Raw genomic sequence first — 72,089 nt, 5'->3', positions numbered from 1 at the left:
CCTGCTCAGAGGGATTCATTCTCTCTCAAACACAATGATATTTTATTAATAAAATTAATACTCTATATATATATATATATTGAGCTCACTGTTACATATATAGTATACTTCATATTCATCATACATATTAACGTTATATACATATATATAGTATACTTTACATAATTAATTAATTATTATAATTATTAATAAATTAAATATGATTTAATTATTTAATATAATTATAATTATATTAAATAATTAAATCATATTTAATTTATTAATAATTATAATAATTAATTAATTAAATGATTAAATTTTTATTTAATTAATAATTTATATTATTATATTAAATTAGCTGTTGTAAAACTAGTCGTTACTATGTTACTGTTATTATAATAAATTAATATTTTGTTACTCTATATATACCACTTAGATACACTTCTATTCTCACACTCTCTACTACTCTTCCTCATCTTCTTCCAAGTTTACAAAATCAAAGTTCTAATACTATTATTTTTTGTTCGAAAAAATGGATCCAAACCAACTCAACTCTTTCTTCAATTACTTACAAAACTTTTCTCAAATTCCAAATACCCAACAATCTCAAACCTCAAACACTCAAGTTCCAAACCAAAACTTCACACTACCAAATACATTTCAAAATCCAAATCCACAAAATCTTTCTAATTTCAATTTTCAAACTCCTTATAACAATCAGTTTCCTATATTCCAACCGCAAAATCAAAATTCACAAACACCCCATTTTCCATTTTCATCCATATTTAACCCCTCTATCGGAAATGTTACTCCAACTTTCTTGCCGTTTCCAACTCAATTCAGTGCATCAAGACGTAACTCATCTGGTGTTGGTGGCTCTTCTAACCCATCATCTCAAACTCCTATACAATCTAGTCCAAATTCGCAATATTCTGATTTTGCCAACCCTCGTGGATTAGATGCTATCGACCTCAATGATGATGATATTGAAGATCGGAGGCAAAATAGTATTCAACACTGGCATTGGAAAGAGGATGAGATGTTGATCAGTGCGTGGTTAAATGTTTCAACTGACCCTGTAGTTGGTACCGATCAAAAGGGAGAAACATTTTGGAGTCGAATTCATAGCTACTGTGTAGAATTTTGTTCTGACATGACAAGGGGGTAGTTGCATGTAAGAAACGGTGGTATAAAATCAACAAGGCTGTTGCACAATTTGCTGGTTGCTACGATCAAGCTAGTCGAAACATAAGGAGTGGTTCAAATGCTGATGACATAAAGGAGTTGGCTTATAAACTTTATTCCACAAATTATGGTAAAAAATTTACTTTTGAGAGGCATTGGAACATGCTTCGGTTGAAGCAAAAATGGAGAAGCCAACTACCTACACAGAGTGGCGGGTCAAAGAGAACCAAGGTTAGTGCAACTGGAGCATACTCATCCTCATCAAACCCAGAAACACCGTTGGCTGACGAACCCGTTGTGGACTCTCCCGTTCGCCCATAAGGATCGAAGAAGAGAAAGCGAAAAGGTAAGGAAAAAGCACAGATGTCTGAAGATTTTAGCGAAAGAAAATCATCGGTTGTCAAAAAATTATCTCTCATGGAAGATATTAAGAATGTTAGAGAAAAGGAACTAATGGATAGGAAAAAAGAAAGAGAAGAGGAGAAGGAACATAGAGCAAAGATTATGGCAATCAAAGAGAATGAGTTACAAATTCAAGCGGCAATGAAAGAACAAGAATTACAAGCTCAAGCAGCAATGAAAGAAAAAGAATTACAAACTCAGAGGTATATTAAAGAAATGGAGATAAAAGCAAAAGAAAGGGAAATGGAAAGGATGGCCAAGGAAAGGGAAAGGGAGATGGATATGCAAATACTTAATGTTGACAGGTCTACAATGAGTGAAAAATGACGAGTTCTTCATGAGATTGCATGTGAGAAAATAATCGCCAAGTGGTTTACTTAATGATTTCTTGTATTTGTAGAGTTATGTAGTATGTTCTTATTTTTATTGCGTATTACTGGTTTATGATGTAGTTTGTTTTATTTACTTCTGATGTAAGTTTTTAAATTAGTCAATATTATTGTGCCCTTATTGTTCATGAAAGTGACCGTTGCAAAACTAGCCGTTGCAAAACTAGCCGTTGCAAAACTAGCCGTTAACTAGCCGTTAAGGTACTTATTGCAGACACACTTATAAATATCAACTATCAATGACTCTGCAACTCCACTTCAACTCTTGTTTCTCACCTCGAAAGAGAACTAAAAATTACATTTCTAAATATGGCTAGAAATTTTGATGATATGTTTAATAAGGCTTTGTATGGCAAAAGAAGACAGCAAGATAACACAGTCATAGATAATTGGATCGATGAGTGTTTACTCCAAGATTCAGAAGAAGAAGACATCGATAGAAGCTCTATCCCAATTACTCGTAGATGGATCAATAGAGATCGAGAAGCAGGACATGATCGCCTTTTTCAAGATTACTTTGCAGATGAACCGGTGTATAATGCTGACATTTTTTGACGGAGATTTCGAATGAGAAGACATGTGTTCATTCGGATAGTAGACGCTCTCTCAAACGTTTATCCATATTTCCAACAGAGGGTTGATGCAACTGGAAGAAGAGGCTTGTCGCCACTCCAGAAATGTACCGCTGCGATACGGATGTTAGCATATGGCGTAGGAGCCGATGCTGTTGATGATTATGTGCGCATAGGCGAGAGCACTACAATTGAATGCTTGGAAAAATTTGTTGAAGGTGTCATTTCAATGTTCGAGGATGAATACTTGCGAAAACCCAAACCAAATGACATACAACACCTGCTACAAATGGCGGAGGGTCGTGGCTTCCCTGGCATGTTGGGTAGCATTGACTACATGCATTGGCAATGAAAAAATTGTCCAAAAGCGTGGAAAGGTATGTACATGAGTGGTTATCGTGGGGTTGCAACCATAGTACTTGAGGTTGTAGCATCTTCAGACCTTTGGATATGGCATGCATTCTTTGGAGTTTCTGGTTCAAATAACGATATCAACGTATTAGATCGTTCTCCAGTGTTCGATGATATTCTAAACGATCGTGTTCCGAAGGTAAATTATACTATTAATGGTAATAATTATACTATGGGATACTATTTAGCAGATGGTATTTATCCTGAATGGGTCACATTTGTCAAATCAATCTCAAAACCACAAGGGAAAAAACGCAAGTTATTTGCACAATACCAAGAAGGGCAAAGAAAAGATGTGGAGCGAGCATTCGGAGTGTTGCAAGCACGCTTTGCAATTATACGTGGTCTAGCTCGTTTTTGGGAAAAGAAGAAGCTTGCCAACATAATGAGAGCTTGTATTATATTGCATAATATGATTGTTGAGGATGAAAGAGACACTTATGCAGGAAATTTTGCTCAAGACTTAGAATATGATGATGTCGAAAATGGTTTATCACAACCTCAGCTGGGAGAAGAAGATTTCGCACCATATCATCAATTTCTCCAAAAAAATGCCCATCTTCGAAATAAGCAACAGCATAAACAATTGAAAGAGGACTTGATTGAACACATATGACAATTTCACAATAATAGTGAATTATTTTTAAATTTAATAAATTTAAATTATATTATTGAAAAAAATTAATTACATTAATTTCAAATATTTTAATTAATTAATTAATTAAGTGAAACCATAACAAGGACTAAAGTTAGTTCTTCCTAATGGAGAAAAGAGAGATGTTTTGAGTTCCTATTTACTGTTTATGACGCAAAAACTGATGTGGAGTTACTTTTTATGATAGGTGGGCCATAAACAGGAATTGAGATGAATTCCTACTGAAGATGGTCTTAATGTCATTTCAGCATTCACGTTAATTTTAGAATAAATCTAAAAGAGAAAGAAAAAAGACATTACTTTGTGCACTAAAATTTAGTAAGAATATCCAAATTTAATAAGTCACTTAACCAAGTGATGGAGATTCGAAATCTATCCGCATCTCATAACCAACACTTACCCGCAAAGAGAGCTCCATTAATGGAAAGAGGATTAGTCACTGCTCCCACAACGGATACATTGGTTTCACTCCGGAAAATAGAAAGTAAATAATAATAATATATATCATCCTAGTATTACCTTCCCCGGAAGATAATCACTTGCAACTAGTTTCAAATACTTAAAGAGTAGATAAATCCAAAGCATGAGTCCTTTCATGATGCATGAATGCTAAACTTGACAAATGATCTATGAGAAACAATTGAAGACAACAACTAACACTGAAAATAAACCTTCACAAATGTATCATCTATCAACGTGCAGAACAATCCTACGAGAAATATCAACAACCCATAAAACATAAGTTAAAGGCCCTTGTTAGTTGTTTACCTACTTTGGACCTTCTGAGTGCATTCTTTGATTATATTTACAAAGTAGAAACTGAAACTTAAAACACTAAACCTGTGCATGGTTACCATAAATTAGAGAATGGCATGATTCAAAAGAATTTGAAAGCTAGTGGTGCAGGCACAAACAATTTAACCAAGATCGATGTCGACCCTTTCTGGATTTCCCCTTTCGGTTTGGTTTGCAACAAGCTCAATTCCTAGCTGTCCTTTGTCTCCGGCCCCAAATGCGTACAGCTTTCCAGATTCGGTTAGGGCAAAGGTGTGAGCATTCCAATATATGGAATTCGTCAAGCTAATTTGTACCACCCTTTCATTGATCTGTTTCAGCGATGTTACGAGCTCCGGACTCAACACATTTGCATGTCTGTTGCCCTGCACACAAACAAACATCAATCAATTTTGTTTTTCTTTTTGAGAGAAATGTCTAGTCATTGTTCGACAGATAAAGATTATCCTAAAATTGAATGTTACCAATTGCTATTACTCGCGGCTTTATTTTAAGGCATCAGAGAGGCACATGTGTAACTAAGAGTGAGGTCCATGGCTTACATTGGAAAAACTATGCAACTATTGGGGAAGGAAGAAATGTGAAACACATTTGAAAGCAACTTTCTTTCAATTTTCAAATAAGAAAACATAGCAGACCGACCTGTTCGTCGATTCCAGCATTGTGTCCAAGACTAGCAGATTCCCCACAGCCAAATGAATACACATCACCATCATCAGACACTACAAAGGTTGTGTAATCTCCCGTTGCAACATGAACAGCTTTGACATTACTCAATGCTTCCACAACCTTAGGTGCTGATTCACATTCTTCATTCCCATGCCCCAAGCAACCATAACGGCCCCATCCCCATGTGCACACTCGGCCATCCCGTCCTACAACAGCAGCATGCCATGCACCAGCAGCAACCACCATTGGTTGAAGGTTTAACAACTGGAACTGTTCGATCAAACGAGGGTACTTCTCATCAGTTCTTGAACCGTGTCCAAGCTTGCCTCCCAGGCCACAACCAACTGAGTATACAGACCTGTAAATTCCCGAAAAAGTGCTTTAAAATTTGAGCATGAAACAAAGCCCGAATTGGATCACATAACTACCAAAACTATTTTTCTTCTTGTCAAACAAAATATGCAACATGTTAAGAAAAGAAATGTAGTTGGAGCTCACATTCCACTAGGTTGACAAGCCAGACAAAGAAGGTAGCAATATCCAGCAGCAATTTGCACCACTGGAATATCTTCCAGAGCTCCTAATAAAGGATGGGGTTCCACATCACTTTGATCGGTGTGGTGTCCAAGTTTTCCATCACTACCCCAAGAAAATGTATAAACCCTTCCTTCTCTTGATAACACAGCTGTGAAAAAATTCCCAATTGCAGCCTGTACAACAAATATGTTTCTTAAAGACTCTACTAATTGTGGAGCTGTAACCATTTTAGACCCTTGACCTCCATACTCGGCTTCCCCAAAAGAATCTTTGCCACATGCATAAACTTGCCCCAAATCGCTTATCAACATGGTCCTCCCAGCACCAGCAGCAGCTTGTATAATTCGAATGCCTTGCAAGGTTCTGAAACACAATGGGAGTTCTGTTAACTTTAAATCAACTAGTTCACTTTCCGGTTATCCTTACAGGATATACTGTAAGGATAAAGGAATGTCCAAATGTTTTCCAACCTTATCGGCCGAGGCCGCCATTCCTCCTCAGTGGTGCCATGCCCTAGTTGTCCTGAACTGTTGGAACCGAATGAATAAACAACTCCATTTGACGTCACAGCAATGCTATGACCAGGACCTGCTATTGCCTGTGACTTCTCCCTCCGGCAACATGCTTCTCCGGCTTGCAAATACCTCAGCACCAACTTCCATGAGCCTCCACATCTTCGCTTCAAATCTTCCCTTTGTTCTGTGGACATTGGCTTAAATATGGCCCTCTTTTGACACATGTCCAGCGCAGCAATCTCCGACAAGGACAAATCGAAATCAGGGGCAAAGTTTGCTGGCTGCCTGAAGAAAGAGCATGTTGCCTATAGCAGCAAAATCAGAACCAAAGGCAGAATTATTGGCATTTGGTCTATAATTCAATAACAGCTTCATAATGGCGGATAATTCTCCTCTACAATGAGACTAATATCTCTAAAGTGTGAAAGTGAGAGAGTATCCACCCTCAGACCAATAAAACAATTCATAATCATTAAATGATCAAAGGCCCTATACAACCTCATTTCGTCACTTTAGAAAGAAGTTCACTCCAGAGAAGCAATTTCCAAGCTTCTGTTAGTATTAGAAGGGTTTTGCTAAATAGTAGGGCACTTTTCAAATAGTTAAAAGTGGAAAATTTTTTGAAACTTTTAATGAATTCAGTGCAATGGAAAGTTAAAAGCTTTAGTTTTCTATCAAACACATTCCATTTTTGGCTACTTAATAATAATAATAATAATAAGCATAGGACTTGCCTCTAGTTTGGCAAGGTCTTGAGGGTCCAAATTACATGCTGTGAGGACATGAAGGACAATGGAGGGGTTAGCAGACAAGGGAAACTCCCCCGGGGACGCGTCCCCGAAGCAATGGCGTTGCTGCCTTTGAAATGTTGGAATTGGTGTGGCAACAACAATGGCAGTTGTGATTGGCTGGTCAGGGATGTTATGATGGTATTGTATAGTTGGGGTTCCGCTTGTTGTGGCATCCATTGGGCACTGCCAAGAAACCTTTTGCAGTGCCCAAACTTTTTGCAGTGGAAATGATCTAAACTTCTGATAATTATGGAACAAAAAAACACAAACACAAGAAAGAATATGTGCAAATTTATTATTAATGCTACTACATTAGTTAACTTCAATTTAATTTCTCTGTTTCTCTAACTAAAGTGTGTACCTCAAAAATATAATTGACTAGCAAATCTCAGGTCTCAAACCTACAAAGAAAAAACATACTTGCATAAACTCATTATGTGACACAGTTTAAGAAACAAAAAAAAAAAACAAAAAAAGAAAAATTCTGAATCATAGGACCAACTACTTCCATTTGGTAAAAACACTATCAATTACAAGCACCAGAGGCCATGCAATTGGTTTAGACACTTAGAATCATGAAACTGGTTTTTTTATCTCCTATGATCAGAAACACAGAAAATCACTTCAAAAAAATTAATTGAAAAAATAAAAAAGGTAATAAAATCATCACCGATCATTTCATGAAACAGATGATTCGGATTTTAGATGACTCAGGTGAAGAGAAAAAGCATTAAATAAGGGGATGTATATGTGAAGCTGAATTGAAAGACGAAAACTTTGAGGAGAAGTAACAGTAATCATTCCCCTTAATGAAAGGTATATTCCAAAACAAAAAGTAAAAGGAAAATTTACAAATTTGCAACCAAATTTGTGAAACCCCTCCTTCACGTGAACTCATCATGATTCATCAAAGTGAGATCATAGCAATCAAAACGAAGGAACATATCATAATCTCCCTCCATAGCTAGCAAAAACCCAGAAACAGGGGACTTGCAAATTAGAACCAATTTGTTTCAATCAATTATTCATCGGTAAGCGTAAAAATCTTTTCTTTTTATAACTATTCTTCTTTTTTAGGTGTGTTGTTCAAAGATCAGAGTAACCAAATTTGACAAGTGCAGTTGCCCTGAATACGCAACCAAAAATTGGGGGAAAAACGGAATAAAGAGGAAAAAAAAACAGAGAATCCAGAACAAAATTCACATGCTCAATAAGTTTGCGATTAGTGGCATTACGATCGCCACCGATCGATTAAGAGAGAAAGGGAAGAGATGGTGATTACGTATCAGAGACACCAACGATTCCTGAGACTCAATCAGCACCATCGGTGGAAAGAGAAATGCAGAGGGAGAAAGGGGGAGAGAGAGAGAGAAAGAGAGAGTTTCAACGCTTCTGGATGAAAGGAAAAGTTAAGAGCTTTGGGATGAAACAAAAGTGAACAGAGATTGGTTTTTTTTTTCTTTTGTTGATGAATTAACGAAGGAGTGTGTGGTGGGGTGCTTGCAATGTGATGAGGAGAGAATTGAGAGAGGAGAGAGATTTTTGAGAGTGAGAATGAATGAAACGGAATGAACTATTTTAGCCTTTTATCTTTCTCTTTCTGTTTCTCTTTCTCTTTCTCTTCTTATATAGTGGGATTTTTTTAAAAGAATATATATCCAAACAATAAAACTTTATATTCAAGTCATTTAATCAACTAAAGTGCGCATGGCCCGATCTAACCCGAAAATCCGACCCGATTTCAAGCATTTAAAAGGTTATTTTGGTGTAATTTTACTGGACTTAGGGCCGGATAAGGGTCTCAAAAATAGACCCGGTCATTATTTTGGGTCGGATCCGGGTCATGGCTTGGGTCACCCAAAGTCGGCCTAGTCATCATACACAATTAATATTTTGTGTTATTAGTGATGGATGATGACTATTCTTATGTGGAATTTAAGTATTGTAAACCTTAATATTTTGTGTTATTAGTTATTATAAGACTGTAAGTTAATGTTTTATGTTTAAAATGCATAAGATTTTAGACTAATGTATAATATTGTGTTATTTGTATTGATTTAAATATTTGGTGTTATTAGACAATATTAGTATTGATTATGGCTATGCTTTAATTTTAGAGAATAGTTGGTTCTTGTTATATTTTTCCAAGTAAATTTTACCATGTCAAATAATGGTTAGAGTCTTGGAAATTTGGATATTTTCACATGCTAGTTTATAAGAAGGTATCAAGGTAATGTAATGTTAACGGCCCGATTTTCACCTGGTTTTTACCCGGTATAATCGTGGCCCGAAAGTGTATAGATTTCATTGGGTTTAGGGTCGGGTTCGGGTCGAATAAATATGCCCGGTATATATTTCGGGTCGGATCTGGGTCACATCAAACCCGGTTTCACCCGACCCATGCACACCCCTATAATCAACCAAGTTGCTATAACCTAATTCAGCTTCACGCGTCACTATTTCTAACAACATTTTGACTTAACGCCCGACTATATATAAATGCATTTTTTATGCGGATTTCTTTTTTTTTTTTCAAATTCTTTTAACATTTTCTGAGTTCTCTTTCTTCTCTACATTCTCTATGTTCTCTTCCTTCACTGTATTTTCTTTGTTCTATGTGTTTTCTTCGTTCATGATCAATGCTCTTTAATCTGATTTGAATACGAGGATCAATTTTTTTTAAATCAAGTTGTGAAATCAGATTTAAGCAGGTATTTCATTTTCAAAGACAATGAATTATGCAAGTTCACACTGTCAGTTGAATTAGAGCGAATTGAATTATTGTTTTGAAACAAATCAAGTGGATGAAGTTTGGTTCGAATCTCGTTAATATAGTTGGTTAGTAGTTCATGTTGATATAGTTGTTTTGTCTACGAATTGAATAATTTTGTTTTTCTTTGTAAAAATCAGTGTTCATGGTTTGAATTTGAATGGAATGTTGGAGTTTTGAATTTTTGTTACGATGAATCTATTTATGTTACATTTGATGGTAGTTTCGGTACATTTTTTAAAACTTATAAAATTATTTTTGGTGTCGTGCTTATAAGTTTTCTGTTTTTTTTGTGTCCGTTTGTTTCAAAGGTTGGAATGACTTTTAGCACACTTAAAGAAGAAGCCACTGCTGTTGCTTTTTTTTTTCTCCTTCTCCTTTTTTCTTATTTTTCTCTTTCATTATCGTTGTCTTCTTTTTATAAGTATAACAGTTCAAATTCAAAATGCACCGAAATTTCTTAATAATGACGACACACAAATAAACTCAGTTTAAAACAAGTTCAGATTACAAGTATACCTTATTTAAATCCAGAATGCACCACAACTACTTAATGATGACGACACACAAATAAACTCAGTTCAAAACAAATTCAGACCACAAGTGCACCTTATTTAAATCCAGAATGCACCAAATTCAAATCCAAATGCACTGAAATTACTTAATGACGACGACACACAAACAAACTCAATTCAAAATAAATACAAACCAAAATTTTATCTTATTCCAGAATGCACCAAAATTACTTAATAATAACTCAAAACTCCTCCTCTTCCTTCTTCTTTTCTTGTTCATTTTTTTCTTCTTGTTTTACCTTCTCATTTACTCTCTTAACAAGAATAAAAACAAAAAAAATCAAATAAAAAAATGCATAATGATGCAAAATCACTAGAAAGAGGAGGAGAAAAAGAAAAAAAATACAGCACCAACAATAAAAGAACAACGATGAGAAGGAAACGCGCGAAGAAGAAGAACAAACCCAAAGAAGAAGGAGGAAGAACGCGAAGAAGAAAGAGAAAAGAAGAAGAAGGAGGAGAAACGCGAAGAAGAAGGAGAGGAATGTGGGAACCGTTTCACGTAGTTGGAGCATGTATTCATGCTCCACTAATGAAACTGATTTTTGTTGAGTTTAGCCCAACTTGGTTAGATTTGGTTACCAAAAAGACTTGTATGTGTAGTAACTCTAAATAGAAAAATAAATAGCAAAATATATTATTTATGAATATATAAATAAGTAAAAAAAAACTCTCTACTTTACATACTTCGTTTGCAAAGAAACTGGGATACTTATGAATGCATCACATCTTCAATAAAATCTAATAATGTATCATACTTGCATACGAGATAAATTCATAGATGCCAACCTTGTATATCTCGTTACGCTTCAGTACTATTTGTGCTTATTGAGGCTGAGATATGTTTATAAATACTCTGTAATCTGTGCACACGTGATAGGAACATGACATAAAAATTTTGAATATATAAAGAGCTCATTCATGCCAACTGCAATGTAGATCTTGAGTCATTTCAATTCTTTTCTGATATTCTTTCAATATATCTAGTAGTGAGTATATTATTGTGAGTGTTTATCTATATGGTTGTATTAAAAATACTGACGAAGGGATTGTGCTCAAATTTCTTGACCTTGTGTTGTTTCGAACTCTTTGTATTGATATCCTTGAGGTTGGGTTTTTGGGGTCAAAAGAAGGTTAGGAATACATGGTATAAATCCCATGCAGTCTTGGCAAACGGAAACTTCATATTCATGCTTTTTTAAGATTATAGGCAATGACCATGCGTGTGTGATGTTCGAGGTTCGTGGGAGAATCTTAGCACATCAAGTCATGGAGTTGTATGTCGAGGTCGATGAGACTAGTAGCGATGTTTCCAGTCCGTTTACCTCCACAGTATTAGATCCACCGATAACAGCATTTCCATTCCATTACGTTACACCAAGCGAACACATGGAGGATGACTCTAAGCTGGATGATGAATACATTGCTGAGACCGAAAAGTCCTAAAAAAATCTTTCAAAATAAAAAATTGCTAAAAAAGTGTACTAAAAGACAAAATAGAGGCTTCTAACTCGTCCCACATGAGACACTTATATAGGTACTACACTATACTTATCTCATTTGTAGTGAGGACATCATAGTTATGAACGTATGTCGTCTTCAATGCAAATGAGATACATATAATGTAATGTTCGTGTCTTATCTCGTTTGCAGACATGATATGCTTTTAGCGTGTATGTAACACCTTAATACTTTTAAACTGAGTTAAGTTTTATTTGAATTATATTTAGTAGCTGATATTCAAAACCTTGCAAAATTTTGTTTTTAAAACACATATGAAATATTTATATAAAATAATTTATATATAAAAACATCGAATAATTAGTTTTTATTAGAATAGTTACTAGTTGAAAAATATAAGTGATCTAAAAATACTAACATGAAAAACGGGTGTGCTAAACTATGAAGGTACAACAATCACAAGCTTTACTCATATCAAATAATCATAACAAGAAACATCATAGTTATAATTGCAATCAGTCAATAAAAATAAAACAAGACACAGAGAAAATCCTAATTCTCTTAATTTGTATAACTATGGCTAAAACAATCGCATATTCTTCCTTCTTAAGGTAAATGCTTAATGTTTTGTATCTACGTCCTCGATAGCTTGCTCCTAATAGTGCACTTGTCTTTTCACCTCAACTCAACTGAGCAGTGTATTGCTTTGTACTGCATCGTTCCTGAAGATGGTACGGAGAGAGGGGTGAGAAACAAAAGTTTCTCAATAGTTTATCTATATGGTGTCATCGTATCTATCTCCAACCACTCCGAATTTTAAAATAAAAATAGTGATAATGCAATGTTGTTCAATTATTATTTTCAAAAGTCCTTGTTAGTCGGAGTGGTGTGACTTTTATTTGCTTCTCATTTTACTTATGTTATGACATGTGTGATGCATACAAAATGTCTATAGCATTAAAACATATAAAGGTAAACTTATAAACCTTGGTATGATGTTCTCATAGGCCATAAAGCAAGGCAAAATAAATAATAAATAAGAGAAAAATAGTAACATTGGCATAGATAAGTCAAACAGAATATATCTGAATAAAATAAAAATCTTAAACAATATCATACATCATACAAAAAGGAACTTTGGATAAAGAAGGATCTTTGAAAGCAATAATAAACATAATTAAAAAAAGATAAAAGAAGAATAATCATGATCACACTTTTCACTGTACTTTTCATTACTTTTTCTCGTAACTTTTATGGAAGGTATTGAGCTCAAACCGATATAAAGGGTGGGAGTCCCCTTCCCTTACCGAAGGTTCTTATCCCAAACGTTTTGGCGATCACCTTCCCTTATCAAAGGATCATCTCAATCGATCATCTTTCCTTACCGAAGGATCATATCAATATCTTGTCTTTGGGGGTCACCTTCCCTTACCGAAGGATCATTCCCTCAGTTCAATTTACAATCAATGTTATTTAGACATACACAAGAAGGGAGTCATATCAACAAATATATATTATTATATAAAATTGATGGGATAGTCCCCTTCCCTTACCGAAGGTTCTTATCCCAAAGGCTTGCCGATCACCTTCCCTTACCGAATGATCATCTCGATTATCTTGTCTTTGGGGGTCACCTTCCCTTATCGAAGGATCATTCCCTCAGTTCTTTAATGCACATAAGATTGTTATTATAATACATAATGCTTATGAAAAAAAGAGACATTATATCATGATATGTAATGCTAACATCTATATCCAAAAATATTTAACATATGACATATAAAAATTAGCATAAAATTTCCTACCTCGAGTAAAGTTCTGATAGGTATTACGATGCAAATAGATGCAGTTTGTTAGTAAAGAAAGACTTGTTCTATAGCTAGAAATTGTGTATACTATAATATTTTGTATAAAAAGGGGAATAGAATGAGAAAGAAATGATCAAATAGCTCTCAGGTATGTTCAGATTTTGTTAGGAGGCATTTAGGTGAAATCTTCAATCTGAATTGTCACTTTGTGAGCCCTATAACGTTTTATACATTTGGAATTTGAAAATATATATTAGAGATAAATTTATAGAGAAATTAATTAGCTTTAAAATGAATCTTAAAGAAAGTCAATCGGATAACCACAGCTTGAGATATTCTCAAAATACTGTTAGTATATCAGGCTGGCTGATAAGAGCGCGATTTTCTATTTTAAACTTGTAACCGATTTATCTACCTAATTTAATTTGAATTTAATTTTATACTGAACTTAAGAAATAGAGCTAGTATTCTTATCTTTTCATATAACTAAATATCATTTAAATCTAATAAATGTAGAATTAATTAGGACTATATTTTAAAAGGTTGTTTATTGTCGGTTAGAGATTTACTACCGTTAGTGTTTTCATATGTTTAAATTTTAAATTCAAATCTTAAATCGTTACCATTTTAATTAATTAATTAGTTATAAAAAATAACTTGATTCAAAAAGTTTGGATGTTACAATGTACTTAGTTATCTTGTCCTTAATACCGATGAGATACGTTTAGAATTTTTCTCGTTTTATATGCAGACCATATATGTAACGCAGCAAAAAAAATCCCTACCCATATCTATATCCGTAAATATTATATTTAATTTATTTTTTAAAAAATCTATATATGTGCCTTTCATTTTCAATATTTTTTAAGAAAAAAATTTTAATAAGATTAGCATCGATTTATTTTCATGCTTGATGACCAAGTCGTTTTGCTAATCAATTCAAAGTAAATTATCTACCTGAGCGAAAGTTATTTATACAACTTGCGGGTGAATTACACGCTTCTCATTCTTTTGCTGCTATGTGTTTCTTCATCTTCTTCCTCTAAATGTTGCTGATTTTTTTTATTGTTTCTTCTTTTTGTTTGCATTTTCTCTCCTTTTTTTGTTTCACAATTTTTTGAGAGGGTGAACTAATTTAGATCTAATTTGCAATATCTATGGTATTTATTTATATCCGATCCGAATTTTATGGATATGCTTCGACCCAATCCATAGATAAGTAGGATCAGGCATCAGAGTTTAGAATTATATACACGTCTCTAATTCGCATATCTGATTAAATAATAAAAATATTATATCATGTGAAATTTTATTACATTACAATGTTTAAGTGTTCCTTTTTATTTGGTTTAGTTTCCAACTTATATTCATTCTTGAAATATTGGTATATTAAAATTTGCATTGTTACTTGTTATTATTGTTGGAAGGTTGATAATTAAATCTCATTGTTTTATTTCTATTATCATTCATATAAGTTTGGTTGTTTTCTTTTTATTATTTAGGAAAATATTTTTTGATAATATTTTGAAAGTAAACACATTTACACGAGTGAACATAATTTTTCTTTTCACTTTTTTATAAAGAAAGGTTAAATTTTATTTTTTTGGTCTTTTACCACTAACATCTAATATCCAATATCCGATATGATCTGTAAATTTGTAAATTAGATTAGATCTGAGTCTAACAAATACAAATATCCAATCCGATACTTTGACTGTGAATCTAATCAAGATTTTGGCAATAATATCTAATATCTGATCCAATTTATATACATTCCTAGTTTTCTTCCTTTGTTTCTCTTCAAAAATTTATGTTTTACACTAAAAAAATTATGTGTTTATTGTCATAGAATTTTTGTGTTTTTCTTATGTGTTTTCTTCTTATGTTACTATTCAAAAAAGTGTATTTACCTTCAATGAATTTCTAATTTTTCTTTTTCTTCAAAAGATTGTATGTTTACCGTAAAAAAATTTATGTGTTTATTGTCGTAAGATTTTTGTATTTTCATATTTTATTTCTCTTTAAAATTGTGTTTACATTAAAATCTTAATGTTTTTCTTAGTAAATTTTTGTATTTTTCATCAATAATATATTATATTTTCTTCCTAAGTTTCTCTTCAAAAAATTATGTTTATCTTTAAACGATTTTTGTGTTTATCATCACAAAATTTCAGTAATTTGTGTAGTGAATTTTTATGTTTTTTTTTTCTTCTTCTTCTTTGTCATAAAATATTTATGTATTTATTAGCACAAAATGTTTGTGTTTCATGTAATGGATATTTTTTATACATTTTTTTCCTTTTATTTCTCTTTTTTTTTCTTCTTCTTCATAAAATTCTCAAAATAACAAAGAAACAAACAAATAAATAAATAGAGAAAGAAACATTATTTAGAATTCTAGTGCAAAGGTTGTGGGCGAGAAGAATTCGAACTTGGCTGAGGTTGGAGCAGTTTAGGGGGCATCCTTTGTATGTCGGGAGATGAACTTTTCAAAATTTCACAAATCTTTAGAAAAAGTCGTTGGTAGGTTTTGAAAGTTGTAATAAAAAATAGAATTTGAGTGTTTCATTTGTGTTGTTTATAGGTCACATATACACAAGGGATATGGTAAATAGATTTTGTGAAAATTTAGTAGAATTATCTAACAATCAATGAATTGGTGATTTGGTGTGTAATTTGTTGACAAAAACCTGAAATTATCTGTTGTTGTTATTGTTATTGTTGTTGTTGTTGTTGTTGCTATTGTGTGAAAGTATAAAAAATGTATAGAAAATTAATAAAATGATGGCAAATCAATTGGGTATGTCATGAGACAACAAAAGAGTGATTTGAACTATGGATGTGAATTAGTGAATGAAGGTATCGAGATAGATTAGAGAAGATTGGGTATCAATTTTTTTAGTAATCTGTTGCATTTAGAATGCAAGAAACAAAAAATATTCAAGAAGAAGGAATTTAGGACAAACAAAGTGAACTAATTGATTAAGTGCCTACTTGAATCATGGAGAAGAAAATGGGAAGTGGCTACATCAAATGGCTTCAAAGTGTATAGCTAACATTGTCAAGAATGAAGAATTCAAAATAAAAAAGGTGAGATAAGAAAGTACGAGCATAAAAGAATGTAGTGAAGAAATAAAGATGAGAAGAAATTGGAATAGCAATGATGTTGACTTGGTTGAGCACCAAGCTGTTACAGGAGTTAGTTTTAAAGGGATGAGTATGAATATGACGGTAGTTGATTTGGTTTAGGTTGATTGCTTTCTATGTTTGACTTGTTTGTTTGAACTTCATTGGTTGGTTTGTTACTTCAGCTACAGATTTTATGCCGCTTCCCTCACCTCCCTTTATCGGGACTTTGTGAGTGGTTACCTATCAAAAAAATTAAAAAAAAAAAAGAGAGAAAGAGAAAACATAGAAGAAGAATGGAGAATTAGAATAGAAAAAGAAAAATACATAAAAGAAGATGACAACGACATAGAAGAAAAATGACAAGAGCATGAGATAAAGAAGATGCTGAAAGTTGAATGCGTGAATAAGATAAATGGAAAATGCATTTTGAGGTACTTTGTTAGACTTGGTTACAAAATTGATTTGCTTATCCAATAATTTTTTATTTTTAAAATATTTGTGGATAATTTTGTGTATTTATTAAAATTGGACTATAAGATTATAAAAAAAATTTGATCATTTTAATATAAATTTGATAATTCTATTCTAGTTGAATTATTTTAGTGTTTGATTATTTTATTAAAAAATAATAAAATAACATGTTTAAGTATATACGATACATAATAGAATTTTTTTAAGAATAAATAAAATAAATATAATAATTACCAAATATACATACCGTGAGAGTGTTTATATTTTTAACTCACATTATACATCTTGTTTATGAAAATTATATCGAATGGATAGAGATCATAAAGGAGGACATGAACGTCTTTATAATGATTAATTTTTTGATGAGTCAATGTATCATGCTAACATATTCCAAAGAAGATTTCCAATGAGAAGGAATATCTTTCTTTATATTATGAAACCGTTGTCAAATATTAGTCCATATTTCGAGCAACAAGTGATATTGTGAGGAAGAAAGGATTTTGTCCACTACAGAATATACAACAATGTGTATGTTCGCATATAGAATAGTTGTTGATGTCATTGATGATTATGTGTGAATAGGGAAAAGTATCGCAATTGAGTACTCAAAAAATTTTGTAGAAGATATTATTTTAGTATTTAAGAATGAATATTTGCGTAAGCAAAATTGAAATAATCTACAACATTAACATCAAATGGAAGTAGATGTAAGTTCCTAAAATGTTGGACAGCATTAAATGTAAGCACTAGCAATTGCACATTATCTAAAAACGTAGAAAGGTATGTACATGGTTGGTCATTATGGGGTTCTAACAATAGTTCTATTGTATAATTTGCCTTTGTAATATGTATATTTATAGTGTTGTTAGTTCAATTAATGAATTTAATGTGTTGTTTTGTTCGTCGTTGTTTGATAATTTCTAGAGGATCAAACTTCAAAGTTCTTTATATTTCTAATGGTACCAACTATATATTAGGTTACTGTTAGTGAATGACATATATACACTAAAATTAAAGACCAACATTTATGAGAATAATCTCTCGACCATAGAGAGATAAGCATAAGTTATTTTCTCAACATAAAAAAAGCTAACAAAAGGATGTTGAATGAACTTTTGGAGTGTTACAATCTTCTTTTGCAACCATGTGTTGCCCAGCACAAATTTGGGAGAAGAAAATAATTGGAAATATAATATGAGTATGTATCATACTACATAATATAATTTTTGAAGATGAAAGGAATACTGACAGAGAATTTCATTGTGCTTTCAACTTAAAATGGCATGGATAATGAGATATCACTATTGCAATTAGGGAAAGATACTAATTGTCCATTTTTAATTTCAAAATAACGTGAATTGCTTTTTTTAATAACCCCCATAATTTAATGGTATAATTAAATTAAGAATTTTTCTAACTAATATTTTAAGTGCACAAATTAAGATTATGCATAAATATCCATTTTGATTTTTAAGAAATTCTAGATTGAACATTTTGTTTTTCAACAAATTTCATTTTTAAAAGTTCTTGATAATTGCTCTCGTAAGACATATTAAAGTGTGATTTCTCATCATACATTTTTCAAGGAGGACACAAAAAAATGAGAAAAGATATTAAATAGTAAAAAATCACATTTTACAAAATAATTGAAAAAAAATAGAGGATCCACTCTCGATTGAAGGTGACTAATTAACTTATAAGCTACTTTTCGAAACATAATTATTTTTGCTAAAAGTTTGTTCAACTTATTTGCTTTGCTTTGAGATGGAGAGATCAATTTGTTTGAAATGAGTAATTCTTAAGTAATACAATTTGTTAAAAACTAAAATGTCAAATTTAAAATTTATTATAAAGCAATTTAATTACTTATTTTAACATATTTTTAATAAAATATCAAAGTAATTATTTTTCATTTAAGTGTTTGATGAAGTCATGGTGAGATGTCACTTTGACCAAGGTATTGCAAAAGCATATGGGATAAGTGGTAACCAAATGTCACTCTTAACTCTCATTATTTACTCTCTCTTCTTCTTTTCTTTATTCTTTGCTCACTCTGCCCTCTCTTAACCTTCTATATTTACTCCCCCCTCTCTCTCTCTCTAACACATTTATCTTCTACATTAGCTAGCATTCTTTTCTTTCATAACCTAACTATTTTCCTATTTGTCATATTCATGAAAGAGGTAACAATAGCAGCTAAAGATGGCCATAGCCATTAAGCGTGTATATATAGGTTGGGCCGGGTTATGTTTAGTTATATTTGAACCCGATCCTAATATTTTAGTAGGTCTATTTTAATCCAATTTTAAATTAACTCAAAATAAACCGAATTGAATCGACTTAATTAAGAAAGCTTAAATACAAACTCTTTTATGGACAATGTAGGAGGAAGTAAGCACTAATGGTCTAACTTTGTTTACTTTTACTTGCTTTAGGTGACATGATATGTGATAGTGGTAGGTGACGAGGTAATGGTAAGCAGGGTGGTGGTCGTAGTAGGGGGACAACCTAGGAAGATTACGGGGTATCCCACTTGACTTAGGTGCATCGTTGTCACGCACCCAGCATAGGACCACTGCAACTACTACCGATCCTATGGTTGACGTGCCGACCTTATCACCCAGGTTGCACGCATAGCTATCACAAGGGTTGGACTCTATCAAAATGATACCGACATTGAATCTATCTTCAGAGGCGGCCGGGTGGCATAGATCAAACACCTCCACAACAATAGCAACAATCGCAGACACAATCTCAGCTATAGCCTCAAACACAACCATAGCCACAGACCCAAACATAGACCCAGACACCACTCGAGGTACAAGCATCATCTAATCCGTAGTCACAGCCGATATAGTCGACAACTAGAATCTGAGAAGATGGTGCCCCATTTACAGTGTTAAACAGAAGCTAGTGTGGGATGGAGGTGACAGGTATATTTTACATTTACATGTTTAATTAATTTTATAGTATAACATGCATATATAGTGAAAATTATTTGTAATGATGGTTGGGACCTTCCGAGACCGAGGACAAAGAAGATTACTTGGGTTTTCGAGAACCATTAGGTGGTTCATACCCAGGTTCAGTATGGCTCCAAATGGTGTCCGCAATCTTTGGTGGTAACTTTTTAAGATAATAAATTGTATTTTTTTAAACTTTAAATTATAAACTTATAGTAATCTGATTTACTTGTATTTGATATTGCAGAATCACTTTGAGTTTGTCCATGGGGAGAAGTAAAAAATGTAGAATGCTTGGGGGGTGAGAGCCGCTAAGCTCCTTCGAGAGACTCTAATAATCACCTGCAAGGCCGCAATAAGGGTGCCTCCTGTAGATTGGATCCCGGACAATATCCTCTCCCAATTGAAGGAGTACTGGAACATAAGGGATTATCAGGCTATTCGAGCTATGGCCCGATCTAGTCGAACATCTGAGATCGATGGATCCATGCACACTGAAGGGTCCACCACCTACAAGGCAACCAAGAAGATGGTTCGTATCATTTAAAGTTTTAATTGTTAACTTAATTTATTTACTATATTATTAATTAAGTTGAAACTCATATAATGACTTCTTGAAATTTTAGACCCTATGCACAGGAGATCAAGTTGGGTCACAAACCTCGTCGAGTAAGGTTTTTTAGAGGACGCACACGTGAAAGAAATATCGTACAAAGTGGGTTAACAAGCAGTCTGAGGATGCTTCTATAAGTTCAACAAATCCAAATATATCTCAATAAATTATATTCGTTTATTTATTTAACTCCGTATTCATTTTTGTTTGATTTCAGATTGATTTTGACGTTCAGCTAGCTAAGGCACATGTGGAGCGTGCAACCCAAATTGCACAGGGGGACCTGAGCCGCACATATCTGGGTATGAAATATGGACACAAACAGTTGTCGGACACAAGCTGGAAGGTCTACGACATGGGACATCAATTCACCACGACTACTCCACGATTCTCCGATCTTGAGTCCACTGCCATTGGAGGTGTGAATAGTAAGGAGCAGGTTACCCTGAGCAATAGGGAGCTACAGCAGGACATAGAGTGAGAGCTATAACAGCATCAAATGAGATATGCGGAGTTAGAGGCAAGCTACCAGTAGAAACAAAACGAGTGGAGGCTTGCTCACCAGAGGTACGAGGGGGAGATCAGGAGCCTCTAGGAGACTTTCGTCCCCCAACAGTTTGATCAAGACCAGTGGAAAATATGATCATGGATATGTACTTTTTCATGCGCGAGAAGCTGGGAAGCAGCTCATCCAACGGTGCGCTAGACATGCCGCCTCTTCCACTGCCTAGACGTCCTCTAGCAACATCATCAGATTCTTACCCGTCAACACCACTAATGCCATCGCCACCCACAAGACCTCAGGATGGAGCAAACAGCGACGAGTGCGGCTTCATCTTGGATAATTACATGTAGTGTACTTTCCTTTTTTATTTTGATGACATTTTTCTATTTCTAATTTTTTGTTGTATTTTGGTTTCAAATATTCCTGCAAATTTAATTACTATTTGTTCGTTTTCAATTTGAATAAAATTCTTTTATATTATTTACTGCCTGTGCTAAAATTTAATCATATAACAGGTATTTAATTAAACATGTATTCAAATAATAGTTAAGGACCCAATATATGTGTATATGATTTACGAAATCCACACTTTTAGCCTTCAGTAAATTATGTTTAAAAAATTATTTTTGCATTTTAGCGACTTTAATGTTCAATTAATATTATATTTTTTTATCGTCAATATTACCAACAGTCATATTATTAATACAATGAAAATAATATTTTTCTATGTCGTATTTTACCGACAGTTTGCGACTATCGAAATTTACTAATGACTGCTTTGCTGACGGTCTTTTATTGATAGCAAAGTCATGGATAAAATTCGTGTCTTTTGCAGTGTCCACGCGTCCATATACTTGTATTACTAATTAGAGGCTAACATAGCTAGATTTAACCCTATTTGCAGCGGTTTAAAAAATAATTAGAGTGATAAATAATTTACTATGTTATCTTTTGCGTTTTTATATAAAAAAATATGCAAAGATAATTTTTTTATTTAATTTTTATATGTGTGCATATACAATCATCATTTTCTTTTAAATTTTAAATTAGGATGTACTTGATGATTGGTTACTTTTAAAAATATTTACATCTTTTGGTTAATTTAATTCGAGTTATAATATGTATTGAAAAATAATGTTTGTATAATTTTTCATTATTTCTCATTTCTTATCAGTTTTTTTATTTTAATATTAAAATTAAAAGATTTATATATATTTTTTGGCCACTGAAAGAATATATATATATATATATATATATATATATATATATATATATGCGCTATTTCTGGTAGCATATTAAGTTTGGTGGCTAAGGTGACTATACTTACATTGACACATGGAAAGAAGAAAGTTCGTTGATCCAATTTTGACAGAATGAAGGCACAGTAACTTTGTTAAAGAGGCAAGGTAATCTTTTCATTTCTTAATCGTTTTCAATAAAAAAAAAAATAAATAAATTTTTTTTTTTTGAGTCAAGTTTTGCCCAGCCCAACCGACGCAGCAGCAAGAGTTAGACTCGTCTTCGGAACTTGGTGGCCAACACACAGCGGCTAGTAGTCAAACAACCTTTAAGTAGCGGTGGTGGAAACAGGCACTCTGAATCGAATAGCCATCAAAAAAGGCGGATGGTAGCGAGTGTCAAACGACTGACTAGGCAGAGCATGGAGGAGCTGACAATGGCGGTGGGCATGATGCATTCTTCGTCTAACTTCAGCAGCCATGGCAAAACGGGTAGTGGAGGGAGTTGCTAGGACTCGGAAATCCGTTGGGTCATTCATGAAAATAATGAATTTATTCAAACAAACAAACAATGCAAATTACACTAATATCCTTTCATTTTTCTTTAATTTCAATTTTTATCTATACCTTAAAGAAATCTAGTTAAACTTTTACGTGACAAATGTCACTTGTTCATTTGCAAGTTAACTTATAGCCATTGTTTACTTAGCCACCACAGATATGGCATATATATATATATATATATATATATATATATATATATATAGTAAATGGCTAAATTAGTTCCTAAAAGATTATTCATTCTTTAAATTGGTCTCTGAAAGATTTTTTAATTAAATTTATATTTAAAGATTTTAAATTAGTCATGTTAATCCTTCCGTAATTTTGTTTGTTTATGGTGTCAAAATTTATTAATATGACACATTAAATGATACTCTAACACACACTTAAAAGTTTTAATTGACTATTAACATGATTAGTTTATAAAATTGGATCAAATCAACTCCAAATTAAAGGATTCTAATGTCTCAAGTTCTCTCCACAAATTAGGTTTTGATTTGATCTAATTTCATAAACTTATTATGTTGGTAGTCAATTAAGACTCTTTGGTATGTGTTGGGGTGTCACCTAACGTTCTTAGGTTAGATAATTTTGACACCATCAATAAACAAAGTGACTGAAGAATTAACATGACTAATTTAAAATCTTTAAAAGACGAATTTGATTAAAAAAAATTCTTTTGAGGACCAATTTAAAAAATAAATAATCTTTTAAAGATTAATTTGACTATTCAAAATATATATATATAATTTTTTATGCTTTATAAAATATTTAAATTTTAGATATAAAATTTAAAAATAAAAGAGTAAGTCTCATTTTTTTCTATTTTTATTTTTAGATAATTTAAACAAAAAGATTATAGACTCCAAAAAAACTCTCTAATTTTTTGACGGTTACATTAGGTTTTTTTTTTCTATTTTGAATTTTGATAATTAGATCTCAAGAGAAATTAATTAAGATGTTAAATAACTAGCTTTACGTTCTTTTTTTTTTGGTATTGTTAACTAGCTTTAATTTACTTTAATTGTGAACAATGGATAGCTCTAAATGTGGTAGCAAATCTAAAATGAATAATCTATTCCTTAGTCAATTGTCATCGGCATCTAAAATGTAAAGACATGGTTTCATTATTTATTTATACCAGAGAAACATCATAGTAATAAGAAGGTATACCGTCAACATCTTCCACTGTATATATGCACCATATAGAAAGATTCACGTACGTAATAATGCGAATAAAGAAACCAATTTTAAAAACCTTAGCTTCATGATATATTTAACTAAATTCAATCAAAGTTAGTTTAATTATTAAACGCCATAATAAAAACTGTTTATACCACTATTAAATTACACACTTTTTCTTTTCATATTTTGTTATTGATACAAAATTATTTCTGTATCTTTTCATTTTTTCTTTAAAAATAAAAAGTTTTATTTAAATAAATCAACTTTTAAGTTGAATTATATAATAATATACAAAGAAAAACACATAAGAAAATGATATTTTAGTTGAAAAATATAGAAATTATTTTAAAATTTAAAGATTTTTTAATTAAATGATACAGAAGAATAATACAAAAAATTTAAATAAAAAACACAAAATTTTAGTTGAATAATGCAAAAATACAAGTTGTGTATTTACTATTTACATTCAAAAAATCTGAGTTATCATAACAAAATTTATTTGGTTTTTCTCAAGAAATTTATTTGTTTCTATTCCAAAAGTTGTGTTTATCTTTAAAAAAAATTGTATTTATCATCACAAAATTTTTGTGTTAATCATCAATAAATTTCTGTGTTTTATTTTTATGTTTGTCTTTAAATAGTTGTTTCTTTTCGAAAAATTTATATGTTTATCATTACAAAATTTCTATATTTATCATCAATAAATTTTTATATTTTCTTCTTTTGTTTCTCTTTAAAAAATTGTGTTTATCATCATAAAATTTTTATGTTTTTTCTCAATACCTTAAAATAATCTCTAATTTATAATAAAAAACACTTTTTGTATTTTATATTGTCAATTAATTTCTATGTTTTCTTCGTTTGTCTCGTTTCAAAAAGTTATGTATTTATCTTCGAAAAAAATCTGTTTATCTTAACAAAATTTATGTGTGTATCGTTAATAATTTTTTGTATTTTCTTCCTATGTTCATTGGCAAAAAGTTGTGATTGCCTTAGAAAGCTTTTCGTATTATCATCACAAAATTTTTATGTTTATCATCAATTAATTCTTTATTGTCTACTTATACTTCTCTTTAAAATGGTATGTTTAGCTTTCAAAAGTTTATTTGGTTATCATCACATACAAATTTTCCATTAGTAAATTTATATGTTTTCTTCCTTTGTTTTTCTTCAAAGATTTTATTTACTTAAAAAAAATTGTGTTTCTTATTGTAACATTTCTGTGTTTTTGCCTAATAAATTTCTATGGTAAATATCTATGTTTTCTTTCTGTATTCTTTTTCAAAAAGTTATGTTTACTTTTGAAATATTTATGTGTTTATTATTACAAAATTTATGTGTTTTGTGTAAAGAATTTATATGCTTTTTGTTTTAGCCCAGACAAATTAATTTGATTGAAAAATGGTGAATTAAATTTTGAATTGGTCTAAATTAATATTATTTTTTATAAAAAATAACTATAATGACTCTATTATAAAAAATAACTAAAATATTCTTATTATATATATTAATTTTAAAAATCTTAAATTTTAGCCCTTTTCTTTTCTGTCATCATAGGGTTAAAATTTAGAGTTTTCAAAATATATATATATATATATATATATATATATATATATATATATATATATATATATATATAAATAGGAGTATTTTAGTTATTTTTATAATAGAAATATTTTAGTCATTTTTATAAAAAAATATTAATTTATACCAATTTAAAATTTAATCTATTAATTTTTTGAGTAAACTGACCGGTCTAATTTTAATAAAAATAACGCGATTTAATTGATTATATGTGTTAAATTTTAATTTTTAAAAAATATCTTTAAAAAAAGACATTTTTAACATCTTTATCTAAGTTGCTTCTTTCACGTAATAATTCATCGGCTGAAAATATTGACCATCCACCACCATTTTAAAACAATATTCCATCTGAACCACCTACTGCATATATTTTTATTTTTTTTATCATTTTATCACTATATTTTTATTATTAAATTTGTATGTAACATTGTGTGTGGTATGAAATCTCAGTTTTAATTTTATTTTTTCACATGTGATTTTATTATCACATAGTTTGCTATTATTTTTATAGTTAGTTATTGTAAATTCTTGACTCCCATAAAGGACGAGAGAGTTCTAATATGAGTAAAAAAAATAAAAAACAGTAACAAAATAAACAAAATATATATTGACACATATTTCACATTTGTTTTTTATTTTCACCTATTATATCATACACAATAAAACAGCAAATACTAACTGCACAAAAATTTTTTTGGCATTGCCATCAAGATTATTGTGAATTAAAATTTTATTATTATTTACCACATACAAGAACACCATTTTCTAATGATATTACCTGGAAAGAACTAATTGCCTAAAAAATGGAACTAATAAGAGAGCAAATCTTAGTGATTAGGTTATATAAAATCTAACGATTAATATTAAAAAGTATTTGTTATCATCGTTATTTTAATATCTATTTTCTTGTCTAAAAAAATTATATTTTTTGAGTTATTTATCCAAATGCTACAACTTTAAAATAAGTACTTTTATAACAGAAAATCAAAATACAAAATAACTTATTTATAAGTTGCTATTAATAAAAGTCTTTAACTTTAAGCTCTTTTTCAAAAGAGTTTATTTAAGTTGTTTATTCAAATTGGGTCTTAGTGGTTAACTATTAGAATTTTCTACATTTTAGATCCCAGTCATGTACTTAATTAATTAAATTATGTAATCTTTGATCCACTGGATATGCTATAGTTTAATTTAGTTAAACCACCATTTTGATGATTTAAAACATTGATTTGTCAAAGATTGATTGTTTCTTTGTCGTAGGATTTTTGGCTCCTTAAGAATTAATTTTGTTTGATAAGTACATCTAAAATGGAGGATCATTTTTTAACATACTATTTTTTTCTATTTAAAATACGGGTTTTAATTACATTAAAATGAAAAAGCCCATTTCGTGTGTTTCAGAATTGGAATGGCCCAATTTGTATGTACCGCCATTGTCAGCATTGAGATGGAGGCTATTTTTAATTCGTGGGTGCTTTCCATTATTTGGTGTTGCACATTTTAAAAAATGTTTTGATCCACGCGTATTTAAGAAAATAAAAATTTTTCTGTATTTATTTCAATAAAAAATTCGGAGAAGGAAAAGATGCAGAGAAGAGTGAAAGTGAAAAAGAAGTTGAAAAAGGAAGAATACATAACAAAAGCTCTTGATACAGAAGATATAAAGCACGAACATTTTGCTGAGTTGTCACTGTATTCGTGTGTTAAATATATTTTGAGCACAAGAGTTATCTAACACTCATTTGATATATATGTCTTTCATATCCAATCGTATTTTAATAAAAATAAAATATATTTCTCATTACATATTTAGACATACCTAAATATTGTTAGTGTGTTCAACTTTATTCTTAATTATACTCTTAAAATGAGTTCAGAATTAATATATTATTATTTTTTAAAATAAAATAATTAATTTAAATACTTTATATAATAAAAAATACATTAAAAATAGTTTCTATATTTTAATATCAGTAAAATAATAAAATATAATTACAATTTATTTAAAAATATTTTATATTTTATATAAATGATGTGTTTTCATGTGTTAAAAAAATAGTGTGTTTACATATTTCGTGTCATGTCGTGTTCTATTATATTAATGTTCATATTTGATAGTACAGAAGATAATCATCGTGTCAACGAAAATTTTGTCCCAAATTTAATTGTTAGCTCTTTTTAAAAAAAACATGCTAGAGACTCAATTAAAGGTCAAATTATTAATTATATGCAACAAATGTAATAGTGCCCTTATATTTTGATTTTGTATAACATATTATATCATTTTTTATGTAATTTATTGATATTTTATAATTTAATTTAAGGTAAAGTATAATTTTGTTCTTAATTTTTTTAAAAAAATTTTAAAATTACATATTTTTAACGTTCAATTTAATTTAATTTTGTCTCTAACATTTAAAATAAATTTCAATTCTTTCCTATTAATAATTTTTGACTGACAATTATTAATTATTTTTTTAAAATTTATCCTTAATTACCTATTTTAATCTTAATACTAAATATTAGCAAAACTCAAATCCAAACCCAAATCTCATCTCCCAATTCTCCAAAACTCCATCTCCTCTCCACTGCACCATGCAACATCTTCCCATCACCTCTTTCTTTGTCACTCCTTACCATCCACATCAACCCCACCATTTTATCTCACTACTCATCACACTATCCCGACAACACTCCATCTCTTACGAGTCTCCGCTTAGTTAGAACTCTTGAGTTGACAATTACTTGCATCCTTGGTCATAGCCTCGAAGGGTGAGCTTCAATCTTCCTAAATTTGACGGTACTTATGCATTGAGTTAGATCTTTTTTGCAAATTAGTATTTTGATGTCTTTCGAGTACCTGTAGAAGAGCAAATTGGCCTCGCTGCGATGCACATGACTGTCTCAACGATTCCGTGGTTTCAGATGTCACAACGCTCCGCTCAGTTTCGTTCATGGACGCAGCTCAAGCGTGCTATTGAAATAGAGTTTGGTCCCTCCTTATTCGAGTCTCGCAGAGAGCTTCTCTTTAAGCTATAACAACATGGTTCTATTAGTGAATTTTACGCTGAATTTGTAGCTCTTGCTAATCGAACTTATATCGAACATGCTGATGTGTTACGCGACTGTTTCATTAGCAGTCTCCGGGCTGATATTAGACATGAGGTGAAAGCTCAATGTCCACATTCACCGATGCGTGCTGTAAGCTTGGCTAGGCTTTATGAAGACAAGTTTTCGACATCCCGGCAGCACACTTCAGGTCCGGTAGCCTCTAAGTCCCCATCGCGAGGCTCCTCTATACCTGCGCATACCTTTCAATGGAATAGCTTGCCTCCCTTGCTTCTCGCACCATCTTCGAAGCTAGCTCTACCACCACCTAAGAACCCAATTCGCCATTTGTCTCCAGCAAAGATTCAGAATAAACAAGAAAAAGGCCTTTGTTATTGGTGTTTGACAAATTCACAGCTGCTCATAAGTGCTCGAATCGGCAATTCATGCTTAAGCAAGTGGAGAATGATGAGGAAAATGTCATGGCAAATAGTGGAGACATAGTTGTATCTGAAGAAGATATTTTACAACAGTTGTATGCAGAGGTGATAGACCATCATCTCTCTTACAATGCCATGCATGGCACGTCGGGTCATTCCACTATTCGAATCAAAGCTCACATTGGTGAAATAGAAATCCAAGCGTTCATTGACGGTGGAAGCTTCGATTGCTTCATTCAGTCGTGGAATGCAAAATTTTTTAATCTCTCCATTAAGCCAGCTCCGGGAGTCCAAGTTATAGCAAAAAATGTTGACATTATGCAGGTTGAAGGTCACATTCCTTCGCTCGAGGTGACACTGCAGGGCTATGAAGTGCTGGTCCCTGATGTATTTGTTTTAAGTTGTGGGTGGTGATCTTATCATTGCAAATGCTTGGTTGAAATGATTACAAGCCCATATTGTGGACTATGAGACAGCTTATATTGTTTCATGCATGAGGGTAGTTTGATTACGGTGCATGGGGAGAAGACTAATGCTATAGCTCAGGCAGAATTCCATCATATCAGGAGACTTGTGCATACCAATTCTATTGCTGAGGCTTTCACATTGCAGGTGCAACCTCAGGTTAAAGTTGCTCATTCTTCCTTGCCTTTTCCTAACGACATACACCTTGAATTAGCAAAACTGATGCACTCATATGCTGGGGTGTTTGCCAGCCTTCAGGCCTACCCCCACAGCGCCATCATGATCATTGCATTCCTCTAATCAAGAACGCTGAACTTGTTAAGGTTAGACCCTACCGCTACCCTCACAGTAAAAAAGCTCAAACAGAATTGATGGTCCACCAGATGCTAAATGATGGGATTATTCAACCGAGTCGGAGTCCCTTTTCCTCTCTAATATTACTGGTAAAAAATAAAAATGGCACATGGTGCTTCTGTACAAACTATAGAGCCTTACACAATATCACCGCTAAGGATAGTTTTCCAATTCCTAGGATTGACGAATTACTTGATGAACTGTTCGGCACCTCCATTTTCTCCAAGCTTGATCTTCATTTTGGTTACCACTAAATTCTGGTAAGCCCTGAGGATAGATACAAACAACTTTTTGCACTCACCAATGCCTTTATGGATGGTTAGTCATGCCATTCGGCCTCACCAATGCTCCGGCAACATTTCAGAACTTGATAAATGATGTGTTCCAACCTTACTTGCATAAATTTGTGTTTTTTTTTTATGACATTCTTGTTTATAGCCCCTCCTTTACTTTACATTTACAATACTTGGAGACTATGTTAAAGTTATTGCAGCAGGAATGCATTTATGCTAAGCTATCAAAGTGCTCTTTTAGAACCAATAAAACTGATTATTTAGGGCATATTATCTCGGACAGTGGCGTCCACATGGAGAAAGCCAATGTTCAAGCTATTTTGGAGTGGCCTTAACCAACCAATGTGAAACAACTAAGAGGATTTTTAGGTTTAACCAGGTACTATCGTCGATTCATTCGTCACCATACCTCCATAGCTAGTCCTCTTAATGATTTACTGTGTAAAGATGCCTTTACTTGGGATAATGGAATCACAGTTTCTTTTAACAGATTGAAGGCTGTCATTACATCCAAACATGTCTTAGCTCATCCAAATTTTGAGCTACCTTTTGAAGTCGAGACTAACGCCTCAGGGACAGGGGTTGGTGCCGTGTTGATTCAAGAGAAGCATCCTATATCCTTCTTCTCAAAGAATTTGTCTCCTTCGCTGCAAAAACAATCATCTTATGGTAGGGAGTTCTACGCAATTACAGAAGCTGTAGAAAAGTTTCAACATTCTTTTCTAGAAAAAAATTCATAATTTGTACTGATTGGAAGAGTTTGAAGGCATTGGTAGATTAAACTCTACATACACCTGAGTAACAAAAGTGGCTCTACAAGCTACTTGGGTATGATTATGAGATACAGTAAAAATCGGGGCAGAAAAATGTTGTCGCTGATACCCTTTCATGAGATTTTTTTGCAGCTTGGTCTCATCCCAATGCTGAATGGATGGGGATTCTTAAATCGAAAATTGAGGTAGATGTGCAATTGTAAAAATTGTGGCAGCAATGTCTTCAAAACAGGCAGGTTAATTCACATTATACGGTCCAAAATAGTATTCTATTATGGAAGGATAGAGTAGTGCTTCCTGTAACCAGCAACCTCATTCCTCTTATCCTTCATGAGCACCATGATAGTCTGGGCAAGGGACATTTTGGTATCGCTAAGACTCTTGATCGGATCCACTCCTCATTCTACTAGCCAAACATGCATAGGAACATTTGAAATTATGTCCAGAATTACTTAATATGTCAACAAGCTAAGGCCGAAACTACCAAGCCAGCAGGGCTTTTGCAGCCTCTCCCTATTCCCCACCAAGGATGGGATGACATCTGCATGAATCTTATTACATCCTTACCTCCTTTTCATGGATACTCAGTGATCATGGTTGTGATTGATAGACTTATCGAATTCGCCCATTTTATTTCTCTGCATCATGATTTTGATAGCAAGACAGTTTCCAATGCTTTCATCAAGCACATTGTTAAACTCCATGGTTTTCCCAAGTCAATTTCTCCGATCGTGATAAAGTGTTTATTAGTAAATTCCGGCAGCAATTATTCCAACCTCAAGAAACCACTTTAGCGATGAGCTCAGCCTCTCACCCGCAAACGGACGGTAAAGTGAAGTCTTGAACAAGACTTTGGAAATGTACCTTCGTTGCTTCTGTTTTGAGAATCCCAAGCGCTGGCTTGACATGCTTTCGTGGACACAATTTTGGTACAATTCTACTTATCACAACAGCATAAAGATGGCCTCGTTCAAAGCTTTATATGGACGTGATCCCCCTTCCTTGGTCAAATATAAAATTTCAGCAAAGGATGAGATTCCATTATAGGAACTGTTGCTAGCTTGGGACAAGTTGATTGAGCAACTTAAATCTACCTTGTTACGCTCTCAACAATTCATGAAGACTTAAGCTGACAAGTGTCGGCGATTCGTGGAATTTGAAGAAGGAGACTTAGTATTGATTAAGCTCCAGCCATACCGACAACACTCTGTCGCATTACGTCGTAGCCAAAAGTTGGAAATGCATTATTTTGGACTCCTCATCTACAGAAAGTTGAGTTTAGTAGCTTATCACCTAAAGTTACTAGTTGAGGCCAAAATCCACAATGCGTTTCATATTTCTGTCTCAAGAAATTTAGGGACGAGCAACATGAGCAATACTTGCCATTGCCACTCTAGTCGAGTAAAGAAGGTCCTGTTCTTAGTCCGCATGCCATTGTGGACCACGAGTCATCTTAAAACATGGCCAAAAAGTGCAGCAATTACAGATACAATGAAGACAAGGTACATGGGCTGAGAAGACGTGGGGGGATGCAACAAAATTTCTCCCAACTTACCCAGATTTCAACCTTGAGGACAAGGTTGAGGTTCAAGAGCGGGGTAATGTAACGAACAAGGGAGTAGTAACTAAATGGAAAAATAATATAGTGGGGCAAAATGACCATATAGGACAGAGTTAGTTAGTAAAAGTGGACACATGGAGCATGGTCCGAATGTTCAGGGCGTGAGACGCGGCAGCAGAAGACGCACTATTAGTAGAAAATTAGAGAATCATAGGCGGTAGATGATTCTGGTATTTGTCTCTTCATCTTGAATTCTCTTCCTCTCTCAGGTTCTTGCAGGGAGTTCATGGTTGCTACTCTTTTATTTGCCTCAATAATTTCATTGTTATAGCTTCATAATAACTGTCTTACTGTCTCCTTTCTTACTTATGTTCTGTCACTCAATTTCTTCACTTATTAATACAATTTTACTATAATTTTGAGGTATATACCACTGTTTACTGTTCTATTGCATCTTTATATTTTCTGCACCCTTCTACGACTTTTTAGAGTAATTTCTCCCTATTTTTTTTGTCTTTTTTTTTTAAAAAAGAAAATGTGAATGCTTTTGTGGTTTGTTGTTGTTGTTGAAGGATGAGGTGATGGCAGGCTTGCGAGAGTAGGTGGTGATCTTAATTAGGTGATGAAGTGTGATGGATAATGTTATTAGTGATAAGGGTGAGAGTGCGAGAAAAGGTGACAATGACAAAGTAGGATATTATGGTTGTGACCGTTGAGAAGGAGAAAGGTGAGGCTGACAAGGTGAAAGGACTCTAGGAGTGGCAAGATGGGGAAGATTTGGAATTTGGTAGGTTAGTTTTTGGATGTTGGATTTAGGTTCAAATTTAGTTGGATTTAGACTTTAGAGTTAGGGCTAAATTAAGGGCAAATTTAAAAAAAATTTAACTAATTATTGACTGTCAAAAAATTAATAATAGGAGTAAAATTTAAACTTATTTTATATGTTAGAAATAAAATTAAATGTTATAGATAAGTTTAAAAATTTTTTAAAATATTAAAGACAAAAAAATATATTTTATCCTTTAAATTAATATCTCATTTACATTAACAGTATAAATTATTAGTTTATTTGTATTATTTTAATTTTAATACATTATATATTTTATCATTTTTATATGCTATTTTTTACTTTAATAATTAAATATTACTTTTTATTATAAATTAATAATAAAATTTATTTAAATATCTAAAATTAGAGAATAAGATTATATAAAAATATCTAAATTTATGTTTTTTTAATAATTTTTATTTAAATATAATTTTAAATAATATAATTTAAACAACATTTATTTTATTATAATTTATTTTGATATAAAAATTATCAAATATAAATTATGTTTACACCAATTTACTTTTAATGAAAATTAAGATTGTAAAATCAATTTGATAAAAATTTCGTTTGCAAACATTAATACAAGCACACACTTAGTAATGGAAAACCAGGACGATGGAAGAATTTTTCGCAACTTTCTTTTCTTTTTTTAAATATCATTATGCACCAAACGCCATGTTTTGGACAATAACACTGCATGTTTTAGCGCTCAATTGATTAATTAGTCAGATGTGTTAAGTACAAACTATCTTTTATGGTTGTATCTGTTAATATTTACTTCATTTATGACCAGTTTTAATACTTTATTTAAGTCAAAAATAAAATTAGACATACCAACTTGTGATTATATTTAGATATATCTAAATATATTTTAAAAAATATTTTTTATTTTTATTAAGATATATTTAAATACAAATGGCATGCATCTCATATAAATATATATTTAAAATGTATCTGAAACTTGGGTATCATTCAACAAAGAGAACTACTTAGATAAAGACGCTTAAAACATCTTTTTTTAAAGATGTCAAGTAATTAAAATTTAATATATATACTTGATTAAACTATATTATTTTTATCAAAATTAGATCAGATAAATTGATTTGGCCAAAAATTGATAAATTATACTCTGAATCAATCTAAATTAATATTTTTTATAAAAAATAATTATAATATTTTTATTATAAAAAATAATTAAAATATTCTTTTATAAAAAAAATATTAATTTAAATCGGTTTAAGGTTTGATTTACCAATTTTTTTACCAAATCAATCTGATCTAATTTTGACAAAAATAATATAATTTAATTAATTATATGTATTAAATTTTAGTTAATAACAAATATTTAAAAAAAACGTTTTAAACATCTTTATCAGAATCTTCTTTCAACCAAATATTTGTGTTTCATAGAATATTACAAATACACCGGATGAGAAAACCCTAATCCAGATACACGTAAAACGTAGTAATAGCAAAATGCCATGAAGGTGTTATATTTCCGAATTCTACATGTAAGGCTGTTACGTATTGTAGGAACCTGACGTTATTGAATTATGCATTTTAATGACTTAATCAGATGATTTTTTTTTTTCAAAATGAAACTAAATGAAACAAGAAGATAAGGTAGTTTAATTTTTAAATATTAAAGATACGGGTCAACCGAAGTTGCAGTGATAATAAATCTTCAACACACTAACCAAAATTTGGCGCACACGCAACGTTACCGTACTGGAATGGCATGTGCACAACACACATCACGCTCACACATAGAGGTGAGAAAGACATGCTTCACTACCACTTTTTACTATTATTATTATTTTATTTTATTTTATTTTCTTAGGTATATATTTGTGAAGAATATAAAAATAGTTCTTTAAATAATTTTGAATAATAATAAATAACAAACTTGAAGTTCTATGAAAAGCTTTGTTAACAAAACATTTATTAAAAAAATAATTGAAAAATATATTATATAATTAACAAAATTTATTATTTTTGACCAAATCTTATCCAACTCTAAATTCTAAAGACTAAATTCTAAACCCTAAAATCTAAATCCTAAATTTTATTAGTATAAAAATAAAATATTAGTCTTAATGTGATGACTAATATTAACAAAATTATTGACCCCAAATATTTCTCTTAACTGAATTCAACACACATTAATCTACCAAAATCATAAGTTTGCAAAAGCACGAAAAGCTCATTCTTGTGAAATATGTTCTAAACTTTTATCACATACCTCAACTTTTTCTATATATTTTTGACAAATTTAATACATATTCTAAGAAGAATAATTATAACCAATAATTATGAAATTGTTCATATATAATTTTTAACTTATTGTAAATAAAATAACCATACTAGATATATATCAAAATCAGTCATATATAGAATATATATTAAAATACATAAATACATAGTAGTTGATTTTAGTGTACAAATAGTATTTTTGTAAATAAAATTTGAGTTAATGTACAGGTTGGGTCGGCTAAAAGGAACCTAGGCGAAAAGGTAGAAGAAGCATCGAATGAGGAAAAATTGCGTCAACAAACAAAACATGGCATACGAAAAGGGAGAGTTTCCGGGGCATATATGATAACTTGTTACCAAGAACACCAAGACTTGGCAAACCGGACAAGAATTGCATTTGCAGCTACTTCAAAACTATCTTGATTCTTAAATCACAACATGCTTTATTTTTCTAAAGCTAGCGTCACTTGAAAGTTGGAAGATGGAAACACTTACATTAAACCAGAAAGTTTTAAACTAACAAAATTTGTACTGGTCAATGCATGGAACATAAAATTGACTCAAAATTAACGCTTGGCAATTTTAAAGCATGATTGTCCAGTATTTCTCACCTCATCGGATCAAAGACTAATTCGTCATATACACAAGACAAGATTTGAATACACAACTTGTTCGAATACACAATGCTTTTGCCGCTCTAAATTCTGGCACAAATTCTGGCTTTATATCATAAACAATAAAATGGCCACGTATGTATAAGGATAAATCATATCTTCACTAATACACCAAATTCCATTGGTGCTCAGTAATTGATAGTTGAATTTTAATATCTAAACTTTCGACACCTGAAAATGGATTTGCATATCATTGCTTTGGTTTAGGGCTATGAATTTCATCATATCATATACAAACTTCGATGTTATTTGAAATTTTGAATTGAACATAACTATTTTCTAGACCAAAAAGAAATAAAATAAAACAGAACCACCAATGTTATATCCCCTCCAACTTTTCGCTATTCTCTTATTGGAATTCATAATCCTTATTTATTAAGAGAAAAAAAAAGACCTAAAATATAATACAAATGAAAATACAATCTGCCAATTCACTGATTCAGTTTCAGCCATCAAACTTCAACCACCTCCACACAGCAACTGTAGAAACCTCGAATCTTGTTGAATCCAAAAACTTCTGTGATAATATACGAAGTTAACCAGAGACATCTCGTATTGCAACTTGCAAGAATGGTTGCATTTAAGTGTATAATTCTAGATGGCATTGGGACCAATCAATTTCCCAGCAGCTGAACTTCTACGGTTCTAATTTCAATCCTTTGCCAGGTGATCCGATTCTTCTTCAGGATGTTGCTTCTTGGTGGTAGCTGTAGTTGTGAATGCTTCCCTTGGTTCCTGTAAAAACATGAATTAGACACGAGTACACGATGGCGTGTTATGAAATAATTATCTAAATCTTGATGATAATGGAAATTTTCCTCTGTACCAATGAAGAAATGCAAAGAGAAAATGAAAGAAAACTTGGTTAGCAATTTCTTAAGCTGGTTCATGTATTGCTAAATTTAACAATTCACAATGTCAGAAGCATGAAAGCATTCAAAGCAAAGCACTATAAGAAGGTTCACTGAAGATTGAAGAACAAAATTTTGCAAAAGGAAACATATCAGTATAAATTTTTTCTCCAGAACAAATTTTACAATTCGCCAAATAGAAAAAGGTAGGGTACGCAATCCAATTACGTTGACATAAAAAGGTAAGCAGAGATGATTACCAAAAGCATTCCTCATTCTTTTGGCAATAGAAAATTAAATTCAAGATGCACCTTTTTACATGTCCTTAACTGACAAATGTTAAGAAAAATACCATCTATATATGCTACAATACCTCATCTACACTTTTCTTATTTACTCCATTGTTGAAAGGAGAACCTTCATTACTTTCCCTCTGAGGTGTATATGTGGAATTCTGATTTTCTTCTAAGTCTTTGCTTAGTGGATTACCATTTACAGTGACTTGAGATGTGGATGGATCAGTATCAGCGTTAACATGCTGAGAATTTTCAACATTATCACCCCCATCTTGATTTTCCTCTTCAACTGTTATCTCATTAGTCTCATATACTTTAGTTGCTTTAGATGCTGCTTCCGCGGCTTTCCTTTTTTCTTCTTCTCTTTGTTGCCTTCTCCTTGCCTCTTGCTCTTTAAGTTGCCTAAATCTGCAACAAAAAGTCCGGGACAAAATGAAAATAAAATAACAGCACTATTAAACGCTGGTGGCTACTTATATAATTACCGACCTTTCACCAGGTTGTGGCCCCCCTGATGTTGATTTCTCATCTTGTCTAGCTTCTGTTTTCGTGGAATTTACTTTAGGTACTGACTTCGGAATCTTCATTTGGTCATCCTTCATAATATCATCTTGAATTTGAACTATAGGATTTTTTGCACCCCCTAATTTTTGAAGCCATACTTGTTGAGCAGTGCTCAATATATTATTTGTTAACCTGCACAGAGCATAATAAGTAAATATGGATAGACCGGATACATGGTTATATAAATATAAGACAAACAATAAGCTTCTAATTAAGCTCACCAATAAAGGCTTAGTCCAGAAGGAACTGAAAGAGCAAAATAACCAATCATTAATGGAAGGAGCTTGGTGATGGCTTGAGAACTCTTCATGTTGGGATCATTAGGCTGAAAGTTGACATGGAAAATGTTGAGCAACTCAGCTAATAAGATATACCCAGATGCATTTTCATGTGCAGACACAGAAAGTAAACTAATATGAACATTTTTCTCTTAATCTTGTATAAAAGTAAAGGAGAGTAAGTCGGTTACATGTGATTAAGCTAATAAGGTAAAATTCAGTTAGAAAGGCTGGCTATGGATGCAGAAGAAAAAATGTTAAGTATTTAAGTTAAAGATATAACTTGGCCATGGCTCAACACTTGTACACTTGTAAAATAAGGTTCAAGGGAAATATTGAGAAAGGGAACTGACATGTATATAATTTAGTTGTGCATATAACAAGACTGACCTGTGATGACTGCATTATTTGGACAGAGATGTACTGACTGACTACCAGCAACACGGGCAAGACAAGGTAAGCCAATGTGTCTGACCATCCAAGGGGAGGGTGACCATCCTGAAATTAAATGATTAAAGCAAAAGAAGTTAAAAATTAAATTAAATTATTTGCCAAATCACATATAAATTGAAATGGAACCAGCAAGAACAAAAAATGATATTGCAGAGAACTTTTTGCAATAACTTTAACATAGGTTAAAAATAATTATGAAGAACTGCACTTAAGAAAAAGGATGCAACAATTTAACATTCATTGATTCATTGAAGAAACGAGAGAGGAAAGAGTGATGCACCATAGATACATGAATCATAAACAAAGAATTATCATGCCTTTTCGACTTTTCCTACACTCAGAGGCAAACACTCCCTTGCCTTTTTTATGAGACCACAGCTTATTAGATCACAAATATATTAACTAGCTAACTAATCTAATTTGGTATATATGATCCCCAGATGGTACAATTCCCAACAGTGGAGGGTTCCTTGTAACATGTGTAACTCTCAATCAGCAAAAAGGAAACTCTTGTATCAGGGTGTAAAAATTATAATAGAAAATGGAAATTCTCCTATAAGGTAACTATTTAAATTGGAAAAATACAATAGAAGAGCTTTCTTATTTAGCAGAATAAGCATTGCCAACAAGGGAAACATTGTAAAGAATGCCTAAAACAAAGCACAAGAATTCAATATGGTCGTATTTCAAGCCAAGTTGCTAAAAATAAAATCGGAACTCTAAACATTATTCCATTTTCCTCCTAACATACAAAAACATTAGTTTGCTCACACTACGCCAATAAAATGTGTCCACACTCAAAGGAATTCAAAAACATCACACAGATTCTCAAAACACCATGAAACATTGAAACTGGTCAACTAAAAAAATAAAGAAATATACTTCTTATTAGTGATACAAATGATGGGACAATTCACAATTTGGTCTTATATGATATCAGAAAGAAGACCAATGCCCTAGACAAAAAATATGGTACTTGCAATGCCACAAAAGTAGTGTTCTCAATATATGTAGTTTTACTTTCTATTTTCCAAAAGATACTCACCACAAATGGAAAAAGCCAAGAGATACCACTTCCATTTTGACGAGCAGCAACCGTTGTTGGACCAGCAAGAGAAGGTATCCAGAAGAAACCTTCTGTAAGGAGTCCCTTTGTAATTATTTTTCAAATTAAAAGAAAAGGCAGCATTAACCATCAAAGATAGATTCATATGACCAAAAAATCACATCAATGGATAGACTATCAGATACCAAATCAGCAGAATAAACAAGATACCTCATCTGCCACATTTGAAAGGGCTCGATATAGGCCAATCCAGACTGGTATTGTTGCAAGTGTAGGCAAGCATCCTATGGAGAAGAGAAAAGACATTGACAAAAATATTACTAAGTAAAAAATTTAGATAGAACATTAATGCATTATACTGGATTAATTGATGCCTGCATACCCAATTAAGCCAAAACAATAGACTAAAAAATGCTTGATCAAATAGTTCCATATATCTTTTAATCATATAAAAAAAAAAAAAAAAAGAACAAACTGAACTTGTGATATGAAAGCTTTGGATGGCTCCATCCAGGAAACCAAGGACCATATTTATAAAAAATTTTGTAATATAGTCAATCATTCCCTACATACCTGCTAGAGGATTAATGCCGGCCAATTTATACAACCGAGCAGTTTCGAGTTGAATTCTCTCCTGTAGCAAAACAATGCATAAAACTTGATATTTGAATTACACTCCTATCAGTTAAAGGTAACAGTGACAAAATATAGACATAAGCATGGGCAATTTAGAATGGAATTTTGTCAGCAATGATAACAGCTCATTCAATTCTCCAGTAGCACAGGGGAAGAGAAATAATGCTATTCATGGCTATAACTGCCCAGCAATATCTCAAAAGTTATCCGAAGAGTTATCCAGTATATTCCCATAGTAGCTTTATTCTGATCAAAATCCAAACACGTTATTACTTATAGAAGCTATAAAAGATACCTGATCACCAGCATAACGTTGCTGGATAGCCTTTATTTGAGGTTGCAGTGATCGCATAGCCATGGCAGATTCTACCTGTGCACATTTATAAAGAATGCTATTTGTAATGAACATTTTTAAAGTCAATAGCAAAGAGCCAATGACAATCAGTTCAGTATGTTGTCAATTCATCAACACTAGAGAGTTTGAAGCACATTTCAACAGGAACAAACCTGTTTCTTTGTCAACGGAAAGGTGGCGGCTTTTACGAGAACTGTGAGCAGTATAATTGCAAAACCATAAGCATATGGCGCATGCAAAGTAGAAAGTCCATCTTTGAGTACCTACCAAAAAATTGAAAAAACACTTCTCTCATAATAATTGCAATGTGTATGATGGCAGTAGTATAATTATACAACTACAATTGTTAATCAAAGTAGTTATCTACTTAAAATATCATATATGTAACTAAGTTATTTCATAACTTCAAAGTTCAAACAATAAAAAAGGAAGTTTGACAAAACAACTATCAGTTGACTGTTATGTAGTCTACAGACTCATGTACGAAGGTGTCATTCATTACTAGCAGAAGTAACATATTGTTCTGTTGACCCAATTTCAATCTCCAATATGAGTGGAATATATTATTTCATTGACCTGACCACTATCAGCATCATCATCTCTTGACTTTAAATTTGTCTAATCGACTCCATGACAACTTAACCAACTATAGGAAATTGCACAGCTAGGATCACAGCAACAATGGAAATAATGATATTTAGCAGTTGGAACCCTATTCTTTTGTGAGTTGTGTTGTCAACTTCAACAGCAAACACCATGAATCCAACCAACCACTATAACTAGTGCATTGCACCGCCTTTAGCTTCGCTTTCACCATGCATTAACCTTAAACTGCAACTACTTTTAAGCATGGTTTGATTTCTTTTTTTTCACTTTTCAGATTTATTAGTCTTATATATATATATATATATATATATATATATATATATATATATATATATATATTCAATTATCATTTCATGTTTCCACTATCTTCTTCAGTGCAGTACAAAATAGACATGGAATTAAAACAGGAAATAAAACCAAACAAGCCCTTAATTCGCCATTCTAATTCACACTAGCAGGCTCAAAACGCTCCAAATACTGAATTCACATATTCCAAATTCAAATTCAAATCATGCCCTCCAAATTCCACACGCTAAACAAATAAAAATTCATTAGAATAAAAAGAGCTGGAAGTTAGGATAAAAAATAACAAGAACAACAATACCTTGAGCACAGTTTCCATGTAATTCGTGATCCCCGAGAGCCAATCGTTGTTCTGTTTGGCTGTGGTTGTCGCCGTCGCCGCTGTGTCGGAATTCGAGACGGCGGCATCCGCAATCGTGTAGAGGAACCCTTCCGCCCTATCGAACAGCTCCCTTAACACCTCTCCGGCGGCGTCAGGCTCCGGCAAGAACCCGGGTTTGAACCCGAACCGGGCCACCGAAAGCGACCCGCGGAGGAAGCTCCTGGTCGAAGCGGGAACAGCGTAGGAGTGAGACCGGTTCAGGAGAGGGAACCCAGTCCGGTTCCCGAACGGAGTAGAAGCTATGTTGGGCGGCGCACAAGGTAAGAGAGAAGCCATTTAATTTGGGCTCTGAAACGAGCCGGTTCAAGAAAGAAGAACGAAGAAGAGAAACCCTAGCTAGCAGTAGCAACACAAACCAGTTCGGTTGAACCGCGGGGTGTGACTGTTTTTGTTTAATAGGGTGAGGAGGAGAGAGCAGATGGTAGACGAAGGAAAGTGGAGCAATGGAAATGGAGTGAGTGGCGTTGTGAATCTTATGATATTGTTGGAGGGCAAAAACAAAGGTTGGGTGTTGGTGAAACGTGTTATTAATTGTAAATAGGATTTTGGTAATAAAAAATCCTTTTTTTTAGTTGAATTTAATTTTGATGTACTATTAATATAGAGTAGTTTAACTTTTATAGGTACATCTAATTACATAATAATAAAAATAATTATTTTTTATATTAACTCATAAATAGTCATTCAAAAAAAATATAATTATATGACTGTGTATAATTATTTATACTATTAGTGTATTAAAATTAAACTTTTTTTAGTTTTGTTTCTAATTTTTGTTAATTAGTTGTTTATTTAAGTAGTGTACTGATAGTTACACATGATGAAGAGAAAAGTTGGGTGAAAAATTTAACATAGTACACTTTACAATAGAAAAAGAAAATAAAAAAAGATAAACTTTGAGTTGATAAAAATTTTTAAAAAATGTTTATTTTTTATTTTGTGTTTGATAAATCAAAAAAATTATATGTTTGTACTTACAGTATTTAAAAGATATAGTACTTTTGAAAGTATTTAAAGTGGAATTTTTTAAAGATAATTTATATTTATCAAAATTAAAAAGTTTAATATAACACATTAATTCATTTCCAAATTTAATTATTTCATTAAAGTCATTTTTAATTTAATTTACCAAACATAGATGCACTTTTTTAATTTTGATATAAGAGTAAAAATAGTGTATAGCACATTATTGGAATGTAGGGAGATTGACTGCTTTGTGATGACTATGCTAAAGAAATCGAACGGTCTGAGTTAAGGAATAGTAATCGAACTGTCCGATTACATAAATCAGTAGATATATAAATTGGGCTGTCTGATTTGCATAGCAAATGCCACACGATTTGCGTAGCAAATGTCACGTGTCGTGCATGCAGTGCACTCCGACCTCTTGATCTATGTCTCTCCTTTTCACTTTGGAAATTCTCTCTCCTATTCATTCCTTTCACTCTCACTCTCGTAGCAAATGCCACGTGTCGTGCATGCAGTGCATCCCAACCTCTTGATCTACGTCTCTCCTTTTCACTTTGAAAATTCTCTCTCTCATTCATTCCTTTCACTCTCATTCTCATAGCAAATGCCACGTGATTTGCGTAACAAATGCCACGTGTCGTGCATGCAGTACACCCCGATCTCTTGATCTACATCTCTCTTTTTCACTTTAAAAATTCTCTCTCTCATGCATTCCTTTCACTCTCACTTTCAGTTTACACATTCCATAACTCACTTACATTCTCTTCTCTTCTTACATTGTTCATCCAAATCATGCAAAAAAAAACAATCAGCCACTATCAAAATATCAATAATGCTTAAAAGACCTAATATAAAAGAAGTTAATCATTTAAAATTTTACATTGTTAATTATCTTATTTATTTTAATTATGTAAGTTTTCATTATCAAATATTTTAATTTAATAAAAATAATAATGATAATATTAGAGGCTAATAGAAATATTATAGTAATAATTATTAAGATTATAGGTATATATAATATTATTATTAATTTTTAGAAATAGTTAGTAAAATAAAATAAATTTAGAAGATTTTTAAATAATTATTGAGTTAATTGTTATTATAAATATATTATTTAGATATTTAATTAAGGATTAACGATTTGTTGTTGTGTATTATTAGTTCGATATTTAATTAATATGCTTTTTTATTGTATTATAGTGAAAGTTTTGAAATTTTTTCGATATAATAATTAACCATTACTCTTCATTCTTAGTTAATTAAGTAATTAAGGTATATTATTATTATTATAGCGGTATGAAAATCGAAACTGAACAAGGAATAATAATAATAATAATAATAATAATAATAATAATAATAATAATAATAATAATAATAATAATAATAATAATAATTGAATTTAGTGTAATTTAAGTAATGAATTATGTTATTAATACTAAATTTTGGTTATGAATTTAATAAACTATTTATGATTATTAATAAATTTGGTGTTATAAAATATATATATATATTTATGGATAATAATATTAGAGGTGTTTAATACTTTTTAAAATTATTTTGTTATATAAATAAAAAATAATGAATCATAATTATTATAAAATAAATAGATTTTAAATATTAGAAAATATATTTTTAATGTATCTAATCATGATAATTAAATTTATATTTTAGATTCATTTAAGTTTTATTAATTGTTGGTAGAAGCTAATAAATATAAATGTGAGATTTTTGTAAAATAGATTTAGTATATTTCGAGTAGTTAATAATATAATTGTTAATATAACTATATTATACTAGTTATGTGACAATGAAAATAAGATATTGTTAAATTTTATTTATTAATTAATTATGGTTATTTTTGTTTAATGTGATATATGGCTACATTTTGTAGGGTTTGTGGATGTTGACATGTAACCATTTAATGCCGTCGGATCCGTACAATCTAATTGTGAAGGGACATTTATGAGAGACTAATTTTTATCACGTTTTTTAGATTGGAGTAATCCAATGTCAGTCGGCAATGGTTAATGCTCTGATCGAGTGATGGCGCCCTAAGATTCACACATTTCATTTTCTGGTTGGTGAGTGTGCCGTGACATTGGAAGATGTGGCGATAATTTTTTATCTTCTGACAAATGGTCGTCCAGTTACAGGACCGACCATGGGTAGTTATGAGGCCTTAGAGGTCGAATGCTTGTACCAGTTTGGGGTTGCACCTAAAAAGATAAATTGTAGAGGAAGTTTCATAAAGTTGACGTGGTTTCAATGACTGAAAGATCGTTTAGTCTTGACTGATGATATTTACATTCAGAGATACATAAAGTGCCACATAATGTTATTATTTGGGACAATTCTATTTGGAGACAAGTCTAGAGCAGCAGTGCACTGGAAATTTCTGTCGTTATTCCGTAACTTTTCTGGGATCATAGAATTTAGTTGGGATCGACATGCCTGGCGCACTTGTATAGAGCGTTGTGTAGGGCATCTCGTATCGACTGCAAGGAGATCGATGGTCCACTAACACTTTTGCTTATCTGGGCTTGGATCCGTCTACCATTTCTTGCACCGATTCTCGGCAATCCCCAACTCTTTCCGATTGCAAACAGGTAAAATTAATTACTATCTGCTTTGAAAAAGTATAGTACATTGTATTTTAATTTTTACGATAAAAGTTAATTAACGGATTGTCTAAGGTCAAGTGGCGTAACTGGGAGCATGCTGACCGGCATTACAGATTTCATTCTCTTGCTCATTTTAGGAGGTCGTTGGATAATCTACAATCTTATAATAAACAAGTATCTGTTTTTGTTTAGCCGTATTATTATTTGATGTGTAATCCACTTTTACTTTCAATGTATCCAGTTTGTTTTGGAGACTTAAGTAGTTGATCGTATTGTGTAACGTTCCTTCTTGTAAAATACCTTACTTAAGTCATGATATTTCCACTAACAAGAACATTACGTGATCTTTTCCAATATTAACTATTTAATTACTGAGCCTTTATATCGATATCGCGTTCCAGTTTTGTGAAAATGCTAGAAAATTTTGTTCAAATAAAACCTTTCATCAAAGATCTTCAAACAATAATAGTCACATAATTATTAATAATAGTAAATGTTATTTAAGTAATTTTAAATAAAATTCAGATACAATACCTATTTCTCTGAAAAAATAAAATCTTAAGCGACAAGTATGAGGAGACTCTATGAAAGCACTTAACTCATAAACAAACTCCACTATTCGTCCACAGATCCATATTGAGTCTTCAAAACCTGTGTCACTGAAAGGGTGAAAAATTATGGGGTGAGAACTAACCACTCGTTCTCAGTAGAAGATGAGAATGCCGTAAAAGTGGTTTTCCTAATGAAACCTTTAAAATTCTTCGAGTTCTAATTTAAACAATTTAATTATCGTCCTTTAAATTATATTATTTTATCAATTTTTAGTACATTAATCAATCCTCAATTATATCAATCCTCAATCACCTCAGTAATAGTCACATTTATAAACTAACAAACACAAGTAAGGTACATAATATAAACATACAAACAATTCATGGAAGTCAAATAGCAAGGAATTTCACATATAACCTAACACAGCAATAGAAAGCACCCAAACAATTCATACAAATACATATGATGAATGTCTATTTCTATATAGACTGTGAGCTCGCGTGTCAGTTCGTTACCCGTTACCCGACAGTGGTCCTGAGATAGGCGTTACGTATCGCCATCCCTACCTCAGCCAACGTCCCTTCTATGAGCGTTACGTATTGTCGTTCTCATAGGGAACCTTCCTTCGAGTCTCAAGTGGACGTTAAGTATCACTGCCCCCCACTGAGCCTCATCCTTCAGGCAGGGACGGATCCAGAAATATTATTGGGGGGGGGGGGAATAAAATATATATTAAAAAATTATGCAAAAAATTATATAATGTAAGATGTATTACAAAAATATACTGATAAAAAATATATTTTAAAGTGAAAAAAATATGTGTGTAATTTTTACTAATGAAGTAGTCGATTCTTCATATCATAAAATTCATCGATAATAAAATCTGTGTCAAATTTTCAACAATTTTCTTTTCAATATAATTAAAAGATAATTAGCAATAAATTCATCTTTCATTTTGTTTCTGAGTCATTTATCACAATATTCATAGCTGAAAAGATCATTCAGTTGTAGCAGTTAAAACAAAGAGAATTAATACCAAATGAATCAAGAAAGACAGTCACAAAAAGAAAAAGAATTCACTTTATGGATTTTGAGAAATTATATTTAATTAAAAAATATTAATAATAATATCTTTTTCAGATTTTTTTTAACATTATTACTTACTTTTTAAATGTTAGAAATCATTAATATTTAAGTTGGACTAAACTTTTATTTTATAATAGACTAAATATTAAATAATTTTTTTAAAAAATTAAATCATACTTAATAACTTAATACAATTAATTTTTTTTTAGAAAAAGTTAGGGGGCGAGGCCTCCACTCGCCCCCCTCCCCCTTATGTCCGTTCCTGCCTTCAGGTCTCAACTAGACGTTAAGTATCATCGTTCCTACTGAGCCTCATGTACAAATCTCAAGTAAGCGTTATGTTTTGCCTTTCTCATTAGATTGTGCTAAAAACATAGTTTTTTATTGCGGATGGCAGCTCACGGCGGTGAGCCAAAAATCTGCCATAAAATAATGGCGAATGGTGTTGCAGGAAATGGCAGAAATGGTGGATTACCTAAAAATGCATATATATGTACAAAAAAACATGCAGAAAAATTGCAAATATAATAAACTATAAAATCTAATATATGTAATCATTTTTCTAGTCATATCCAATTAATGCAGCAACTATAATAGCAAATGTAGGAAATAAACATAAGACATAAAACATAAACACTAAAAACTTAAGAGAAAGACCAAAGCCATTGTCTTATCATGTCTTTAAACTAACAAATGATAAAATAAATCATCTAAATTCTAGCTCTCATCAACTTTATCATGCCTCTCTGCCCCCTCATCATCATCTGATTCAGTATCATTAAATTGGATCTCCTCTTCTTCATTTTCGGAATCTTCTGAATCTTCAAATTCTGGTTCTTCTTCTTCCACAATTACCGCCTTTCCTTTTTTTGAGGCCTTAGACCCACTTGGTCCACCCTTTGGAGCTGTAGGTTCTTTCCTTTTTCTATTTTGTTGTCTTCTCCTAGTATTTGCATTAAGCTCATGTCCTCCCATTGCTTTAAACACAAGGTTCCAACTCAAAGTGTTGTCACCTTCATGAACCAAATCAGCATCATCTTTCACATTATCATCACTTTGAAAGGTGGCAGTCCCAAGTTCTCCAACAAGCCACTCATTACACTCATCAATGTCATTGTGTGTAATAGGGTCAACTTCATCTTTAAGGTTGTACTTTTCGATAAGCTGTTGGTTATATTTTATAAATACCAAACTCTCCATCCTTTCATGATCAAGCCTATTTCTTCTTTTAGTATGAATCTGCAAAAGTATTAAATATAATCTAAGTAGCTATAGAGTTTGCAGTTTATTACTTCTAATTTTAATGAGTTTAAGTGATACTTTACATACTCAAAAATACTCCAGTTGCACTCACATCCTGAAGCACTACAAGTCAAACTCAAAATCTTGATAGCAAGGTCTCGCATGTTTGGAGCTTCATGCCCGTATGTCTGTCACCAAAATGCTATAAATTAAAATAAATTTATCTTAAGATTTTAATTAGCACTCTAACAGTCTAACTAAGTTAACAATGCATTGGAGGATTATTCTTACCGGGTGAAAGCTTTTTCCTCTAAGATTTTGCAAAGGCTGATCCAAAAAGTCCATAGCTAGCCTTATATAGTGCTTGCTCCTCCAATATCTTCTCTTGCACAGCTATAATTGGCACCAATCTAGTGATGCACTCAAACCACCCCTTTGTAACTTCTAAATCCAGCTCAATGCGAGGATTATCATAAAACAACTCCGGATTCAGGAAATGACTGGCTGCATGCAACGGGCGATGAAGTTGGCAAGTCCATCTGTTGTCCATGATTTTAAAAACTTTAGAATATTTGCTCACATCATTAGAAAATGTTTTCATGATGCATTACTTTGCCTTCTCTATTGCTTCATATATATAACCCATCGATGGCTTCTTCTCCCCATCAACAAGTCGAAGCACTCGAACAAGAGGACCCATGATCTTAAGGGTGTACTTGACATGATTCCAAAAGGAGGGCCTAATAACAATCTTTGTTGCCTCCCTCCCATTTGCCTTCCTTGACAACTTATTCCTTACCCACTCATCCGAGGTGAACATTCTTCTTAGATTTCCTTTCTCTTCATAAAGTCTTTCCAAAGACAGAAATGAAGTGGCAAATCGAGTGACTGTATGCCTCACCAATTTCTTGCCATTTGTAAAGTGTCTCAACATAGATAAAGTGTTAGAGTGGCTATAAGTGAAGCTAACCAAAGAAATGGCACTTTTATGGTTTTTTGGATTAATTGTATCTTCCCAATGTCTTCAAGCATAAAATTCAAACAATGGGTAGCACACGGGGTCCAAAACAAATTTGGTCTCTTCTCCATCAGCAACTTACCAGCTAGAACATAGTTGCTCCCGTTGTCAGTTACAACTTGAACAATATTTTACTCCCCAATTTTTTCAACAATACCATCAAGAAGCTCAAACATTTTTTCACCCGTCTTCACATAATCAGAGGCATCAATAGACTTCAAAAACATTGTCCCAACAGGAGAGTTTATAAGAAAATTGATAATGCTCCGTTGTCTCTTATCCGTCCAAGCATCTGACATAATTGAGCAGCCATACTTTTCCCATTGTTCCTTATGATCCTTTAACAAGTCTTTGGTGTATTCTAACTCCTCGTTAAGGAGTGAAACCCTTAGAGCATGATAAGCTGGAGCAGGTAAATTAGGACCAAAGCTTCCAACAGCCAACAACATTTCTTGGAAACTCTTCAACCTCACTGGATTCAATGGAATCCCAGCTTGGTAGAACCACCGTGCTATGTATCGATGAACTCTACGAACTGCTTTCTTATTACATGCTTCCTTGCTATTCTGTTGCCTCAATTTCTCCTTTTTGTTTCTTGCAATGGCAGTTTTGGGTCTTTTAACAAACAAATCCATTGGACCTCTCCTTGAACTTGTACCCCCTCTAGCTGCTGCCATTAGAGTTAGATTTGAAATTTCATCAATTCCTTCTGCATTTTCCTCTGACAATCCAAACCCCAAACTATCTAAATCAAGCTCCCTAGCATTGACACTATGTTTCTCGGTGCTCACCGATGTAGCACTTTTTCTTCCTCAAGTTTTTTTCTGATTGTAAAACTCCCATAATTCAGCAAGAACATCCTTTGAGACTATTTTACATCTAGCAACATTCCCAGGCTTATTCATTAGGTGCACCTTTGCCGGTGTAATTCCTCCTTTCATAATTTTTCCACAAAAAGTACATATGGTGTCATTGGTATTTTCTTCTTCCACAGCATTAACATATTTCCACCATGGGTCAATTCTACTGGCACGGACAGCAGCTGCAGGACGAGCATGAGCAGTTCCAGCAACATGGCCGGCAGAGGCAGGGGTAGGGGCAGGGGCAGGGACATGGGCTTCAGAATTAGGGGCTGGTCTAGAAGTTGACATAGTGGACTAAACTGAAAGAAAAACAAGTTGGAGGAAGAGAGGTTTATGAGGGAAGAGAAGGAGATAGTGAAGTGAGTGCACTAAATGAAAAAAAGGAATGTATGTACTGTAACTGGTATGAACCAGAGAAAAGAGGGAACTGTGATGATGAGCGGCAGCGACCACCAGCGGCGATGGGCAGTGATGAACGACGACAGGCGGTGGCGTCCGACGGTGACAGGCAGTGGCGAAGATCCCCGGTGACAGAAGGCACACAGAAGAGAGAAAGAGAACAGGAACAGAAAGACATTTTGGACGTGAAAGAGAGGAAGAGTCGTTTTTGAGTTGCAGTGGCTGAACTGGGTTAGTGGGTTACATTTATCATTTGGGGTTTTGCTAAATTACCCATTTACCCTCAATTTTTTTTAAAAATTCAAAAAAAATCCGCAATTTTCGCCATTTTCATGGCGGTCCGCCATGGCATCACCACAATTGCGACCGCCTTTTGCTCGCTGTGAAAACCCCTTCGTGGTGGCGTTTGTATGGCGGCGAGAGCAAATCCCGCCACGCCATACTGTTATGGCGTCACCATGGCCGATATTTTAAAACACTACCTAAAAATCAAATTATTTAATTCAAATCATTCAATCTTTTCCTCAATCTTTATTCCTCAAACCTCAACTCTTAATTTCTTAAACTTTTAAACCTTTAAACCTTATTCCTTAATTCCTTAAGCTTTAATCCCTAAACTTTAAACATTAAACCTTAGACCTTACTTCATACCTTAATTACCTCTTTCTCATCCAAACTCGATTTAATCGCTTTACCCTCAAATATTCAAATGATCTTAAATTATTATTTTAATCTCGTTCTTTTATTAAAAGATCATTACATCCTTACTAATGTTTAACCTTAATACCCTGACCTCTTTGACCGAAACCTCTATCCTTCTTTAATACCTCATCTCTTTCTCTTTTTCCTTTTAATTCTTACTATTTTTTCTAAAACTTTTTCTTATTTTTATAAAATTTTGGACATAACATCCCCTAGAAATAGGATTTTACTAATCTTTTTTTTAACAATTACCAATAACAATAGTTTTTTCAAAAATCAACTTATCATTTTTCAATTTAACCAATAATTCCAAATCAATTACCATTCATAACCGCAACTCAACAAATTCTCATTACAACCAGCTACAAATAAGAATTTTTAGCATTCTTAAACAATTAGGAAATCAAACACATATTCATCAAATTCAGTCATTTTCATAATCACAAATCCAACTTAAACTCATCATTCAATCATTCTAGACAATCATAAATTATTTGTAATTATTTGATAAACTTATTGGCATTCATAATCCAAAGTATTTAGTTTAAAAATGAATCCCCTACCTCAAGAAATCAAGCCTGCAGCGATTTTAATATAATAAACCCTCTTTTCATGTTAATATGCAGCAGTGACAGCAACCGCAGAAATTTTCAAGCGACCTCAACCGCATTAACCAAAACTACAACAACCACAAGAACTTTAATCACAGCATGAAATTAATGCAACTGAACCTGCAACAAAAGAACAAAGCAACAGCGACCTCTGAATCAATTTGGCGGCAGCTCTGGCAGCTATCTTCAGTTACCGCGGCGACCAGAAGCTCTGGTGGAGGATTTTCGACTACCAGAGGTGCAGCGACGTGGCTGTAACGACAATCAAAGACAAAAATATTCGAAAGTTAAAAGAAATGGAAATTAGAAGGAAGAACGCCCTTACTAGCGGTGGACTCCACAATGACAGGGGCCAGAAGCATGGCGGTGCAACTCGGTGACGAGCTCCGTCAGAACCCCCTTTCTCTCTCCTCAAAATCCCTCTCCCTACGCACTGGCACAACAGTTATTCACAACCCCAGCGACGGCAGCTATGACAGCGACGAAGTGGCTCCACAGCAGCAACGATGTAGGATGCGGCAGCGACGAAGATGAAGCTTTCTTCTTTGCATCTCTGGCTCACGCATCGTCCTCTCCTGTTCGCGACAGCGCTGATCCTCTCTCCACTCAGCAACACAATGGCGGCGACGGTCTCGAACGGAAATGGCGACGGCTTGGCAGCTCCCTCTTCTCTCTTCTGTTCGTGCATCCTTCCTCCCTCTTTGCTACAACATCGACAGCGACTGCGATGGCGGCGATCCCTAGCCGTGGCGTCGTCCCTTCCTCTCCTCCCCTTTTTCTTCTTCTGCGTGTGTGTGTGTGCGTTTGTGGGTGAGGGTGGCGACTACGGGTAGGTTAGGGTTGAGGGAATGAGTGGCAATGAGTGAGTGTGGGTTAGGTAAAAAAGATAATGGTGAAATTGGGGATTTTAATAAAATTAAAACGATAGAGTAGTAAATTAAATTAAATATAGTTTAATATAATTATTTTTAAGAATATTATTTTTTTCTCAATTTATAATTTATTTTTAAATAAGTACTCTAATCTAAAATTAGATATAACTAAGTTAATTTTCTTTTATTCATAAAATTAACCAAAATTTTCAATTTAATTTATATAAAACTTTCGTTATTTTTAATTACTAAAACTTTAAATTTTAATTAAGAAAATACCCAAATCATTAATTTATAGTAAACAAAAATATCTAATTATTATGAAAATGATATAAATCCTAATTAATTTTAAACTCAGCATCATAAAATTTGATTTAATTACTTTTTAGTGAAATAATTTTCTTAAAATAAAATTTTCAACAAATATAATAAATCATAAATAACTCATTATTTAATTTTCAAAAACTCGAAATATTACACATTGTGCCAGATGTAATTCCTGTAGACATCCGTCAACATTTTGTGATTTGGAGTGCTACAATGCAACTGATAATGTTTCGAATGTGCTGATCAACATTGCCAACATAGATCAAGAAATATTTTTGTTTCTCTTTTGTTCAATGGAAGTAAAACTTGCTAAATACACGGTTGTCTCTTGAGTTTAAACCATACAAGACCAATCACTTGTTAAGTCACAATAAAAAGAAAGTTCTCCAACATTAAGTGATGAACTTGTGTTCTCACTTTTCAGTTTTGACTTTTGACTACTATAGTAGAAGACCAGTGTAATGAATATGGTCAAGAATGCACATAAACCATATTTATTAACAACTTCATTTGCAGCTATAAAGTCACTACCATAAGCGGAGGAAGAATCATTTGCAATTTGATTCAAGAAAAACTATCCTTTCACTTTGTTTTCAACATGAGACTTTGTTCCTTTCTTTGAGAAAGTGGAGGATGAAGAAGAATAAAAAGATGATGATGATTCTACAAATGTTGATGGCATTACTTTTTTTGATGTCATCGTTTGAGTTTGAGGGACTAATTGTCTCTTTTTATCTCTCCCTACATGTGTGCATCCGTAACGATCATGTAAGTAAAATGGGAGCCACATCACATGTCTCTGTTACGTTTGATGGACCCGGATGGACGGAGGGATCAAAATGTCCAACTTTTGAAGAGGTCAGGGACTTAAAAGTATTTTCTAATCCTCAGATACTTAAATGTATAGGAGGCAAAAAGTTAAGAATCTATTTGTCATTTTCTAAAAAAAATAAAGGCATCATGTGCAATGCACATTTTTGGTCAAAAATTAACTATAATCTTCATTTTTTTACCAATATCACTCTTCACCAAAGAAATCCCTAATGATATAAACTATCATATTAATAACTAATTGAGGCATGACTAAATCGAAACATTTTAAATTTTATATTAAGGCAAAAAAAATTATTTTGAGGTGTACCTGAAATGGATTGTAAGAAAATGGATTTGAAAAGAAAGTCGGAGATGATGGTAAATGCGCCTGGGATGGCTTCACGTCAGTTCTAGAACAACAATTACAGGTACCTGCAAAGGAGTTTAATTCCTGAGTCAGCAAAAATTCAAGTAGGATAAGTCTAGAGTGTATAAAATGTACTAACGTAGAATGATGACATAACCATTAGAAGAAGAGATCTTATCTGATCAAGGTGGGAAGTTATCCCCTCATTGTCTGGGAGGTTATTGTAATCCCTGTAACTGAAGTAATGGAGGGGGAGCTCTAACTTGCTCCCCAAGCCAGTCGAACTCAGGTCTTAGAATCCAAGTCTAATGTTATTCGGGTATATGGACCCGCGATTGGGTCTGACCTCCATAACGGGCTAGGTTGTAAGGACATTATGAGGACCATCTTTGAGTAACAGTCTAAGTCGTAAATACGAATTGTTTGTTTGTTGGTCACCGAGCTTGGCAAGTTGAGAGGTCGACAATTGTCCGAGTAGGAGCCAGATCGATCTGATTGTCGGAGTCAATCGTGATGTCTTGTTTCTCATGTCAGATTATGCTTAACACAAGACGAATCTCTACATGGTTTCACTATAGATCAAGTCGAAAACTTCACGTAATTCTTGGGAAGAATGTCATTGCTTTAATTGTTCTCATGTTTTATCAGTTTTATTGATAACCGCACCTAGCATTTAAATCCTTACAAAATTACCATAATGTCCCTAATTATACTTATTTATAACCCTTCTCTTTCTTTGCATTCTTCTTCTTTCGATTCATATTTCTCTTCATTCAACTTTGCATTCTCTCATTTCTATTTCCTTTGTTGGTACTCCCAGGATTTACAAAGTGTTCTTTGTTTTTTTCTCATTTCATCTTCATCAGGTTGGTTTTTTTTTTTTTACTTTCACCATACTTTATGCTTTACTCTTTCTTCTTTTTCTTTTCATCTTGCCAATATACTAGTATTTTTGATGCTATGTGATTCTTGATACCTTCTACAGGTGGTGACGCTGTCATTATGGTGGTGGCTTTGTTCCTAAATAAGTACTTATTTTTTGGAAGTTTTGATTGCTTGTGGTCCCCACCCCACAAACCTTTTTTTCTTCTTCCACATTTTTAAGTAGTCATTCAATTTTACTTTTGTAGGTATCTGACCTCATAACCAAATCGATTGTTAATGAGATACCTTCCAACATACTTGTAAGTTTAGCTTAGATGGATACTACTGTCTCGAGCGTCCCTCACTTTATCTACATGTACGAGTGTCTCTTTATTATAAGGTTGGGATAAAGATCCTTTTTATCAAGTTTGAGTATGTTGTCCTTTACGCATGTAAAGTGACTCCTACTCAACTCCATCCAAACTTTTGGACCTTCATGCTAGGATTCCAAGTTATGTGTTGGACACTTTGACTTGTTTGCTCCCTCCGGATTTTCCTTCACCTCTTCACCTGGCAAAGCCCTTCAGTGTCAAAAAATAACAATAGGTTTTCGTCCGAGCTCACCAAGATTAGAAGATCTTCCAGATTTTTTAGGACTCTTTCCACGATTTTCAAAAACTTTTACTTTAAGGTGAGGCCCTGCTCGACTTTCAAGCTTTTTTCCAAAACAAAAAAGACGAGTACATATTTCGCTTATATTGGCATTCTAAACTTGAGAATGATGACCTTAATGAGGAGAAGCTTTTCGTTGAGATTTTGAACGAGTGTTAGGGTTATGGTTTTGACCACCATTTTCACAAAAATGCTCTTCATCGAGTTACGGAGTTTTATTCGAACGGAGTTAGGTAGATGTCTTTTTTATAATATAGTTATGATATACTTACTGCTTATTTAATTTTATCTTTTCTTTTTCCTGCAGAGAGGATGACCAGTGCATCTGAATCCTACAAGCGCATGAAACAAGGATGAAATTATGAAAGTTGAGCGGCGAGAAACAAATTTATGAGAGTTTATAGCTATGGCGATGGCTAGAAAATTTAGTGGATGGTGTTATTGTCTTTCACTATTTGGAAATTAAAAGAGTCGAGGAGGTAGTGTGGAGAATTGAAAATTGGGATAAAGTAAAAATATAGTTATAATTGAAAATTTAATATTAGATTGTTTAAGAAGAGGATAATTTAAAATTTTAGATAAATTTTTAGTGTCTAGATATTTTAGTTAATATAACCCATCTTTTATAATTATAACGTAAATTTTGATTTTTAGTAATAAATATGTCAGCATTTTTAAACACAAAAAATTATATATAAATAAAAAATTAACTATTAAATTAGTTACTATATACTTATATATAAATAATATAAATATTATTTAATTTATTTTTAATATGTATTTTGAATTTTAGTATATACTACTAGTGAAGGTACCCGTGCTACGCTTGGGATTGATCATGGTTTGCCGGTTTAAAGCTATTATTATATTTTGATTAGAATGGATCCTGACATCACGAGGGATGAATCTATCATTAATGAATTATAAGATTTTATTAACTCCCCTGAATGAATGGAACTCGTAAGTGCATCTTGTGCATGCATTGATTCGAATGATGATGAAAAAGGAATTTATCAATTTGGTTTTATTTTCTCTGCTTATACTTTTTAAATTAAATATTTGTTTTGATACGATAATAAATTTCTACATATTGATACATTAAAAATATGAATAAATAATAATATCATATATAAAATTTATTTATACATCAATATTTACTTTTTTTAAAAAATATATATTATATTACTATTTTTACTAAAATATTCTTATAATTTAATAAAAATAAAAAATATTATTTTATTTTATTTTTTAAAAGATATAAATATTTTTTTTATGTTAGACAAAAATTACTTTTTTAAAATAATCAAATTATTTAATTTTACAATTTTAAAATTTAAATAATTTAAAAAACAAAAACAAAAAAAATTTAATTATTTATTTATACTAAAAAAAATTATTTCAATCTTATTAGCATCTTCCATGAACCCTAATCAATCATTCATACAAAAAAAAAAAAAATAAATAAACAAATCTAAAAAATACTAAAAAAATATCACTTTATTCTTTGTTTTTCTGGGTTTCTCACCCAACCTCCATATCTCTTCTCTGTCGTGCTGTTAGTATCTCCCTCTCTTCTCTTCACGCTCGTCTCTTCTCTCCGGTAAAGAAGATGAAGAAGTTTTCTCCACGGCTCCCAGCCAAGGTCACCGTAGCATCCGTCGCGTGCCTCACCCAGCCGAGGAGAATGTCTTCGCGTCAGAGAGCGTCACCGCCTTCCTCATTCTAGAGAGCGTCGCCGTCTTCCTTGTTCTTTATCACCGTCATCAGCCTCTCTCTTCCGGTAACTCCCTCTCTATGATTTTAATTATTATAGCATTGTTGTGAAAAAAGAAGGAATACGAAATAACTATAGCGAATACATAAGATGGATTGGTTAATTACAAATAATTTTGCATCGTTTGAGCTAAGAAAGACAAATACAATGCATAGTATGAACTAAAGTGTGTGATTGCATTATTATTATTCATGTTTCTGAACAATCTAATTGACAATGATGTATTTGGATATAAAGTTGAATTTTAAGACATTGATGCAGAATTGGTGGTTAAAAACATGGAAGATGTTTTGTCTATTCTTCAAATTTGTTAGTATGGCAACATCAATCAATTTCAAGTAATCAAATATTGTTGACGATTTTATGATGTATGTGTAACAAGTATCAGGTTCTAGTTCATGTGATTTTCCATGTCTATATATTCTTTTAAACACTTTAATTTCTCTCGCTGTTGGATTAAGCAAAAAAGAAAAGAAAAGGCATTACCAAATTTGATGTGTTCTTGTTGCCTTTGAAGAAGGGGTGGTGTAACTAGAAATTGAAACCATTACATCATGGATTTGGATACCTATAGACAAACTTCCTATGATGGTCTTAGCTTTGGTTAGATCTCTAATTCATTCTTTTTATTTATTTATTGAGTGTGTAGAGGCTGAAAAGGAGGAAACCTTAAACCCTATCAATGCTAAACTTAACTACTCAAGGATGGTAGATAAAAAGAGTTTAGTTGCTATTTTTTACTTTCAATTATTAGAGGCCGCAACAAACAGCTTTAGCAACAGCAATGTTATGGCAGAGAGTGGTTCTAGAATTGTTTACAGAGCTCATCTTGATGAGAATTTCCATTCAGCTATTAAGAAAGCAGATAGTGATGCTGATAGAGAATTTGAGGTGATGGTCCTCTATTACTATTAAAAATTAGAAGATATCCATATCAATATTTAATATCTAGGTTTGTTGCACTCATTTGCCTTTGATGGTTACATCAAACTGCAGAATGAAATGAATTGGCTGAGCAAGATTCGGCATTAGAATATCATAAAACTCATGGCTATTGTATTCATGGTGAATCAAGATTCCTTGTTTATGAATTGATGGAGAATGGATCATTGGAAACTCAATTGCATGGTACATTAATTTCATTTCATTCATGTTGATTCAGAAGAAATACATAAAAATGATCTATAGTTGGGAACTAAAGCATCTTATATTGTTTGTTTATATTAACCATAATTGTAGGGCCTAATCGTGGATCATCTTTAACTTGGTATCTCCGTTTAAGAGTTGCTGTTGATGCTGCCAGGTGATTTTGTCACACTTTGTCTGTCAAAAATTGCTAGTAAAGTATTCTTGTCTTGTATATACCATAATGATTAACGACTGATGCATATTTGACTTTGTTAGAGCATTAGAATATCTACTTTGTAACTGAAGTTTGAGCTTTAATAACCTATCTTTTGTACTAGCTATCAAACTTGCATCACAATCTTGATCATGCAAGCATTTAACAAATCATTTGACAACATATAAAAACTTTGGGATGGAACAGCCAAATGGCTTCCATTTCCACTTCTCATAGTCAGAATCTGGCCTCCCATTCTTTTGACAAGTTACTACTGTGCTGAGATAGGGACAGTTGCAATCATAGAGAGGGTAAGACTCATCAAATACCCATTTTCCAACTGAAAAGTCACATTTCCTCCAAGAACTTTTTTGGGTTTGCATCAAGTTAACATCTTTAAATTCCATGGCAAGCCAGTTGAACTCATCCTCTGGGTTGATTAGTGACAGTGTGCAGTGCAAGATGCTGCAGAAAGAAGAGAAAGGACCACAAGTGAAGCTTTGGTTTTGCCATGGAAGCACTAGGTGTGAGAGTATAGTATAGTATGACTTGTAGAAGAGAACAAGATCCTTTTGTTTCTACTGTCTTGCTACAAAGTTTGTAGCATACATGTAACTCTTTGATATTGTAAAAGTAAAACGACTTAGTATCATTATTAATGTTATTATGTAAGATTTTTTTTTCTTTCTTTCATTCTAAAGATAAATACCAAAATGGCTCTTTAAATTGTATTATGCCAAAAGTTAAATACTCAAATTTTAATTTGTGACCCATGTTAGACCTAAATTCATCTCTGACAATAGTAAACTGAGTTGGCACATTAAGTTGATATCATATGCGAATGAAATTGACATTTTTTTGTGGCAGCAATGGAAATCACTTAGAATGACGCTAGAAGAGAGGAAGAGTATCAGTTAATGAGTTTGTAGAATAAATCATTAGCAATTTACAAAGTTGTTCAACTTCCTGGCAATAAATATCTATTTGAAGCTTTGTTCTTTAGTCAAAGTTAAAATATAATTCCAGTTCAAAAAGGATACAATATAATAATTGATAAAAGAAAGAATAAATGGTTTAATGGTTCATATGAATAAATAATGAAAACTTGTTTGGGCTTGACCTTTCTTTAACATAATTAGTCGCATTCTTGTTCCTCATCATCAGTAGTAACTAAACAGAAAGATCAGATAACTCCTTCCTTATGAGTTAGTTTCAACATTTTGGTTTTTATTCCATATTCAGAAACTGCTTTTGTTTATTCAATTGCATTCACCAACAACTAATTCTACAAGACAATGGTAGCACTGAATTTATTTAACTACACGTTCCTAATAAACCTCTGTAATATCAGCTTCTGTTGTTGTTTATACTTTATACGATAACTAGTAATTTATTTATACCTATATATTGCTAGTAACTTTTAATATTATTCCAAATATGAGAACTTGCCTAGCTTACAACACAAAAGTGGTTCAAGGGATAAAAATACTAGAGTGAAAATTAAGCTTCATATAAATTTAAATATAATTGAACTAAAGATAGAAACATCAATTTTCAAAAAGAGCCCATAAAAAATATAGTGTATGATAATTTTTTAAGTAAAAGAGATTAAACTAACAACTCTTAATATAAATCAAACATGACTACATGACAATTACGAATTTTTAATTTTTGTTTGAATATTTTTGTTTATGCTTATTGTGATTCCTGGTACGTAGCAGAGTCAATGACATTATGCAGCATTAACTTGTGGGGCTTTAGAATCAAATCCAACGCAAGTCGCATCCTTATACCATCATTAACCTAAAAAATATTTTAGGTTACCAACAAAACCATACACATTAGTAAATGGGGTACTATTTTTTTTAAGCAAAAGAAAATTACATTTATTGTATAACTATACGTCTTTCTGTAGTTTGTCATCCAAGTTGCCACCCATACACCACAGTCATTACCGTGTTAAATAAGACGCGGTTAGTTTATGCAGATAAACATTTTAAAGAGAAAAACACAAATACAAATATTCATTACGAGATGGGAGCTTGTTCTCCTGTTTCTAGCATATCCACAAATGCAAAATCAAGTATCCGTGACCTAAATAGAGTGCTGTATTTATAGATCGAGTCATACTTGAGCATATCTTCCAGATATATTGCCTATTTATATAGAAAAAAATTAAATAAAGGATGATATTTGAAACTTTTAAAAAAATATCATAAAAGTGAAAATGGAAAATGTTAATTTACTAGCTTTACAATACTCGATCTCTTTCCCTCTTTATTTGAAACAATCGGTAGAGAGTCTAGCAGAACTGTTTGATGATTGCACAAATAAAAAACAACTAGATACCAATACGTGTTGTTTTCATTGACAGGTAAAAAAATCTAGTACCAACATTCACGTATTAGAATATTACTAGATACAAAAGATTTTAAAATAAAAAGTATAGATCAGTTCATAAAGATAAAAGCCATTAAAAAATAAAAAAATAAAAAATACAATAAATCATATACCTTTTTTAGACCTTCATCAACTTTTTCCATGAAAGCTTTTTGATAATATTTCAACAAAACTTCAATTTTCGTACCACATTTCAGTATGAATTGCTGAATTTAATAGTTAGGGGCTAAGTCAGTGACACTAATTATACAATAAGATAAAATAAATAAAAACTGTAACAAGCCTGAAAAAGACATGGCGTACCGAAAAAACAGCCGGCAAATACCAGTATATTTGACATCCTATTCCTTTCTCCTATACGGTTAACATAGTAGCCACCAAATTCAACACCTATGAGGTAATTAATAAATTTATTAAGAATCGAAAGTATGCTAGAGATAGTAGTTTAATTATGCACTTACATCCCTATGTACCCATTCCTAGGGAATTAATAACTTGAGTTGTCATGAGTTCCCCTAAACTTGTTTGTTGTTGCCAATACCTCATCGCTGCAAACATGAAACACATTAATCTTGTATCATTTTTAAGCTTTAATTGTACTCGACCTTTTTGTTGTTTAGGGAATGCATGCTAATAGCATATCCATTTGATGTACTTTTTTTTAAGAGTGCCTTTTACTCCTCGGTTAGGGATTTGTGTGAGGTCCTTAGTGTAGTTATTTTATTTTTTGAAAATTTGTCGTTAATAGAGGCAATATTCACACCAATTATACTCTTAGACAAATGTGAATTCCAGACAATTCTTCTTTTGGTCGCAGATACCTTCTTATCGTATACACTTGTATGCTTTGATAGTTTTTTTATTTTTATCAGAGTCAGACTAATGATATTGTAGAGACTTTAGCAATTTAAGAATTTCATCTGTATCTCTTGGATTAGTAGAATGAAAAGGATACAAGAGAGTAGAATGCAAAAAATTTGTGATAGTTGGACCTATGATAAATGATGGTAGAAATAGGTTGTATAGCGATAGATGCATGATTGTCGGAGATTGGTTAGAATATACTACAGCAGTATAAAATGTGTGGTACATAGAATAAAAATATTGGGATATGTGAGGTATATTATTGAAGTATGGATGATGTAAGAGCTGGTTATCAATAACATTAATACTAACCTCTCTTGTGTCTCTTTTTTTCTCGCTTTGTTGAGGTGGTCCAAATGATTCTCACTTACACACGTCAATCACTCAAGAATATATGTAACAAAATTAGAATAATATGGTGAATATAGTTTGCTAATAATATGTTGAGCAGTGTCTTTATACATAGAATAAAAGTTTGTTTGCTCGTTCTTTATTTCTGAAAAATTATCTTTTAAAAAGATTTCATTATTTTATATTTATATCATATAATATAATTACAAGGTATGTGCATCTTTTATGATTGTAATTTAAAAAGATTTACTATTTAAAGTAGATATTATTTTTATTTAAAAATTATTTAAAATAGGTATTATTATTTAAACTTATTATTCTATGTGATAATAAATATATAATTTTTAATAATAAATATTTTTTTTCAAAAATAATTTTGAATTGGAAACTTTTTATTTTTATTCAGACATCATTCATAGTAGATATTATAGTACCAGCTTATACTCTATGTGATAATAAATACATAATATTTAATAATAAATATATAATTTTTTAAAAATCATACATTACTGAAAACTTATTATTTTGATATAAAAATTCATAGTATATATAGTTATTTAAATTTATTATTCCACGTGATAATAAATACATAATATTTAATAATAAAGATATAATTATTTTAAATCATATATTATTGTAAACTTATTATTTTTATTTCAAAATTATTCATAATAGATATATATTACTATTTAAATTTATTATTCCACGAGATAATAAATATATAATTTTTTTAAATCATATATAACTGGAAATTTATTATTTTTATTTAGAAATGATTCAAATAGATATTATTATTCTAACTTACTCTAACTTATTACTCTACGTAATATTAGCCTTCAAACTTGTAATTTTTACATATAATATTTTATTATGGATGAATATATGATTTACTTATAAATAATAAAATTTGTGTTATTCATGTTGATTATAATATTAATTAGATTGTCAATAATCAGATTGAATTCATATTTAATACAGATTTACCTTAAATTGATATATAATAATAACTCTCTTTTATCATTATTATGTATTTTTTCTCAAACACATAATATTACAAGCTAATTATAATGGTAAAAACGCGTAGAAATAATTGGGCTGGTTCTGTTAAGGCAAGTTCTATTCCTAACATGAAGATCCGTCAAGAACAAATTGAAATTTTGAACAAGTACGTACTAATTTTTTTTATTATTCTTGTTTCATAAACTTATTCTCAATGTTCTTCTATTATTTTCTCGTAACGAGTCTATTTAGTCACATCTTCAATTAAAAAAATAAGATATGTATTATGTTGCAATATTTTTTAATTTAGAGTTATAAAAAACTATTTTAAAGAAAAGAAAGACGAAAGAATAGCCTTAGGGTTTAGGATTTGGTCACTCATTTGTCTCTCACTCCCCACTGTGTGACGCGGAGGAACAGAATCAAAGTGCGGTGGAATGGGGAGAGCGTGGAGTTTGGATTCGACAAAGAGGGAGCGCATCATGGAGATGGTTATTGATGTCGCGAGAAGGTAGGAAGAGAGAATGGGAGAGGTTTGTGTGCTTGCGGCGAAGAGGACGAGGGTAAGAAGGAAGAGAAGCGTGGCAATGCCAAGTCTGAAAACGACGATATGTCTTCGTTGTTGTCGTGGTCACAGTGGATGTGCCAGTTGGTGCTTTGGTTTCATCATTTTCTCTGTTCTTGTGTTTTGTATTTGTCCTATTCGCAGTCGTCTGCCCTATTGCGCACACAGTCGCACACATCTCTAGGTTTATTCCAAGGGGGTGACAATGACATATCTCTTATATCTGATTACAGGGAATTTGGATTTGTAATTTGATGAATGATCTATTATGATCTGGATTTAGTTGTTTATTTTATATTTCAATTTGTCACTTGATTAATATCTCGTTATTATTTTTATTTTAACATCCTTATTAACTCTTTTTTAATGTTATAGTGAACATGATCCATCATTGAAGGACAAAGTGACTTTAGACTCATTAACTAATTCTATTGAACAATTGACTCAACTAATCCAATCTTTTATTCAACGGTTGGAAAATAATGTCAGCTCCCCCTATAAGGTGATTAAGGTCTTTGGTTCCAATTCTAAGACTCTTAATCAATAAAGTCATACGTTGAATAATCCATTGTTGTTATGTTCTATTGAGAAGGGAAGGACGGATTTGTCCATTGCTAAAAAAAGGAGAAGAGACTTACTTGCTCCAATTATAGGTGAGTACTAAGTAATAAGTGGTTTAGTTTTTTTTTTTATTATTATTATTATTATAGTAGTAACAACTTTTTTTTATGTAGTGGGTGCAAGTGTCTTTTAGACCAATAGTTTCGATGGGTTGGGATGATACTAAACTTGCAATTGTAGCATACTTGTATGGTAATATATTGGTAGATAAGTAAGTAAACTCAATAAGAATATTGTTTTTTAACGGTGTTGTGGATTTGTTTAGCTATTTTTATTTATGTTAATTTCTCTTTGGCAGCTATGAGAAGGATATAGTATTTTTAGGGGTTACAACTTGTAGATATGTATTCAGGAGTTTGATGCCGAGCAAGCTAATTGATTCTCTTGTGCTATTCTTAGTAGCAGATATGATGAAGACAGGGTTGACCAGAGAATTGGTTTTTACCTTCAGCTTTTGTGGTAAGTATATAGGAGTATATATTAAAATAATACTGGTATTTGTTATTGTATTGCGCATATAAACAAGTGGCAAAAATAATGTAGATGATAGAGAAGACAAAAATGGATCCCAACTGTTTGGAGTATTGTATCACAGATGTTTATTTGGGTAAAGTTGACTGCTTAAAAAGTGTAAAAATTGTTGCATACATCATATAACATAACATACTGCATTTATGTTTAATATACATAAAATTTGTTTTCGTATAAAAAAAGTTTGTCATATAAAATCATATGCTTGTTATTCAAGTAAGTTTATATCATTTTTAAATTCAAATTAGCAAATATTGGTATAAAATAAATTTAATAACTAAAATGACTTTCTCTTGATTAGGTGTTTATCCCTGTATCTAAAGCTATTGACTAAGGACATGAACACTGGTACTTCGTAGTGATCGACTATGTTAAAGGACAAATCATTTTGCTAAATCCATTTTCCATTGAGAAATAGTTCAAGAAAAAGAGGACAGCCTTGAAATTAGTAAATATATTTTCTGTTTTTTTTTTGTTAATTATCTAGATATATGACTAAAAAAGCAAACTCTTACATAGACATAAACAGGCAATTTTTTTAGACGAAGTATTGGAAAACTCTTCTATTGTACGACTTTGAAGAACTCTTTAAATTATGAAGAAATCAGATTTGGAGTGGTCTCAAAATCGTAGAATGAACAATCTTCCAATACTTCATCTAAAAAACTGGCATGTTTATGTCTCTGTCATTATTTTCTTTTTTAGTCATATATCTAGATAATTAACAAAAAAATAGAAACTATATTTACTAATTTCAAGGTTGTCCTCTTTTTCTTGAACTATTTCTCAATCGGAAATTGGTCTAACAAAATGATTTGTCCTTTAACACGATCGATCACTACGAGGTAATAGTGTTCATGATCTTCGTCAATAGCTTCAGATACAGGGATAAACACCTAATCAACAGAAAGTCATTTTAGTTATTAAATTTATTTTATACCAAGATTTGCTAATTTGAATTTAAAAATGATATAAACTTACTTGAATAACAAGCATATGATTTTATACGACAAACTTTTTTTATACGAAAACAAATTTTATGTATATTAAACATAAATGCATTATGTTATGTTATATGATGTATGCAACAATTTTTACGCTTTTTAAGCAGTCAACTTTACCCAAATAAACATTTGTGATACAATACTCCAAACAGTTGGGATCCATTTTTGTCTTCTCTATCATCTACATTATTTTTGCCACTTGTTTATATGTGCAATACAATAACAAATACCAGTATTATTTTAATATACACTCCTATATACTTACCACAAAAGTTGAAGGTAAAAACAAATTCTCTGGTCAACTCTGTCTTCATCATATCTGCTACTAAGAATAGCACAAGAGAATCAATTGGCTTGCTTGGCATCAAACTCCTGAATACATCTCTACGAGCTGTAATCCCTAAAAGTACTATATCATCTTCATAGCTGCCAAAGATAAATTAACATAAATAAAAATAGCTAAATAAAACCACAACACCGTTAAAAAACAACATTTTTATTGAGTTTACTTACTTATCTACCAATATATTACCATACAAGTATGCTTCAATTGCAAGTTCAGTATTGTCTAAACCCTTCGAAGCTATTGGTCTAAAAGACACTTGCACCCACTAAATATAAAAAAAAGTTACTGTTGAAATAATAATAATAAAATCAAACTATTTATTACTAAGAGTGTGTTTGGGGTTCACGTTGGGGAATAAAAAAACCCGTTTGAGCGTCTTAAACGTCCCATTGTTACGTTTGGCAACTTTTTGGAACCCTAACCCATAAGTGCTTTCACCTCTAAACGTACATTCACGTGAAGCTAAAAATTCTAGCTTCTGCGTTCACGTTGGGAAGATTAATTACTGTTGGAGGAATTAGCTAAGAAATTTATTTCGTATCTACCAACTGTACCCTTCATTTCTTCTATCAAAAGGATGCACATAACCACGTAATTTTACAGTAGTACACTGTATGTTCTTCGTTACAGATTTTTTTTTCATCAAACTCTTTCAGATTTATTTTCATCACTGTCAAGGTAAAGATTTTAATTTTTTTATTATTATTACTTCTTTCTTTTATATTTTGATTTTTATGTTTTTTATTGTATTTTTTATTTATATGATAAATATTTTTCATATGATTTTTTTAGTGTTATGATGTTATTTTTTTATTTTCTATTCTTATATTTTTATTGTATTTTTTTATTTTTTTTTGTGACATTGTATTTTTTTATTTATATGACAACTATTGTTGATATAAATTTTATTTTTATTAATTTTTATTATTTTATTTATATAAATTATTTTTTCTATCCTTTATTGTACTATATTTATGTTATGTATAAAATTTTTTATTTTTTTATTTGATTTTATTCATATAAATTTTATTTACTTTTTATTATAATTTTTTTATTCATATGATATATATTATTGGTTGTAATTATTATATACTATGTTTGTATGAATTTTTTTTGTTTTTGTTTTTTATTTTTATTGTACTTCTTAGGGTACTTTTTTTTATTATATACTAATTATAAGTAACAAAAGAGTCATAAATAATAAAAATTTATAATCCAAAATGATACTAAATTAAAGAGTACTAACGGCACTAAAATAAATTATAAAATATTTTCTTTTTGTTTGATATTATAAAATGTATAGTATTCTCTTTTATATTTTTATTTCTTATTATTATTTAGTTCATATGAATTTTTTTATCATTTACTATTCTTTATGTTTAATATGTAAGGTGTCTTTTTTATTTTTATTTGACTTTGTTCTTTTTTATTTTTTACTTATTTTTATCATTGACCTTTTTTATATTAGTTTTTTCAGTGTTCTAATCTCTTAGGTATGTTATTAATTTTTTTATGGTATTCTTATTATTTTTTGTTCATATGAATTCTATTTTTTTTCTCTTTTATGTACGATGTTTATATCTTATACGAAGTTTATTTTATTTTTCTTATTTGATATAGTTCATATGATTTTTTTATCTTTTATTATATTTTTTTTATTCATATGAAATATATTGTTGGTTTATTTTATTTTTCTTATTTGATATAGTTCATATGATTTTTTTATCTTTTATTATATTTTTTTATTCATATGAAATATATTGTTGGTTTTATAAAATTTTTATCGTTTTTATTTACATGAGTTCTCGTTTTATATTTTATTATATTTTATTTTTGTTTTGGCTAAAATTTTTTATTTTTTATTCGACTATATAAAATTTATAATTATAATTTTCATATATTTTATTGTAAATTTTTTTATAATATAGATTAATTGATCCCATTAGAAAAAGACAAACTAAATAAAAAATTATTCATAACTATTAATAAAATTATGAATGTTAGATGCCAAAAAAATTTTGTAAGAATAAAATTATTGAGAGTACAGTATAAAAAGATGACATATTTGATTAAATATTCTTTTATATATATATATCTAAAATTTATATTTTTTAATAGAATAACGAGTAACAATGAATCTCTAAAGACAAAAGTAGCATGAGACATGGAGACTACTAGACAATTTATTCAAACATGTTTAGATCAAGTTGCTAAACAGTAACGTAGTGAAACCACTCTTATAAAAAAAAGTTGGAAGGATGCTTTATCTCAATTTAATAAAAAAACTGAAAAACAATATAATAAGATTCAATTAAAAAATAATTAGGACAATTTTAAGAAGAAATGGTCAACATGGTACAAACTTTTTGGCAAAAAAGTGGGTTTAGAATGGGATTATACTAAACATACCGTTAATGCACTAAATGAATGGTGGGAGATAAAACAATTGGTACGTAGTAACTTATTATTAAAGTAAAAATCTGAACTTTAATTTTAGTAATAAGTCTTGTGTTGATTAGTTGTACACATGCAGAAAAATTCCTTATATGGAAAATTCAGGAATAAAAGGCTTCCTTTTAAAGATGAGTTAACTATATTATTTAAAGATGTTATGGCTGACAGCAAATTTGCTTGGGCTCCCTCATATGGGATGTTACCTAGTGGCATAGAAAAAGATGGTGATGGATATCGACCATATTTTGAGGAAGGTCATGTTGATATAGAAGAAGGTTCTGGAGATAGTGAAGAAGGTATAGGTGCTAGTGTGGGAATTAGTTCTGAATTTTAACACATAAATCTTAGCTCTTTTCAAAAAAATAGTAGTCAAAAGAGTATGGAAAAAAAGAAAGAGGGACGTGGTTTGTGAAACAACAAAAAAAAGAAAATTTTAAAGTCCCTACCTTTGCAGATGCAATAAGTAGAATTTCCTCTGCATCTGAATCACATTCAACTATTGTGTCCATATTGCATCTATTGGGGAAATAATGACTGAGATTCAAAAGATGGAAATGATCACTAGTGATTTCGATTTTCATAGTCGTTGATGTAAACTAATGATGTTTAAACTTGCTAGAGAAATGTTTGTACCCTTAAAAGGATATGAGCAAAGATTGTTGGATTGGCTTAAACATGTAGCATATAATCCACTACCATTCATGCAAAATTATTTTTTTTTTCATGCAAAACTAATTAAGTTATTATTGTACTCCATTTTAATTTGTCCATGAATTTTTTGTTATGCTAGGATAAGACAATAGAAAAATTTATGTGTTGCTTATTTATCATTTTATAATATAATATTTGTGGTACTTAATTACTGTTCTTATTATATATAATTTATTTCTTAGCTTAGTATTGATAAAATTTTATTTATATTTTTACGTAGGACTTAATTTTTGTTAATTAATTTGGAATGAAAATGGAGTATTTGTTTGAAGAGTATGAAAAAGAATAACATGAAGAATCAAAATTACTTTCCATTATAGAAGAAGAAACAAATGAAATTGAAAATATTTATGTATTAATTGGTCAATATGCAGTCAATTATCTATGCAAAAAACCATACAGAACTAGTGAACAAACAAGTTATTTATGGGTGCAAAAAATTTTATGTGGCCATGGCATTCATTGTTATGAAATGTTTTGGATGGAAAAACATATTTTTTTTTTAATTTTGTGATGAATTAGTTGAACAAGGATTAAAATGTACAAGACAAATGGGAGTTCAGGAAATGGTTGCAATGTTCTTAGATACGGTTGGTCATGGAGTAGGTAATAGGATGATACAAGAAAGGTTTCAACATTCTGGAGAGATAGTAAGTAGACATTTTCATGAGGTATTGGTTGCTTATTTGAGATTATCTATTAAATATATTAAGCCATCGGATCCTAAGTTTCAGAATGTTCATAGCAAAATAAAAAATGACCAACGATATTGGCCATTTTTTAAAAATGCTATAGGAGCAATTGATGGTACTCATATCCCATGTGTGGTTAGCCCAAGTGATCAACTCAAATTTATTGGAAGAAAAAGATATCCAACACAAAATATAATGGATGTATGTGATTGGGACATGTGCTTTATTTTTGCTATACCTGGATGGGAAGGCACTGTGCATGATGCTCGTGCATTTGATAATGCTATTACAACTCCTACCATGAATTTTCCACATCCTCCTTCAGGTTAATTTTTATCATTTTCTTACAAATAAGCTATATTTACTTGGTTATCATGTAACTAATATTATTCCTCATTAGGTAAATATTATGTGGTAGATGTCGGTTATCCAACATCGAAAGGATATATTGGTCCATATAAATGTGAGCGCTATCATCTTGCAGATTTTAGGCGTTCTTCTGGATTTACAAATCATAATGAAGTATTTAATTATTATCACTCAAGCTTAAGATTCACAATAGAAAGAACTTTTAGCGTGTGAAAAAATAGATTTGCTATCTTGCGACACATGCCCAAGTTCAAAATTGAAACTCAAGTGCAGATAGTGTGTGCAACAATGGCTATTCATAATTTTATTAAAAGACATTCTGAAACAGATACTGAGTTTAATCAATATGAACATGCAAATATTCTTGATGGAGAAGATAATAGTTATGTTGGTGAAAGCTCAGATCAAACTCTAACCATTAATTCTTCTGTAGAAATGGACCGTGTTCGAGACTCGATTAGGGATCAAATTATTAATCACATGCTGTAGAAATAATAGTATTCTTATGTACTAATTTTGTATAAGATATTATTTCTTATGTATTTCATTAGTGTTTTATCTTTTAATTTAATATTTATTAGTGTTTTTATGTATTAAAATATATTTTGTATTAAAATATATTGTTTGTAAAATAATAGAATAATACAAAAAATTATTTTAATTGATGTCTCTTTTAGTAATTTTTCATCTAAAAGTGATTTTGAGTAGTATAATCCAAACAACATTTAATTTACTATAATCCATTTTGATATAAAGATTGCCAAACATAAATCACGTTAACACAAACTTACTTTTCATCAAAATTAAGTTTGCAAAATCACTTTTATGCAAACTCCTGTTTG

At 31.5% G+C, this 72,089-nt stretch overlaps 4 protein-coding genes, 1 long non-coding RNA gene and 1 pseudogene across 6 annotated transcripts; 3 read left to right on the top strand and 3 right to left on the bottom strand.

The window, feature by feature from the left end:
• The first annotated feature begins 511 nt into the window (after positions 1 to 511).
• Positions 512 to 1,485, top strand: LOC130956743 (glutathione S-transferase T2-like). The gene is made up of 2 exons (XM_057883739.1): positions 512 to 1,057; positions 1,141 to 1,485. Exons 1-2 carry the CDS (start codon positions 512 to 514, stop codon positions 1,483 to 1,485), a joined length of 891 nt encoding a protein of 296 aa, XP_057739722.1.
• A 779-nt stretch (positions 1,486 to 2,264) lies between these two features.
• On the top strand, positions 2,265 to 3,554 carry LOC130956742 (uncharacterized; annotated as a pseudogene).
• Positions 3,555 to 4,223: 669 nt separating this feature from the next.
• LOC130955561 (ultraviolet-B receptor UVR8-like) lies at positions 4,224 to 8,466 on the bottom strand. Of its 2 annotated transcripts, XM_057882449.1 has the most exons (7): positions 8,183 to 8,466; positions 7,262 to 7,301; positions 6,844 to 7,140; positions 6,065 to 6,414; positions 5,556 to 5,957; positions 5,031 to 5,415; positions 4,224 to 4,753 (listed from the first exon to the last, which is right to left on the bottom strand). In XM_057882449.1, the coding sequence occupies exons 3-7, from the start codon at positions 7,075 to 7,077 to the stop codon at positions 4,511 to 4,513; spliced, it is 1,614 nt and encodes a 537-aa protein (XP_057738432.1). In that variant the 5' UTR covers positions 7,078 to 7,140; positions 7,262 to 7,301; positions 8,183 to 8,466; the 3' UTR covers positions 4,224 to 4,510. The 2 variants fall into 2 exon arrangements, with proteins under 2 accessions (XP_057738432.1, XP_057738433.1); XM_057882450.1 differs by having other exon boundaries at positions 7,262 to 8,466.
• Positions 8,467 to 36,711: 28,245 nt separating this feature from the next.
• LOC130955914 (ALBINO3-like protein 1, chloroplastic) lies at positions 36,712 to 42,738 on the bottom strand. Its single transcript, XM_057882916.1, has 11 exons — positions 42,166 to 42,738; positions 41,108 to 41,218; positions 40,896 to 40,970; positions 40,538 to 40,598; positions 40,175 to 40,248; positions 39,944 to 40,048; positions 38,836 to 38,943; positions 38,389 to 38,492; positions 38,093 to 38,299; positions 37,681 to 38,011; positions 36,712 to 37,191 (listed from the first exon to the last, which is right to left on the bottom strand). Exons 1-11 carry the CDS (start codon positions 42,520 to 42,522, stop codon positions 37,108 to 37,110), a joined length of 1,617 nt encoding a protein of 538 aa, XP_057738899.1. The 5' UTR covers positions 42,523 to 42,738; the 3' UTR covers positions 36,712 to 37,107.
• A 5,312-nt stretch (positions 42,739 to 48,050) lies between these two features.
• On the bottom strand, positions 48,051 to 49,650 carry LOC130956740 (uncharacterized). Its single transcript, XM_057883737.1, has 4 exons — positions 49,328 to 49,650; positions 49,069 to 49,255; positions 48,330 to 48,713; positions 48,051 to 48,062 (listed from the first exon to the last, which is right to left on the bottom strand). Exons 1-4 carry the CDS (start codon positions 49,648 to 49,650, stop codon positions 48,051 to 48,053), a joined length of 906 nt encoding a protein of 301 aa, XP_057739720.1.
• An 8,039-nt stretch (positions 49,651 to 57,689) lies between these two features.
• On the top strand, positions 57,690 to 60,052 carry LOC130954987 (uncharacterized). The gene is made up of 4 exons (XR_009076545.1): positions 57,690 to 58,004; positions 58,648 to 58,889; positions 58,995 to 59,126; positions 59,238 to 60,052. It is a non-coding gene; the product is annotated as an uncharacterized LOC130954987 (long non-coding RNA).
• Positions 60,053 to 72,089: the final 12,037 nt, after the last annotated feature.

This window comes from Arachis stenosperma, chromosome 10 (assembly GCF_014773155.1).
Source record: "Arachis stenosperma cultivar V10309 chromosome 10, arast.V10309.gnm1.PFL2, whole genome shotgun sequence".
In the NCBI taxonomy this organism is placed as follows: domain Eukaryota; kingdom Viridiplantae; phylum Streptophyta; class Magnoliopsida; order Fabales; family Fabaceae; genus Arachis; species Arachis stenosperma.
This window is presented reverse-complemented; position numbering and strand designations above follow the sequence as displayed.

Coding starts and splice junctions, on each gene's coding strand:
- LOC130956740 (XM_057883737.1), bottom strand. CDS start 49,650: ATGTTGAGACACTTTACAAATGGCAAGAAATTGGTGAGGCATACAGTC. Junction 49,256..49,327: donor GAAGCAATAGAGAAGGCAAA/GTAATGCATCAT, acceptor CATGGACAACAG/ATGGACTTGCCAACTTCATC. Junction 48,714..49,068: donor AGGAGCAAGCACTATATAAG/GCTAGCTATGGA, acceptor ATACTTTTGCAG/ATTCATACTAAAAGAAGAAA.
- LOC130956743 (XM_057883739.1), top strand. CDS start 512: ATGGATCCAAACCAACTCAACTCTTTCTTCAATTACTTACAAAACTTT. Junction 1,058..1,140: donor TAAATGTTTCAACTGACCCT/GTAGTTGGTACC, acceptor TGACATGACAAG/GGGGTAGTTGCATGTAAGAA.
- LOC130955561 (XM_057882450.1), bottom strand. CDS start 7,077: ATGGATGCCACAACAAGCGGAACCCCAACTATACAATACCATCATAAC. Junction 6,415..6,843: donor AAGACCTTGCCAAACTAGAG/GCAAGTCCTATG, acceptor TTGCTGCTATAG/GCAACATGCTCTTTCTTCAG. Junction 4,754..5,030: donor ATGCTGGAATCGACGAACAG/GTCGGTCTGCTA, acceptor GTTTGTGTGCAG/GGCAACAGACATGCAAATGT.
- LOC130955914 (XM_057882916.1), bottom strand. CDS start 42,522: ATGGCTTCTCTCTTACCTTGTGCGCCGCCCAACATAGCTTCTACTCCG. Junction 40,049..40,174: donor TTTCAAATGTGGCAGATGAG/GTATCTTGTTTA, acceptor ATAATTACAAAG/GGACTCCTTACAGAAGGTTT. Junction 38,944..39,943: donor CTTGGCTTTTTCCATTTGTG/GTGAGTATCTTT, acceptor ATTTAATTTCAG/GATGGTCACCCTCCCCTTGG.